At 39.9% G+C, this 72,089-nt stretch overlaps 1 protein-coding gene across 2 annotated transcripts; it reads right to left on the bottom strand.

Annotated features, from left to right (window-relative positions):
• Positions 1-23,625: 23,625 nt before the first annotated feature.
• Positions 23,626-42,490, bottom strand: LOC150077977 (uncharacterized). 2 transcript variants are annotated; one of them, XM_090384296.1, is made up of 6 exons: positions 42,392-42,490; positions 41,988-42,083; positions 38,743-38,882; positions 35,094-35,177; positions 24,537-24,723; positions 23,626-24,359 (listed from the first exon to the last, which is right to left on the bottom strand). In XM_090384296.1, exons 1-6 carry the CDS (start codon positions 42,453-42,455, stop codon positions 23,920-23,922), a joined length of 1,011 nt encoding a protein of 336 aa, XP_090240422.1. In that variant the 5' UTR covers positions 42,456-42,490; the 3' UTR covers positions 23,626-23,919. The 2 variants fall into 2 exon arrangements, with proteins under 2 accessions (XP_090240422.1, XP_090240421.1); XM_090384295.1 differs by having other exon boundaries at positions 23,626-24,723.
• Between the last annotated feature and the right edge of the window lie 29,599 nt (positions 42,491-72,089).

The following is a 72,089-nucleotide window of genomic DNA, read 5'->3' as shown; positions in this document are numbered from 1 at the left end:
CCAGATGTTTCCCCCATCTCCGCGTTGATTTCATTGTGGTGACCCAGTTCACTGGGAAATGCCAAAGATTTAAAGGTCGGTGGGAATTGTTCATATGTTGTGTTCTGTACCGTGGTTCATCTGGTCATTTAGCCGTTGGACCCCTATAGAGGCCCAACTTTGTCCCACTTACACCCCGTGGAGGCGGACCAGGAACCCACTAGCTATAGATTCACACTGGCAGGTCCTGCCGCTTAATTTCCTGGGATTTCGGCGGCTAAGACATAAAAATAAAAATAATAATAGAAAATAAAATTAACAATAATAATAAAATAAATAAATGAAAATAAATAAATGAAAATAAATAAATAAAATAAAAAATTAAAAAAAAAAATATATATATATATATATATTTTTTATGTGAACCCCAAACACGAGATGTATTAGAACCTATAGTACTTAGTATCGTGTTGGGTTGAAAGTTGAGAAGAGGAAAAGAGATATTTGTTGACATTGGACTTGAACTTCTGTAGATCGTAATTTTCAGGAAATAACTATGAAGGAAGGTTGTTCCAGAAAAAGGCAGTTGAATGAGTAAATGAGGAAGATGAAAAGTTGGTTCTGTCGGTTTGAAGTTGGACAGTAAATGAATGTTGGCTGGTGGCGGCACATGTTTGGACTGTTTTGAAAGAGAGAGTGGGAATTATAGAAGCCAATTCAGAAGAACAGTGCCCACAGAAGTACCTGTAGAAGACGCATGCAGCAGAAACAATGCGTCTATGAGAAAGCGAGTGGAGAGACTCTGTTAGAGATGAATCATTAATTAACCTAACTGCCCTCTTCTGAATGGAATCAAGAAGCCTGAGAGAGGATTTGGGGGCACACCCCAGATGTGCGAACAATATTCCATGGCAGGGCGGATTCACGATTGATGCAGAGTGAGCAGCTGTTTGGAAGAAAAGTAACGCCGAGAGCGAAAGAGAAAACCAAATTTTTTAGATGCAGAGGAAGCAATATTTGTAATATTCTTGTGCCAAGAGAGATTAGAAGTCAGGGTAATCCCCAAAAGAGATATATCATTTAGCCTAGAAATCGGAGTGTCACTAAAAATAACATAGGAGCAGAAGAATCCTTTTTGCGAGATATAAGACAAGACTGAGTTTTAGAAGGGTTGAAATCAACCAAGGTTACTTTGCCCCACTGGAGAATTACCTGAAGATCGGCATTTAAGGATTTGGTAGCAGATTTTCGAGAAGTTGAAGCTGAGTGAGCAGGACAAGGTTTCCCAAAATGGAAAGTGGAATGCAATGTGCTATCATCGGCAAAACTATGGATACGATTTCCAGTCAATGGAAGTAGGTCCTTAATATACAAGAGGAAAAGAGTGGGGGAACAACTGAACCTTGGTGGACACCGACATTAGTGGAGAAGTTAGAAGACAGAAAGCCATCTACCATCACCCTCAGTGAGTGCTCAGAGAGGAAACTGGATAACGAATTACTGAAACCAGTTGGCAAATCATAAGATGGAAGCTTGTTTAGAAGATCTTTATGCCAAACATGATGAAAAGCCTTTGAGATGTCAAGAGCAACTACTTGTGTTTCACCGAACCTTTCCATTGAATTAGTCCATAAATGGGTAACAGAAGCCAGAATATCACCAGTTGATCGACACTGACGGAATCAATACTGGCGATTGTTGATCAGACGGAAGGTTTCTAGGTAGTTTAAGAGTTTGCGGTTAATCGATTTCTCCATTACTTTAGAAAAAGTAGAAGTAATTGCAATGGGACGATAATTAGATGGGAGGGATTTTTCAACCTGTTTAGGAACTGGCTGGATATGAGCAAATTTCCAAGAAGAAGGCAAAACACCTTTGGAATAAGAAAGTGAAAAAAGGCGGCAAAGAATAGGAGTAAGTTCAGGAGCACAGGTTTTGGGAACAAGTGGAGAAATACCATCAGGACCTGGAGCTTTCTTAACATCAAGATTAATCAAAATCCTTCTGATATCTTTTGACGGAAGACCACAGGAGGCATTGAATGGAGCGTTTTGGGAATGGTGGGAGGCGTTTTACCAAGATCATTAATACATGAGCTGGAAGATAATTGGGATGCTAGCAGGTCAGTTTTATCCTTGGGTGAAGTGACAACAGAACCATCTAGTTTGGACAGAGGTGGGAGCAGACATGGGAAAAAGTGCGGCCAATAGCTTTGGCAAGAGACCAGAATGTTCGGCTACCATTAGGGCAAGAAGCAAGTTTTCTGCGCTTAGCCTGTTCAACTCTAGTTTGATCTGATTAATAATTGCTTTACAATTGTTGCGACCTTTGGTGTAGGCAGAAAATGAAACTGAAGAATCAGAAACAAGCCAATTACGATATGCAACATTCTTCTCTTGAACAGCCTTAGCACATTTATCGGAAAACCAAGGTTTAGATAAGGGACGAGATTTTAAAGTGCAGTGTGGGATAAAGTATTCCATTCCTGAAAGAATACTTTCACTGACCGATCTGAACAAACATTGACATCAGAGGTTTTGAAACAGTAATCCGACCAAGGAAAACAAGAAAAGAAGTCTCGCAGGTCATCCCATTTTGCATTCTTGTAATGCCAAACAACACGCGGTTGGGAATAGCCATGATATAAGGGTTCCATTGCAGAAGAGACAATCACCAAGTTGTGATCCGAAGTGCCTAAAGGACCTCTCATTTCGACCGTTTACTTAGAATGGTTGTTTGTGAGAAAAAGATCAAGCGTATTTACTGTATGATTAGGATTGTTCGGTATTCTTGTATGTAAATGGGCAATCTGTGCTAAGTCATTAATAATTCCAAAAGCCTCAGCATCTCGACCTGCTGGGTCAGTGTGACTAGAAAACAGAAGCCAGCCGGAGTTGTGAACATTAATATCACCATGGAAAATTACCTCACTGTTAGGAAAGTTGGACTGGAGAAAAATCAAGTTGCAAAGAGAGGAAGTGAAAGAACTCCAAGTGATTAGTGGAGTTGGGAGAATGGTAGAGACAACAGATTAATTTGACACAATGAGGTAGAGAGATTTTAAGCCAGAGAAGATCAAAGAGAGGAGATTTCAAATTGCCAAGTCTCTGACAGGGAATATCAGAAAGGACATGCACAAGTACCACCTTTGAGGCGAAAGGAATCATACAGCGAATAATTTGGGCATCTGAGATGAGCAGTAGTTGAATCAACCGATAACTGAGATTCTGTCAGAAAAAGGACATGGGGTTTGGCAGACTGCAAGTGGAAATGGACATCGTTGAGATTAGAATTGAGACCACGTATATTTGTGAAATGAATTAGGAAGTGTTTGGGAGGTTTAGATCTTTTCTCAGATAAGCCTGCTCTATTAGTTTGACAATTCATGGTATATTCAATAGTAAGAAAAAGTAGGTGGGACATGCTGTATGAAGTAATGAAATTTTTGGAAAAAGTGGTGGTATTTCACCGTTTGATGAGAGTCATGTACCACCTAGTAACTGCCTGGTAACATAGAGGGGCGGCGTTCCTACATCTGGTGTGGGTGCCACACCTCGACCCCTGCTTACATTGATTCACACCTGGGTGGTCACCCACCATGAACTAGTGCATGGAGTTTATACCCAGAATTACTAACAGTCCCTCCGTCGTGAAGGTGCAAGCAGAGGATTTGGCTGTCACAGACCGTCCGGACTTCGCCGAAATTCGGTCTACTTAACTTGAGTGTCACCCTAATATCAGTTACATCAGCGTTTTAGACTCCCAGGTAGCAAGTACAGCTTGTCTGGCATATCTGAGAGAATGTCTGTGACAACCTCAAGGACCAAATTTTTTATTTATATAAAAATTAAATAAATAAAAAAATGTAATAAATAAATAAATAAATAAATAATCTGCGCTGTTGTATGCGTAATATCGCTTTGGCTTTCTAGGTCGAGTTTTGGGCGTAAAGTAATTTTATCATATTAAGTTTTTGTCGTGTGGGGCTTTCGCTATGATGAAGGTAGAGAGGGGAGGACGAGTGGAGATTGGCGGAAAAGACAGAAATGTGGGGCCAATATAATAGATAACCCCAGTTTTCAGTGGGTTATGCCCTTGCCCTACCACAGAAAAGTTTGGTGGTGGAAGAGAGGAACATAATTCGTCCCCTCCTACCCAAGGAAGTGGGAATAATAGGTGAAGAGGGTTAGGGTGCCCTCTTCAGATTATCATCAGGGTGTTTTCAGCTGTGCTGCGTTTAGTCTGTTCTTTACTGTCTACCCTGTTTTGTCACACATGGGGTGAGCACCGTCCTTGCTTTTCTTTTCCGTGTGATCAGTGCTCTTCTTGTCCAAGTACTACAAGATACGAGGACGAGGGTAGCCTCTGCGGACGTACATTGTTGCCTCTCTTGGAACAGAGAAGTTTTTTCTGATTTATTTTCTGTTTTATTACCTTAAATTGGCATATTAACTTATTTTCTAGAGTTGATTTATATTCCTATTTACGATACTTAGATTAAAGTAACTTAGATAGAGATTTTGTAGGTATTACTTAGTATCGGTAAGGGTATCAAATCCACGTTTTTACCGTTCGTAAAATGCCGCCATTGTTACGCGATACAAAATATCTCGAACTGGATAGCATAAGCTTAATATAGTATAGTATGCTCTGTACCTGGAAGATCGATTCACGACAATCTACATCTGATCTGAGACCTCCTCTCCACTGCAAACAGCCAAAGAGAATTCCTAGCACTAATTAGCCTTGACCAGAAAAAGGCATTCGACAGCGTAGAACACAGCTACCTATTTCAAACCTTGAAAGCCTTTGGATATGGACCTTACATCATCGGAACAATCGATCTGCTATACAAGGAAGCCAAATTCTGCCTGAAACTCAACAACCAGCTCACCTGCCACTTTCCGTATTCCACAGGAATAAAACAAGGCTGCCCACTCTCTGGACAACTCTATGCAATTGACATAGAACCATTCCTTAATACAATTGCCACCAGTATACAATCCCGACGAAATTGATAATAATATTATCAATTAATTAGATAATTAAAGATAATTAATCTATTAATCTTGTTGAACTTCATTGTCAATTAAATTGTACCTTTAACTATACATATAACGACTTAAGTTACGTAACATAAATAATTAGTAAAAAATAAATAATTAATACTTAAATTGATACGGAAGTTATACAAAGGGATTTCGTAGATAACACTCGATACTGAAACATAAATACAGTATAGCGTTATAACTGTGTATTGGGATACAAGTTTAGGGTTTTAATTTTGTATCGAAATTGGAATGTTATTGAAATTAAATCGAAATCATGACTCAAACCAGAGCAGCAAAGCAAAAGGCTCAAGCTAATGGGAGTGCTGTGGCTCAGGGTAGAACTGAGGGGGGGCAGTTGCCCTCTGAATAACAGCCTTTCAAAATGCACTACTTGCTTGATATTTGTGGACAGTCAGTTATGGAACATGATACTGCCATAGGGGATGTCTTTGTGTGTGCGCGATGTAAGTAGTGTAAGGAAATCAGACGACAAATCAGCTTTGTTATGGGCCTAAATGAGTGCTTGAAGGACAGGGTGGATGTCTCGAAGGATTAAAAGTGAGAGCCGATCAAGCACTCAGCTGCCCACACCAATATCAGAGCTTGCACTTGGTCATCACGCAACACAGCGGTAGTCCCCAAGGCAGAATGCGCTAGTCCCAAAGGAACTAGCAGTTGTTGGTGACGCTATTGTTACGGAAACGGGAAACTTGCTTTGTAAAAAGGATAGGTGGAACAGGACCAGGGTATGTCTGCCAGGGGCAAAGGTTGATGACGTTGTAGAACGGATATCATCTTTTATGGACACAAAAGGTCATGTAGTTGTACCGTTTGCACTATTGATATTAAGAGTAGGAGACCGGCGGAATTACTTAACAAGTACAGATCACTGTTGAAAAAAAGCCTTCAATTAGGGTTGAATTTGAAAGTGTCTGCAATTCTGCCCAGACACGATAGGAGGGAGTATATGATGAGAGCGCTGTCGATCAATTCGGCCCTGGAAAGATTGTGCAAGGTTCAAGGGGTAGAATGTTTTTCAGCCTGGTCTGTACTTGTTAACAGGAGAGACTGCTTCGACAGGGATGGGATACACTTAAATAGAAAGGGTGCAAGAATGTTTCCTGATGCTATCGAGGCAGTGTTAGGTGGGTCGGAAAACTGCTAGATTGGGGGGATACAAGGACTAATAGATTAACAGTAGCCACTGGTAGAGGTGAAAGTGATTCTTGCACTGCTTCGATTGGAATGAGCCGCAGCCTGGAAAATAAGATGCAGCATATTTCAGAGACTGCCGGGAATCATTGGGGTACAAATAAACACATAGGTTGTGTTAGGGCAGCTAAGAAAAAGAACAGGTGCATGTGTACTTGCGTGTAAACCAATGCTAGGAGTTTGGTAAATAAATTTGATGAGCTTGAGGTATTGCTCAAAACATCAAAGGCAGATATTGTGGGGTATTCAGAGACGTGGTGTCACACAGATATAAAAAATGCAGAACTGGAATTTGGGGAGTACAATATCTACAGAAAGGATAGACAGAATAGGAAGGGAGGAGGGGTTATCATATTGGTTAAGAAATACATAAAATCCAAGGAAGTGAAGCCAGTCGACATTGCTGGACAGTGCAGTATCGAGTCAGTTTGGTGTGACATAAGCATTGGAAGATCAAAATTGAGAGTAGGAGTGTGTTATAGGCCTAATGACTCTGATGAGTATAATAAGAAACTGTACGGGGAAATAGAGGGGGCCAGTAAATCAGAGAGTCTTATATGGGGGATTTTAATTTCCCAGATATTGACTGGAATTTGGGGGCTGGTCACTCACACAGTAGCAAGGCTTTTGTGGATTTATTGGATGATTTTTTTCTACATCAGCATGTTCGGGAGGCAACTAGAGGGAGTAATACTCTTGATTTGATTATCAATAGTGATTCTTCATGCATTAAGAATCTACAGGTAAATGAACCACTAGGTAGCAGTGATCACAGTGTGCTCAACTGGGATTTACTCAAAGAGGTAACTACCATTAGTGGTAAAGGGAAGGGTTATTGCTTTCGTGAAGGCGACTACTATGGACTGAGACAGTATTTAAATTCTATACAGTGGGACCAACTGATGATGTTACCAAAAGCAAATTCAAAATGGGAAGCATTCAAAGAATTAATATTGGAAGCAACTAGGCTTTACATACCAACTAAGAAGTATTGTTCAAGGTTTAGGCCTAAATGGATGTCAGATGAACTAATGAGACATGTAGCAGAGAAGAAAAATGCATGGGATACATACAAATTAACACGTGACACAGAAGCCTATGATAGATACAAGTTGATCTGTAACCAAGTTAAAAAGGAGGTTAGGTAGGCGAAGGCAGATTTCGAGAAATCTTTGGCAAGGAATGCAAAGAAAAACAGCAAAGAGTTCTTTACTTATGTAAACTCTAGAAGGAAGGTGATAAACCAAATTGGTCCACTTGATATCGATAGGTCAACTGTTGATGATCCTGCTCAGGTAGCTAACAAACTGAATGAATATTTTACATCGACATTCACACATGAGGAGTTATTCAGCGAGGGGAATGCCAGAGGTGTATTCAACTCTAGCAGTAAGCTAGAGAATCTTGTAATAACTGAGAGTAAAGTGGAGGAGAAATTGTTGAAGATAAATAAAAGAAAGGCACCTGGGGTGGATGGGATCTATCCAATTATATTAAAGGAGGCAGCAAAGGAAGTAAGCAAACCCTGAGCCATAATTATGAGAGCTTCCTTGGACTCAATGGAAGTACCCTTGGACTGGAGATGTGAAAATGTGACCCCAATTCACAAAGGAGGATCAAAGGGCGACACAAGTAATTATAGACCTGTTAATTTAACTTCTGTTCCTGGAAAGGTAATGGAGGCACTGGTTAAAGAAGCACTGCAGGATCATCTAGACAAGACTTCAGTTATAGCTCAGACACAGCATGGTTTTGTTAAGGGGTAGTCTTGCCTGACCAATTTGATTGGATACTATGATGCAGTCACAAAAGAACTGGATGCAGGCAATAACTTTGATATTATATACTTGGATCTTAGAAAGGCTTTTGATACTGTTGCACATGGAAGATTGCTGCACAAATTGGTGCAGTGTGGCATTGGAGGAAAATTGCTGCTATGGATAAGGGGATGGTTGAGGGGGAGAAGACAGAGAGTGGTAATCAATGGACACTGCTCATCGTGGACTAATGTTATTAGTGGAGTCCATCAGGGTTCAGTATTGGATCCTTTATTGTTTCTGTATTTATAAATGATATTGATGATGGTATATCAAGCTTAATGTCCAAGTTTCCAGACGATACGAAGGTTGGCAGGGTTGTCAAGGGCATTACTGACACTATGCTACTGCAACAGGATCTGGAAAGGTTGAGCAGATGGGCTGAGAGGTGGCAAATGAAGTTTAACATTGACAAATGTAAAGTATTGCATATGGGAAACAGCAACCCCAGAGCAATGTATCAACTCTGTGGTACTACACAGAGAGTAGAGAATGAAAGGGACTTGGGGGTGGTTGTGCAGGCAGATATGAAGTTTTCTGAACAGTGCAGACGGGCTGCAAGAGTAGCTAATGGTGTATTGTCGATGATATATAGGAATTTTTCTAGCAGGGATAAGGAGGTGATTATTCCCTTGTGTAAGTTAATGGTCAGGCAACACCTAGAGTACTGTATAGAGGTCTGGAGACCTCATTTCAAGAGGGATGTAGAGATGCTGGAACGAGTACAGAGAAGAGCAACAAGATTAGTGAATGGAACAAAGGGTTGCTCTTACGAAGAGAGGCTTAATGTTTTGCAAATTACAGTGTCTGTGGACTAGGCACCAGCGAGGTGATCTGATAGAGGTGTATAAAGCCTTGAATGGTTTGAGCATGCTGAATGCTGATGGGATTCTTCCTCTTGCTCAGAATAATCACCTGAGAGGGCATAAATTCAAATTGAGAAAAGACAGGTGTAGGATAGACGTGAGGAAATTTGCCTTTAACCAACGGGTGGGTGGTTGGTGGAAGACTTCCATCAGACTTCCATCCCTTGTCGTGGAAGTTGATAGCCTAAATAAGTTTAAGTCTCAGCTGGACACGCATTTCGAACGAACAGAGGGGTGAAGTGGAAGCGGTTATTTTTTATTTATTTATTTATTATTATTATCTTTATTATTTTTTTTTGGCTGATGCTGCATAAGCTTGCTTTCTTGCATCAAATGCCTCTACTAATGCTAATACTAGTCCTCTGCGGGGTTTCATTTGGCTAATACTAGTCCTCTGCGGGGTTTCATTTCCGTCACCTTTGGCAGCGATTTTTGTCAATCTGTGGGTACGTTGCTGTAGATAGCTATTAGTGTTTTTTTTTTCTCCTGGTGAATAGGTCTTGCGCATACTGGGAGAGCACCCTATATTCATCCTTAGTGTCCAGGAAGTGGTGCTCCAGTCCTTTTGGGAGGTATCTCAATCTTGTTATTAGTAGCCCTCTGAGGTCTTCATAGTGTTGACAATCATAGACTATGTGGCTCCAGCTTTCGCTTTCCCCACATATACAGTTTGGGTCCTCAACGAGTCCGAAGCCAAACAGCTTCTCCTTGTAGGGTCCGTGTCTGGTTAATAGTGTTGTCATATGGTACCCTGGGAAGTACCACGGTGGCTGCTTTGGGGATATTTTCCGGAGGTCTGGTAGAAATCTTTTTATTACTTCGCCTTTTGTAGTCTCTGTCCACCTTCTCTGCCAAAGATCTAGGAAGTGGTCTGTAGCCTAACGTTTTCGTTTTTTAGGTTGCCCGCAGGGTCGGTCGTGTATCCTTGGTGGGTAGCGACCACTCTCCTGGCCAGCAAAAACAATAGTCCCTTCTTATGTGTGTTTCAGATGCGGCTGGAACGTTAAGTATTTATCTAGAATAACGCCCAGATACTTCAGACGGCTCACAAATTTGATTGTTACATTGTTCATTTTAATTTGCGGGGTCGTCGTAGTGGTAGAGTCCCCTTTAGGAGGATCGATGAGGTCTTGTCTTACGATATTTTCAGCTGGTTCTTTGTTGCCCATTACTGCAGCCGCTGCAGTGACTGATTTGCCTGCGTCTCCAATTGGGCCCTGGAGTCCGCCTCTACCGTCAATCTCAAGTCGTCCGTGAAGGCGTGTGCTGCCACAGAACCCAGGTCCGTCGTCAGGAATTCATCGAGGACCATTGTCCACAGGAGCAGCCCGAGCACCGACCCCTGCGGACGTCCTCTGTGCACCTCTCTTGTTATTTTTTAATAGTGCACGTTGATTTCCACTCCTCTTTGCGTTAAATAGCTTTCAATTACTTTGTCGAGGTTAAGAGGCACCTCAGCCTCCCTCAACCTAGCCAGGACGCTTGGCCACCTAAGTGAATCAAATGCTCCAACAAAGTCAACAGCGATGAGCAGCAGATATTTTCGTCTACAATCCTGGAATATCCTTAGCATGTTTCCCAGTGCGTCCACAGTTGTGGATCCTTGTCTGAAGCCATACTGATTTCGGGGATGTAGGCCTGCCGCTTCATAGTGTTTTATAACTCTCACATGGAGTAATCTTTCAAACAATTTGTTTGTCACTGGGAGGAGTGAGATGGGTAGATATGAATCCGGAAATTCTGGATTTTTGGTAGGACAGTTCAGTACTAGTTTTAAATTTGCTGTTTTCCATGCAGTTGGGAAACGTCCTGTTTCCAAGCATCTATTATATAGTGTGAGGAAGTGGTGCGGCTTGTATTCCACAGTTTTCTTGAGTATTTCAGGCTCAATAAGATCGAGGCCTGGGCATTTTCTATTTCTGACCCTACTAGCGGCCACGCTCAGTTCATCCAGGGTGGAGGGGGTCTCAATCGCCTGGTTTCTGTTGTTATCGTTTCTGTCCAATGTCTGTTGCTGAGCTGGCATGGTTAGCATATCTGGTTTTTGATATATTGTGTCGAGTATGTTATTCAACGACTGCTCCGAGGTTGTGGTGAGATCTCCCTGCCTAGTCCTAGTGGTAGCAATCACTTCTCCCCTAGGCAGTCTATTGGTTGTTACCTTGTAGACAATGCCGCAGGGGTAATTGTTCCCTGCTGTGGAGATCAAGGACTCCCAAGAGCGTCTTTTACTTGTCTTTATGGCGTCAGTGTACCGGTTTTTTATTTGTCTATATCTTTGCCTCAGGGCTTCAACCTCATTTGCTGGCCATGTTCTTCGGGCCCTCTGGAAGTCCTTCCTGCTCTTGTTCATTTGTCGGCGGAGCATGGCAATGTCCAGGGTCCACCAGGGGACTGCGCTCAGCCGGGGGTGTTTCTTCCTGATAGTTTGGTTCATGATGTCTATCATCAATTTAATACTGGCCCACCTTCCCGTGGTATGGACTAGTACCCAGAATCATCTGTACAGGTGGCTGATGATTCTGGGTAGCCAATTGTCCAGAACATAACAACAGACCACACACACAAACCTACGTCACACACATATCTGGCCCATTTGTAGTGATACTGTTCTTCACAGAGACACGAGGCGGAGTTGAACAGACGTTCTTGGTGCCGCCCATTACATATACACATGTCCACTTGTGTTCATGTGTATATGTAATGTGGATCTAGGGACGGGGTTTGTTGTTAACCACCGTAGTTAGTAGCTTTTTGTATTGGGGCCAATCTTCCTTGGCAACTGCGTGTCGTGGGTTGTTTGTATATTTGCTGTTGTTCTTGGCAGAGTTTTACTTTGAAGGTGATGACCCGATGGTCCGAGGTGGTCCAAGCGTCTTCCACCCTCCAGCCGGTCACGTGGTTCGCTACGTTCCTAGATGCTAGGGTGATGTCGGTGGTGGGCTCCCAGGGGGTGTTGCAGAATGTTGGCAGCTGATGCAGTTGGTTCAGTACAACAAATTGGGATCCTATCAGATAGATTTCAAGTTGCTGCCCATTTGCTGTTCCTCTTCTGTCGGCTGTAACGCTGTGCCATAGTGGAGAGCGACAGTTTACATCTGCTCCTATAATTAATTTTTCATTCGGTAGAGTGTTTTGGAGACAGCGCAGGTAGTTGATTGTGGTCTCAATTTCCTGTGCTGGTCTGCTGTAAAGGGCCACTAAATATAGGGGGCCTAGTGCTGTAATGGGCTGGGAGAGGCAGCCCAGGTCGTGCACAGTTGAGTTACTTTTATTGCAGTGATTTTGGTGTTTCTGACTAGGACCGCTGCCCATGGGATGTCTTCCTCCGTGTGGACGGCCTTATATTGCAGCGGATACCCCACTACCCGCTTTGCGTGAACGTATGGCTCCTGCAATATGATTACGTCGGTGTCTTCCTCATCGGCCCTGACCCGGATTTGGTCTGCCACTGTTTTGGCTCTTTGCGCGTTAGTCTGGATTATCTTAATCATTGCTATAATATGCTCTTTATTTCTTGTCCCCATAATCGATTCTATTTCGGTATATGCTTTTGGCTTTAAGGTAGACTGGGCACTTCGGGTCCTTGATTGAATGCGCGAGTTCTATTTTCATTGCCTTAGAGTTTGCGCAGATCTTTGTCTTTGTGTGGACAGTCTTTAAAGGCGTGTCCCTTCTCTGTGCAGTGTCCACAAGTTGGAACTGTCAGGGTACAGACATGGAATATATTTTATTGGTAAATACGCATTCAAGGCATCTGTGAATAATGTTTTAAAAGCATACCGCAGTTCAAATGTATTCATTCTCTGCGCGATATCTACCCAGTTAATAGAGGCCATGTAGTACCTTAAGGCATCGTAATTTTATTTTCTGAAATTAAAACCCATTCCTTTGCTTTTTACTGCCACTACCTCTCTCATCATCATCCACCGTAGAACTCCGTGATCACTTCCTGCTACTGGTTCCTCTACTGTCAGCCCTGTTATGTCATCTGATTCATGGGTGATGATGAGGTCTAGGATATTCTTTTCTCTAGTACTTTCCATGACATGTTGATACAAATAACAGTCATCTAGTTGATTTAAAAATTTTGTTCCCCATGTCGAGTTTCCTTCCTATTTGCTCCAATCAATTAGAGGCAAATTGAAATCGCCCATAATAAGACATTGATGCTTACTTGTCCATTCCATTTGCATGTAGAGGCTTTCGTCATAATCTTCACAATCACCTGTTCTGTAGATTATTCCTACTCGCATTGTGCCTTTGTTTTCCAACTATCTCATACCATACAGATTCTATATTAGCATATGAAACATATGAATCCAGGAAAGCTATCGTTATACTTGTCCATTCCATTTGCATGTAGAGGCTTTCGTCATAATCTTCACAATCACCTGTTCTGTAGATTATTCCTACTCGCATTGTGCCTTTGTTTTCCAACTATCTCATACCATACAGATTCTATATTAGCATATGAAACATATGAATCCAGGAAAGCTATCGTTGCACTCAGGCTGCTTCTGATAAGAAGCATTACCCCACCACCTCTTCTATCTACCCTATCCTTCCTCAATACATTATACAAGCCGTACGGAAACTCATCATCCCCAATTTCCGGGTGGCACCACGTCTCCGTAAGCCCTATTATGTCCGCGTTACTTGTTTTAAACAGCAGTTCAAATTCGCTCATTTTATTGACGACACTTCTAACATTACTGTATAAACAATTAAGTCTTACTGTTCTTGTATATTTAACAACCCTAACACAACCCTTGAATTTTGTTTAGGTTCTTTTCCCTGGTATTAGCTACCCGCTGACTTGAAACGTTTCTTCCCCCAGAACATCTAGATAATATGTCCAGTTGGGGTAAGAGATAAGAACTCTTGAGATATGTGCAATAGTTAAATTGACCAATATTATCAGATAAACGCGTGTCAGTATTACCCACATCCCCCCCTAACTAGCAGTTTTCCTGAACCTTTAAAGTATACTCAATAATACTGGCAAAAACGTTTGCACCACCTTTGTTTAAGTGTATCCCGTCTCTACAAAACAAATTCCTTTTAACTACAAGTGTGGGCCATGCTGACAGAAATTCCCCCCCCCCCAACCCAAAGCCTTCAGATTCCTTCAAGTCTTTAGTTAATCCACAATGCTTTTAACATATAATCCCTCCTATCGTGTCTGGGCAGAATTGCAGACAAATAGACATTGTGGCCTAGCTCGCGGCATTTCCTCATCATGGTCCTCTATTTTTCCAACAAATCGTCTGATCGTGTACGTTTAATGTCATTAGTCCCCACATGAATAATAATATTCTCTTTACCCCCTTAAAATCTGACAACATGTCTGTGACATCGTTAATAGTTGCTCCCGGCAGACATACCCTGGTTCTATTCCACCTATCCTTTTTACAAAAAATATTTCCCGTTTCCCTGACAATGGAGTCTCCTAATAAAACAATGTCTTTTTGACCAGAGTAGTTTGCATTAATGGTTTAATGCTTGGTTTTTCTGTTTTGAGGCCAGAATCGGGTGTGCATCTCTTGGTAGATTGAGTCTTGAGTCCCTGACGAGCTCCCAGATGCATTATTCTGGAGGGCAAGCACCCGTTTTTTCAGGGACTAAAATTGTTTCATCAGTGTACCAAATTGTAATTTAAGATCGGGGCACTCCTTACATCGATGACAAAGAAAAGAATCCCCAGGTGAGCTATGATTAGTCGCCAGGTCGACCTTGATTCGGCTACGGATTAAGTCATGACTCACAAGTAATTCGCCATCGGCTATTTTCGAGTGAGTCATGATACCCTGTGACGTGTTTAAGGCAGATCTCGTAACTACCATTATAAATTTAGCCAAATATCAATGATAATTAACTTTAAAAAATTATATCTATAATATTATTAAAATAAAACTGTTACAGGAAAACTTATAACAAAATAATCCAACAATATCTAAATGAATCAAATATTTACAAGCACTTATCAACAGTAATCCAATCCACTTAACTGAGAAGACCTTACGAAGCACGTCCGCTCACCCCGACTGCCAAAACTCGAATGTAATCAATCTATTAATGTAATGGATGTTTCGGTTTTACTCTCTTTTTATCTTCCTTTCATGTAATTTTTACCTTAACCAATACGGATCTCAGAGGTGAGTACTAAGATAATAAGCTTTGCTATGAATTTAATAGATAATCAAACTACTTCAAGCTTAAGCTGTACAATAAATCAATGATATACTTTGACTGGCAGAAGGCCCTAAAGCTCATCAGGATTTGCCTTCGATTAGTTCATCAGCATTTTCAGTTAGTTCATCAGCATTTGCAATAACTATAGTCCTGTCAAAGGTTCGTTCAATCCATTCTTTGAATACTATTTCCATATTTCCGGTCCAAAAATCGAGCCTTGAGGACACTCTCGAAACTCCAATCGATTCACGGAAGTAGAGGAGCAAACCGCGTACAGTAAAGACTGTCGTAAAAATTTACTTTCTTTTTCGATAATGCTACACTTTTGACATTGTTCGTAACGAAGTGATTTAATCTTGAGCCGAAGTTCGGCATTATATTGGGAAAGGGTTAAATCTCTAACAAGGTCATTCAGCTCATCTGCGGTAAATAGCTATGGTCCCGATGTCTCTTCGTCAGTTGCAGACAGAGTCAGTTGAAGATCCCAAGTTTCTGGCAATCGCATCTTTATCTCATCTCTTTTTTGTTTCTTCTAAAGAATCCCGTCCACGTTGTTGAGGTGTCGAAAATTGGCATATTGTCTTTGAGCAATTGATATTAACACTAAATTCACAATAAACAATAGTTGGGATAAACAATATTTTCTTATTCTTCTTGAAGAAGCTATCTACATTCACATTACAAAAGTTATTAGTATTAGTATTAGTAACGGCCGCATGGTGCAAGAAAGCCTATGGCTTATGCTGCACCAGCCAAAAAAAAAAAAAAAAAAAAATCCGAACAAAACAATGATAAAAAAAAAATTAATAAAAAAATAAAGTAAATAAATAACTAAATAATAACAATTAATAAAAAAAAGGAAATTAAGCCTATCATCCTATGCGCTTCCCTTACCCGAAAGTACTATCCAGATGACCTTTGAATTTCTCCAAACTGTCGGCCTCTACCACCCATGAAGGCAATTTATTCCAGTAATTTATAACTCGCTGGCTAAAATAAAACTTCCTGCAGTCCAATCTAAACATTTCCCCCCGTAACTTGAATTTATGTCCCCTAGTTCTAGCATCATTTATAATCTTGAAAATTTTGTCCTCATTCATTTTACTGATGCATCTCAGAGCCTTAAACACCTCAATCAAATCTCCTCTAAGGTGTCTAGTTTCCAAACTCTGCAACCCACATATTCGAAGTCTTTCTTCATAAGGATGCCCTTTTGCCGATCTCACCAGGCGAGTTACCCGTCTTTGAACCCTTTCAAGAAGCTCGATGTTTTTTTTTTTTAGGTGCGGTCTCCATACTTGAACACAGTATTCCAAGTGTGGTCTAACATAAGCCTTATATAATGGAATTATCACGTCCCTGTCTCTATTTGCAAAAGTTCGATAGATCATCGATAGGACACCATGGGCCTTCCTTGCAACCTGTTTACAATGCTCAGAGAATTTCATGTCTGACCGTATCGTAACACCCAAGTCCCTTTCCTCCAGGGGTTTAGATGAACTCCACCAAGTGAATATATTTTTTTTGGGATTACCTTACACTTTGTTGGATTGAAGCACAGGTGCCATTTTTCTGACCATTCCTGAAGTCTATCTAGGTCTCTCTCTGAAGAAGCTCAGCTTGACAGTGATCATTAACTACTCTACCAATTTTAACATCATCTGCAAATTTAGACATCACGCCCTCTATCCCTTCATCAATGTCGTTTATGAAAATTAAAAACAACAGTGGTCCTAATACTGATCCTTGGGGAACCCCACTTCTTACATCAACCCAATCTGAGGAATAGCCATTTACCGCAACCCTCTGCCTCCTGCCCTGAAGCCATTCTTCTATCCATCTAAGGATTTACCCAGTGATTCCAACCTGTTCCAGCTTATAAAGCAACCGCTCATGTGGGACTGACTCAAAAGCTTTGCTGAAATCTAAATAAACAATGTCGAAATTATTTCCTAAATCCAGCTCGTGAGTGACCCTTTCGAAATAGTGAACCAGATTTGTTAAACATGATTTTCCCTTTACACATGCTGAGTATCCTTGAGAATTTCAATTCGATCCAAATGATCCTGAATTCCACCCTTGATCATTGCCTCCATGATTTTCCCTACTACTGAAGTCAGACTGACAGGTCGATAATTTCCAACTTCACTTTTAGAGCCACCCGTATGTATGGGAGATACATTTGCACTTTTCCAATCGAAGGGAATCTCCCCAGAGTCTAGTGATGCTCGCATAATTATAATCACCATCACTGCCTTTTGGTTCTATTCATACCGTTGGCAAAGGACAGACACTTTTTCCTTCTCTTCACACAACCATGTAATCGATTGGAGCAACCGTTACAAATAACATGTGGTATCCACGTCATATTCTAGCGTATTAGATGATGGCCAAAGTATAACTGGTAAATTTCCAGAAAATCCATTGTGATTTAATTAGTAAAGAGCTGGCCACATAGCAGGATTTATTTTTTTGGAGTGACTTTTACACCTTTTAGCATCACGATCAATATGTTTCGTATTTCACGGATCTTACCAAAATAAAAAAATTAAAAAAAAAAAATATATATATATATATATATATGTATAATCATGTAATTAAATTATGAAATAAGGACATGCGCTGTGCTGCCACTTTAGTAGGTATACCGCTGCTTTGCATACAAATGGTTTGTCCCAGACCGTTGCAATTAACTTGACCTCAGTTGTGGATATAAAAGCAGCACAGCAACCTTTATAGTATCAGTTTAGCATACAAACCGTAGCAAGAATGTTGAAAAGGAGTGATCTAACGGACTTAGAACGTAACATGACAGTAAGTACAAGACGTGCTGGACAAAGCATCTCTGAAACGGCAGTTCTCCTGAACTTTTCAAGCACCACAGTTTCAAGGGTGTATCGAAAATGGTTCAACGAACAGACAACATCCTCTCAGAGGCACTCCTATGGAAGAAAATCGCTTGTTGATGAGAGAGATCAGAGGAGGATGGCTATAATTTTGCAAGCAAACAGACGGGCCACAATGTCGCACATCACGTCAGAGTACAACTTTGGTGCACAGAACAAAATATCGCAACGGACCATTAGTCGCAATTTTTAGCATTGGCAAGCCACATGATGCAATAAAACAAGCTTATATAGCATCAGCCAAAAAAAAAAAAAAAAAAACACCCTTCTGATTTCACCAATCCATTCGATCCAAATATATGTCTAGTTCTGCATTTAATCTGTTTAAGCTACCAAGTTTTACAATGACAGATTGAAGTTTGTTCCATTAATCAGCCACCCGCCGGCTAAAGGCAAAATTCCGCTCATCTATCCTGCAACTGTCTTTCCTCAATTCGAATTTATGCCCTCTCACACGATTATTCTGAGCAACAGGAAGAATCCCATCAGCATCGAGCATGTTCAAACCATTCAAGGCTTTATACATCTCAATCAGATCACCTCGCCGGTGCGTAGTCTCCAGACACCTTAATTTGCAAAACTTAAGCCTTTCTTCATAAGAGCAATCCTTTTGTTCCAATCACTAATCGTGTTGCGCTTCTCTGTAATCGTTCTAACAGCTCTACTTCCTTCTGAAAATGAGGTCACCAGACCTGTATACAGTACTCACGGTATGGCCTGACCATTGCCTTATATAAGTGGATAATCACTTCCTTATCCCTGCTAGAAATATTTCTGTATATCATTGACAATACACGGTGTTACTCTTGCGGACCGTCTGCACTGCTCAGAAAACTTAATATCTGCCTTCACAATTACCCCCAGGTCCTTTTCTATCTCTACCACTCTCAGAGTTGTAGCACAGAGTTGATACGCTATTCTGGGGTTATTGCTTCCCATATGTAGTATTTTACATTTGTCAATGTTAAACTTAATTTGCCACCTCTCAGCCCATCTTCACAAATTTTCTAGATCCTGTTGCAACAGCGTACTCTCATTAACAACACTGCCGACCTTCGTATCATCTGCAAACTTTGACATTAAGCCTGATATACCATCATCAATATCATAGATGAATACAGAAAACAACAATGGACGCAACACTGAACCCTGGGGTACTCCACTAATAGCATTAGTCCACGAAAAGCAGTGTCCATTGATAACCACTCTCTGTCTTCTCACACTCAACCATCCCTTTATCCATAACAGCAATTTGCTCCAATGCCGCACTGCTCCAATTTATGCAGCAGTCTTCCATGTGCAAGAGTATCAACCCTGGGGTACTCCACTAATAGCATTAGTCCACGAAAAGCAGTGGCCATTGATAACCACTCTCTGTCTTCTCACACTCAACCATCCCTTTATCCATAACAGCAATTTGCTCCAATGCCGCACTGCTCCAATTTATGCAGCAGTCTTCCATGTGCAAGAGTATCAAAAGCCTTTCAAAGATCCAAATATTTGATATCAAGATTATTCTTTGCATCCAAACTACATCACAAACTACATCATAGTTGGATACTATGATGTAGTTTGTGACTATATCATGGTATCCAATCAAGTTGGTCAGACAAGAGTTCCCCTTAACAAATCGATGCTGTGTCCGAGCTATAACTGAAGTTTTGTCTAGATGATCAAATGCTTCTGCAATGCTTCTTTAACTAGTGCCACCATTAATTTCCCTGGATAAGAAGTTAAACTAACAGGTCTGAATTATCTGTGTTTCCCTTTGATTCTCCTTTGTGGATTAGGGTCACATTTTGAACCTATCCAAAACATGGGTACCTGTCCTGAATCCAAGGAAGCTCTCATAATTATGGCTAAGGGTGTGCTTATTTCCTTTGTTGCCTCTTTTAATATAACTGGATAGATTCCATCCACACCAGGTGCCTTTCTTATGTTTATCTTCAACAATTTCTGCTCCACTTTACTCTCAGTTATTACAAGATTATCTAGTTTACTGCCAGAGTTTCATACACCCCTGGCATTCGCCTCCCTGAATAACTACTCATGTGTGAATGTAGAAGCAAAATATTTATTTAGTTTGTTAGCTACCTGAGCAGAATCATCAACAGTTGAACCATCGAAATAAACAGGACCAATTTGATTCATCCCTTTCCTTCTAGAGTTTACATAACAAAAGAACTCTTTGCTGTGTTTTTTTACGTCCTTTGCCAGAGATTTCTCGTAGTCTGCCTTTACCTACCTAATCTCCTTTGTGACTTTCTTACATGTTAATTTATACGTATCCCATATATTTTTTTTTTCTCTGCCACATGTCTAATTAGTTTATCTGACATCCATTTAGGCCAAAATCTTGAACAATATTTCTTAGTTGGTATGCAAAGCCTTGTAGTTTTCAAGGTAAATTCTTTGAATGCTTTCCATTTTGAATTTGCTGTTGGTAACATCATCAGTTGGTCCCACCGTATAGAATCCGTATAGAATTTAAATACTGTCTCAGACCACCGTAGTCCCCTTTACGAAAGCAAAAGGCTTTCCCTTTATCCCCGATGGCAGTTACCTCTTTGATTAAATCTCACTTCAGCAAACTGTGATCATTGCCACCTAGTGATTCCTTTATCTGCAGATTCTTAATGCATGAAGAATCACTACTGATAACCAGATGAAGAGTATTACTTCCTCTAATTCCCTCCAGAAAACCCTGCTGTAGAAAGCAATCATCCAATAAATCCACAAAATCCTTGCTAATGTGTGAGTGACCAACCCCCAAATTCCAGTCAATCTCTGGGAAATTAAAATTCCCCATTATAAGACAGTTTGATTTACTGGCACACTTTATTTCTCTGCACAACTGCTCATTACACTCATCAGATTCATTAGGCCTATTACACACACCTATTCTCATTTTTCCTATCCCAGTGCTTATGTCACACCAAAAGACCCAACACTGCATTGTCCACCAACATCAATTGGATGCACGTCCTTAGATTTTATGTGTTTCTTAACAGGATATCCGCTACTTCCTTCCAGTCCTGCCTAACTTTTCTGTCCACATTGCACCCCACCAAATTCCAATTCTGACTGCTTATGTCTGAATGACACCACATCTCTGATATCCCAACAATATCTGTCTTTGATGTCTTGACTAGCACTTCAAGCTCATCAAATTTGTAACTACAATTCTAGCTTTGATGTACATTCAAGAATACGTGCACCTGTTTCTACTTTTAGTTACCGTAACACAGTCCATGTATTTACTTGTTCCACTATGACTCCCAGCAGACTTGGATATCCCCATTGCCTTGCTTTACAGGTTGCTGCTCAATAGCATTTCAATAGAAGCAGTGCAAGAAACACTTTCATTTCTGCCAGCGGCTATTGTTAATCCACTTGTCAGTGTATTTCCCCCAACCTAGCAGCTTTCCGACCCGCCTAACGCTGCCTCGATGGCATCAGCAAATATTCTTGCACCCTTTTTATATAAGTGTATGTCATCCCTGCAGAAGCAGTCGCTCCTATTAACAAGCACAGACCAGACTAAGAAAAATTCTACACCTTGAGCCTTACACAGTCTCTCCAGGGCGGAATTGCTGGACGGGACTCTCATGATATCCTCCCTCCTATCATGCCTTGGCAGAGTTGCAGACACTTTCAAATTCAACCCTAACTTATAGCTTTTTTTCAACATTGACCTGTACTTGTTAAGTAATTCTGCCTGTCTCCTACTCTTAATATCATTAGTGTCAACGTGTACAACAGTATCCCCCTTTGTCCCCTTAAAAGATGATATCTGCTTTACAACGTCATCAATCTCCCTGGCTGACATACCCGCCTCCTGTTCCGACTATCCTTTTTGCAGAATATGTTCCTAGTTTCCCTGGCAAAAGAGCCACCGACATCAACTAGTTCCTCTGGGAACAGCGCCTTCTGCCTTAGGGGGTTGCCGCTATGTTGGGTGATGTTGAAGTGCATGCTCTGTCTTTGATTTGGGCAGCTGAGAGCTTGATAGGCCCTCAATTTTTCGCCAATGGGCTACAACAGCCAACGGCCACATAGCATACCTTTGTTATTAATGAAGAATAAGAGATCACCCCTCCTATGGGAACAGCAACACCAGCACTGGACTATCGAGGATTGTAAAACAGTTGCTTGGTCTGACGAGTCGAAGTTCTGGTGCATCATGTTGATGGAAGGCTCAGAATTTGGCGAAAGCAACATGAATCCATGGAACCATCATATCTGAAGACTACTGCGCAATGTGGTGGGGGCAGTGTTATAGTGTAGGGAGTGTTTTATTGGCACACGTTGAGTCCATTGATACCCATAGATTCACGTCTGAATGCCACATCGTACCTAAACATCGTTGCTGACTAAGTGCATCCGTTCATGTTGACAGTTTATCCTCAGTCAGATAATTACTTCCAGCAGGATAATGCGCCGGTGCACAAACATATTTGGGATGAGCTGGAAAGGGCTGTTGACTGCAGACCTACACCTCCATCGAATCTCAACGAACTGTGTGACACACTCATCTCTGCATGGTACTCCATTACTGCACAAAGGTTTTAGCATTTTTTTCGATCCATGAACAAGATGGATTGAACATTCAAGCTGTTTTGAAGGCTAAAGTTGGCTCAACGCGCTACTAGGTAGTTGTACCTAATAAAGTTGCAGCACAGTGTAGATGAATTCAAACAATTACATAAATATGAATGTATTAAACAAATAAAAACTTATATTAATTAAATTGCCTCAATAGGTATACGAGTGGTATAATCAGACTCATCATGGTCATGTAATCAGTCTTGTTACAGAACCTAGACGTGCTAGAGGAACACGGAAAAAACATTGGGTGTTATTTTTGATTTTTAGAAGCATTAGCAACAAAGGCCATATTGCTCCGCGGATATGCGGTGGTCATTCCCTGACCTTTCCGCATCCTCCGTATTTGGTGGTCACAGTCTAGAACCCTGGTTTAATCAAGAAGCGTGTGCCATCACTACTGCTCCTGTGCACCTGGCTACGGAGGCGCCTAAAATCATTGGAAACATCGTCTAAACTTCTATCTAGTTCAGGTTTATAGTTTTCGATGGAACCTATTTCTTGATCTGTATAATCAACTTACAAACTCTAGTCTTATACTCATATGTATCACGTAATCCATTTTATTTATTTTTTTATTCATTTTGTCAAAATAAATACAAAGAAACTTTAACGATCACTCATAAATTTACAACTTGCTCATTGTTTAGAATATTATGCTGTTATTTTAATAATATCTTTAATAATATTATATGTATTTAGTAAATATAATAAACATTTATTTTGCAGTACGTTATGTAGAGGATATCGGCATCAAACAAATGATGTACACAGCTCTAATGCTCTATGCTAAATGTTTATCTTCTATAACGAAGAGACAATACAATGATAATTTCTCTGCTTATTTAGACATTTAAAACTTGTTTTATTTTATTATCTCAACATACATTCTTTCACTAGAAAAGGAATATAAATTTCATTCATTATTCTTTCACTTTTAGCATTGAAATTAAATCTCCATTTTAAATCCAAAATCAATTTCGATTATCTATTTTCTTCATAAAACTTGATCCGCTGCTGACCATCACTACGCTTAACAGTTATTATCGTATCTGCTGAGAAACATCCACAAACAGTGGTTCCATTAAGTGGTAGTGGAGGGATCCTCATTGCAATTTGTAATGTTGGTGGGAGATTCAGTAGTGCTATCTTCAGTGGTTGGCGATTAAGTTGTAGTGGGGATTTCATCGCAAGCTCCAGTGGTAGTTGGTTCAGGTGTGTAGGTTGTTTCGGTAGTCTATGTTGGAGTAGTAGTTTAAGTGGGTGTTGTCTCAATTGAATAGGTGGTTCATTTGTAGTAGGGTGGTTCAGTTGGAGTGGTAGTGTAAGGGGTTTCAGTTGGAGTGGTCGTGTAGGGTGTTTCAGTTGGGTTGGTCGTGTAGGGTGTTTCAGTTGGGGTGGTCGTGTAGGGTGTTTCAGTTGGGGTGGTCGTGTAAGGGGTTTCAGTTGGGGTGGTCGTGTAGGGTGTTTCAGTTGGGATGGTCGTGTAGGGTGTTTCAGTTGGGATGGTCGTGTAGGGTGTTTCAGTTGGGGTCGTCGTGTAGGGTGTTTCAGTTGGGGTCGTCGTGTAGGGTGTTTCAGTTGGGGTGGTCGTGTAGGGTGTTTCAGTTGGGGTCGTCGTGTAGGGTGGTTCAGGAGTGGTAGTTGGTTCGGTTTCGCATGGTGGAGTGGTAGTTTCAGTTGGGGTCGTTGTGTAAGGGGTTTCAGTTGGAGTGGTCGTGTAGGGTGGTTCAGGAGTGGTAGTTGGTTCGGTTTCGCATGGTGGAGTGGTAGTTTCAGTTAGCGTGGTCGTGTAAGGGGTTTCAGTTGGAGTGGTCGTATAGGGTGTTTCAGTTGGGGTGGTAATGTAGGGTGGTTGAGGAGTGGTAGTTGGTTCGGTTTCGCATGGTGGAGTGGTAGTTTCAGTTGGGGTGGTCGTGTAGGGTGTTTCAGGTGTGGTAGTTAGTTCGGTTTCGCATGGTGGTGTGGTAGTTTCGGTTGGGGTGGTCGTGTAGGGTGTTTCAGGTGTGGTATTTAGTTCGGTTTCACATGGTGGTGTGGTAGTTTCAGTTGGGATGGTCGTGTAGGATGGTTCAGCTGTAGTGGTCGGCATCTGCAAAACAAAAACAGAGTTTACTAAAATTTAAGTTAAACCAAGTGTGTTAAAATCAAATGAGGTTTACAAAATTGCACATAATTATCCCACGTTAAATTTTCTGCTGCTGCCTCTCTTGACCGCTCCCATCGGGGCATCCACGATTCTTTTGCTGTGAACAAGCCATAACAGAATTCAAAAGTTTTGGGGAATTTCCACAAAGGCAATACCTCTGACGACGTAGTCATTGTGGCTTTACCAAACATAATTTACTTCTGTGTTTTTCTTTCTAAGTGTGTCTGTATCAGCCAATTATGCAAAGCGCAATGGGAGTTCCCTAGCTTGTTCCCAGCAACAGATGCCCCATACTTATGCTAGACTGTTGTTGTGGTTTCCTGGATGAGTGTAGGTTCCTGAATACTTACTAATTTAGAATTTTTAAATTTATTTAATTTGCCAAATTTTATTTTTAAATTTTCTTGGTTTGTTATTAGCAGCAACCGTCCTCTTAAACAGTACGGGTTCCAATTTCTCTAACGTGTTATAACACGTTAGACAAATGGATGACGTGTATGCTAGTATCTAATTTCTTGAAACACGTTCCATTTATTTATACAGTAGTCGCTGCTTTTAACTGTTTAACAAAGTAAATTTATACGTATATAGAAGCCGTTTCATACTAGTATACAGAGGTGCTCTTCTCTGATGCACACTTTTAATACGCACACACAAAATTTCAAAAAAAAAAAAAAAAAAAAAAAAAACGGTGACTCTCGAAGATAGCAAACAAAACAACTTTGGAGAGAGCAAGCGTTCCCTACTCCAGCTGAGCCCTTAATTGTAAATAAATTGGACAAATCAGCGTGACGTGGATGCGGGTCTGCCGATCTTAGTTATTGCGAGGAGCAGGGTTCCCCGCAATAGCAAAAATCAGAGTCAGCCAGTTGCAACCAATAAGGACAGAGCAAGTAGATAACCCAAACTGGAGTCATGGCCGAAGCCTTTGGCTCATAGTATGAACGGAGGATAGAAAGCAAAAGTCTGTGTTCTCTTTTCAGAATTAGTCCTTGGTTCTGCCATATGGTTTATAACTCATCAGTGATTCTCCTTCACTCAGACGTTAAACTCAGGACATCGGCCTCCGGTACACACGTAAAACTGTATTGCAAGTGTCGTTTTTTTTCCATTTATATGAATTTGCAGTTCTGTCGCTTGCCATGCGCTCTCCCATCAACGACATATTTTCTCTTGTTTACTATTACGGTACAAGTAAATACATGGGTTGTGTTAGGGTAGCTAAGAATAGAAATAGGTGCATGTATACTTGCATGTACACCAATGCTAGGAGTTTAGTAAATAAATTTGATGAATTTGAGGTATTGCTCAAAACATCAAAGGCAGATATTGTTGGGATATCAGGGACGTGGTGTCAGACAGAATAAAGAATGCAGAACTGGAATTTGGGGAGTACAACGTCTACAGAAAGGATAGACTGGATAAGAAGGGAGGAGGGGTTATGCTATTAGTTAAGAAATACGTAAAATCCAAGGAAGTGAAGTCAGTGGACATCGCTGGACAGTGCAGTGTCGAGTCAGTTTGGTGTGACATAAGCATTGGGAGATCAAAATTGAGAGTAGGAGTGTGCTATAGGCCTAATGACTCTGATGAGTATAATAAGGAACTGTACAGGGAAATAGAGTGGGCCAGTAAATCAGAGAGTCTTATAATGGGAGATTTTAATTTCCAAGATATTGATTGGAATTTGGTGGCTGGTCACTCACACACTAGCAGGGCTTTTGTGGATTTATTGGATGATTGTTTTCTACATCAGCATGTTCGGGAGGCAACTAGAGGGGGTAATACTCTTGATTTGATTATCAGCAGTGATTCTTCATGCATTAAGAATCTGCAGATAAATGAACCACTAGGTGGCAGTGATCACAGTGTGCTGTGCTGCAGTGGGATTTACTCAAAGAGGTAACTACCATTAGGGGTAAAGGGAAGGGTTATTGCTTCCGTAAAGGCGACTACGATGGACTGAGACAGTATTTAAATTCTATACAGTGGGACCAACTGATGATGTTACGAACAGCAAATGCAAAATGGGAAGCATTCAAAGAATTTATCTTGGAAGCTACTAGGCTTTACATAAGAACTAAGAAATATTGTTCAAGGTTTAGGCCTAAATGGATGTCAGATGAACTGATGAGGCATATGGCAGAGAAGAAACATGCATGGGATACATACAAATTAACACATGACACAGAAGCCTATGAGAGATACAAGTTGATCTGTAACCAAGTTATAAAGGAGGTTAGGCAGGCGAAGGCAGATTACGAGAAATCTTTGGCAAGGGATGCAAAGAAAAACAGCAAAGAGTTCTTTACTTATGTAAACTCTAGAAGGAAGGGGATGAATCAGATTGGTCCACTTGATATCGATGGGTCAACTGTTGATGATCCTGCTCAGGTAGCTAACAAACTAAATTTCAACCGGGGTGCCCAGCAACAACGTTCCAGGGGTGCGATGTAATTTGGGTTTAGGTTCCTTAAACTTATTATTATGATTATTTTTTAAATATATGTTTATTTCATTATGAAAAGGTGTACAGTATCTTTTTAATTTTGTGGCAATCTATAATTGATGTTTACTTATTACCTCTATATATTTTTTAAATATTATATATATATATATATATATATATATATATATATATATATATATATATATATATAGAGAGAGAGAGAGAGAGAGAGAGAGAGGGAGAGAGAGAGAGAATCGGCAGAAAATTGAGTAGGGATGCCCCAAAATAAAATAAATGACTTAGGGGTGCCGTTATTAAAAAAAGATTGAAAACCACTGCTAATATAACACTTTAAAAAATTGGAAACGGGAGTTCCAGTGTGGTCATACAAATGTGTTTGAGGATCCTAGAGTAGGAAGGCCATCAACATCCACAGACAGTGAGACGGTTGCAAAAGTTGAGCAGCTGGTGCTGAGTGACAGACGCGTGACAATTAATTTATCATAAATATAGTGGGAATGAGTTATTGGTCTGCCCAGAGCATTTTACATGACTAACTATTATTTTAAGGCCACCCGAATAATTAAATTCATCTGCCATGCACTGTGTATTATGTTTCTAAATTTCGTGTGTTCTCTGGTCGATTTGCCTTTTTTGCTGGACGAAAAACTCGAGTTGCCTTGCTATCTATGTCTGAAACAGACTAATTCAACACGGAGTGAAAAAATCCCATTAAATTTCTGGCGTCATCAGCTAGATTCGAACCCGAGCCTTTTTCACCCGGTGTGGCGAGAACGGTGACGGTACCATTGTGATACTCGCGCAGACCATTTTACATCACAATCTGCACATGTCTAAGGTATCCGCACGATGGGTTCCAACATTGCTGACGCCTTTGCAGAAACAATATCGAATGCAATGTTCTAGTCAACTGATGGATTTGTGTAATGCGGATATTGAGAACTTTTTTGATCGGTTGGTGACAAATGACGAGTGCTGGATGTACTAGTATGATCCGGAGACTAAACATATGTGAAAACATGGGTATACGCCGCTTTGATTCGTGTCCTAAAGTCATCAATGAAGTGGAATCGTGGTTTCAGGCAAAATTTGACTTCTATAATCAAGGAATTAAACAACTGATCCACAGATGGGAGAAATGTGTTGCTATACATGGAGAGTACATAGAAAAGGATTATAAAGTTCCTGTGAAATTTTACCTTTCTAAGGCTATTATTTCCAGGTAAGGGTACGAACATTTTGATACCTCCTCGTATACGTGTCTACGTTTATTTCTTTATTGATTGAAGAATCTCATGACATTATACGTTTAGTTGAAACGTTTAGTTGAAACAGGAATCTACAGGTTGTTTTCCTACTGCCGAAGGATCTCATCTATACGCCATACATGCCATCAAGAATTAATCGTAGATGTGGTGGTACAGCAATAATTTTAAAATCCAATATTAATGTTTTGAACACGTACAACTCCAGTACCTTCAACTTTGGAGGAATTGCTCTACTGAAACAGGTTAAAGATTCTCTGCTTCAAATTTATAATATTTATATTTGGCCTGGAGAAACTGATGATATAATTATTGAAGTAATAAACTGGATCACTACTGTTCATAACCCTCAAACCAACATCATTATAATTGGCGTATTTAACCTTTCTCAGCCCAAATACAATTTTCAAATGAAATTGCTGTCCGACTCATTATTAGTTCTAGAAGCTAAAAAAAAAATCAACGTCCCTGTTACAAGAGGTAATCAAGCGTTTGATCTTGTATACTCTAATTTTCCACTTCAAGAAACATTTAGCAGCAATATTACATTTAAATCTGACCACAAATGTATATAAGCAACAATTTGCTGCGGGAATCCTCGCACCCAACTGGAAATCATCAGAAGAATATCGTATCGTCGATTAAATTCCTTCAGAAAGAAAAATTTTTGCAGCTCTTAAAATACTACCCATGGGATTCTCTGAAAAATATTCCTATACAGTACGCCATCTTTCTTCTTATAAAATGAGAAGAAATGTGGCAACTGAATCAACTGAAAATAGTGTTGGCATCCAAACTTGTTAGAATATCTTCTCACTCCAAATCTTGGTTCATATCCCACCGGAAACCATACTTTAAAAGTAAACAAAAATGGCACAGACAGTGGGATAAATACGGCACTTCATCAGCACACACAAAATATAAAAAGTGCAAAACATTGTTTCAACTCATAAACACTTCTTTCGTAGAAAAATTGTTATGTCCACGCTAAAGCACAATAAAATGGCACATACCAGAAAAACAACAGCTGCCTTACAGTATGATCTAGTTTTCTAATGGATAAGATGAAATATGGACATCTAACAAGTAGTTCTGACATCTGCACTGAAGGTATGCAAAACAGATTAAAAGAATTCAATTCTTATGGACAAAAAAAGATAGCGCGCAACATGACATGTTAAGCCCAGCTAATTTACCAACTTGTGAACAAGAATACAGTTCAGCATGTAATTAACCAATTACGCCTTGATAGTAATGAAGGTCCTGATGGCATCCCTAGTTTTATTATAATATTGCCTGGCACATACATCGTTGATTCGTTAGTACATATCATTTCCAGGTGCGTTTCCCGGCCATTCCTTCCAAGACAGTGGAAAACTTTCAGGATTATGCTAATTCCTAAAATGGCTTGCAGTAATAACCATATCGGCTATCGACCAATTGCTATTTCGTCAATAATTACTAAAATTATTGAAAAAATCATAGGTCCTTGAGGGCGCCCCACAACAGCTAGCCTAACTGACACCATGTGCGCATCCAAACTGCTTTTCAAGATAAAGCACAATGCGATGTATTTTACTTAGACATCAAAGGTGCTTTCAACAACATAGATCTCAAAAAATCTTTTGAAATAATAACAAATCATTTTATTGTTGACACAATGATAATTTTCTATCGCCTTAATTCGCAGATTTCTCTTCTTCCGCACTAGTACTGACAATATTCTCGCTACAACCTCAACAGGCATTTCTCAAGTAGGCGTTCTCTTCAGTACTATATTTTCAGCATCTCTTCAACCACTTCTACAAGAAAGTCCAAATCTATTAACATATGCTGATTATTTAAAGTTATTTATAAACTTCAAAGCCAGTGATGATATTCGCAAAGTTATCCATGATGCAAATTTACAAATTTGTGAAATCATCGAGTATCTGAAAGATCTCGATCTGGATATAAAAGCAAGCAAATCTGCTCAAATTACTTATTCCCTTCAGAAACAACCCAACCACATAGAAATAGAAATTATGGATGTCACAATCCCAAATGTCTGTGCTCACAAAGCGCTTGGAGTTGTTTTTGATAAAAATCTCTCATTTAAAGCTCACTATTTATATGAAGCTCAAGAAATTCTAAAAGCAAAAAGGTTAATCAAAAAAGAAACAGCAGCAATACAAGACAAAAAAAAAAAAAAAAAAAAAAAAACAGTCAATAAGCATGTTCAAAGATGCATCTTTCCCATTCTGTCCTATGCTTTGGAAATCTAGTCTGGTGCTCCTCAAGTAACCGTCAATAAATTCCTTGCCCTAGAATATTGTTTTCCCTATACAATATCCAGACAACAGCTTTATGAAAACTTAAAAACAAAGCCTCTGCAACAGATGATTATCGTGTCTGGAGTCATGCTTCTTGTAAAGTTAATTACTTCTACATGTGATTCACCAAACTTGGGTTGCGCCTCCGTAGCCAGGTGGGAAGGAGCAGCAGTGCATAGCACACGCTTCTTGATTAGAACGGGGTTCGAGCCCGTCACCACTAAATACAGAGAATGCGGAAAGGTCAAGGGAATGACCACCGCATATTCCCGGAGCAATATGGCCTTAGTTGCTAATGCTCCTAAAAACCAAATAACAAACAATAACAAACAAACCAAACTTGGCCAAGACAATAGCTGCTCCCTACAGAGAAAATTCGTGAAACGAAAAATTCAAAACCAATCTCTCCAGGTTCAAACAAATGGATAGAATTTTCCCCAATGCATTTCTTTACCTCCTAAATCATCACGACATTGATTGTAAATGATTACTCAACTCTGAAGCCAATAGGAATCATATATCGATAAAATGAAGAGAAAAAAAACACAAGCCGCCTGCCTTAAATCCAGTAACTGCAACTGAAAGCCAAATGTGCTGTTCTGCAATTTTTTTTTGAATCCATAAGTATAATTCCTATTTATTGTTAATGTTTATATGAAATCTGCTATGTATTCGATTACGGTATTTTATTTTGCTTCCTTTGCATCGGATTATCTGCCTCTAGCCATGTGCTGTGATGGGCTTGCTGTATTTGCAATAAATGAATATTTATTTATTATTATTTATACTTACACGTACACCAATGCTAGGAGTATAGTAAATAAATTTGATGAATTTGAAATGCTGATCAAGGTATCAAAGGCAGATATTGCTGGGATATCAGAGACGTGGTGCCATACGGATATCGGGAAGAGAGAATTTGAATTTTGAGGAGTACAATGTGTACAACAAACAACTGTATAGAGAAATACAGTGGGCCAGTAAACCATAATGTCTTATAATGAGGGAATTTAACTTCCGAAATATTGACTGGAACTTGTGGGTTGGTGAATCACACACTGGCAAGACTTTTCTGGATTTACTGGATGGCTGTTTTCTACATCAGCATGTGCGGGAGGCAACCAGAGGGAGTAATACTCTTGATCTCATTATCAGCAGTGATTATTTATACAATAAGAATTTGCAGATAAAAGAACCACTAGGTGGCAGTGATCAGAGTGTACTGATAGGGGATTTACTTAAAGATGTAACTACCATTAGCGTTAAAGTGAAGGGTTTTTGCTTTGAAAAGATGACTATGGTGGTCTCAGACAGTTTTGAAATTCTGTACGGTGGGACATGGCGGCAACAATAGCTAATTCTAAAGGGAAAGCATTCAAGGAATTAATTTTGGAAGGTATTAGGATTTTCATACCAACTAAGAAATATGGTTTAAGGTTTAGGCCTAAATGAATGTTATATGAACTAATGAGCTTCGTGGCAGAGAAGAAAAATGCATGGGTTGCATATAAATTATAGGCGAAAGTCTGTGTTAGATCTAAGCTAGTCTGTAATCAAGCCACAAAGGAGGTTAGGCAGGTAAAGACAGATTGCGAGAAATGTTTGGCAAAGGATGCAAAGAATTATTTTACTCATGAAAACTCTAGAAGAAAGGGAATGAATCAGATTGATCCACTTGATGTTGATTGTTCGACTGTTGATGATCCTACTCAAATAACTGACAAACTGAATATGTGTTTTGCCACTACATTCACACTTGAAGAATTCTCTAGAGAAGTGGAGGCCAGTAGTTTATCAATTCTATTAGGGAGCTAAATGCTTTTATAATAACTGAGAGGAAAGTGGAGGAGACATTGTTGATGTTAAATATAAGAAAGGTACCCGGGGTGGATGGGATCTATCCAGTTATAATAAAAGAGGCAGCAAAGGAAGCAAGCAAAGCCTTATCCATAATTATGAGAGCATCCTTGGATTCACCAGAGGTTCCCAGATACCGGAGAAGTAAAAATGCCTCCCAATTCACAAGGGGAATTCAAGGGGTGACACAAATGATTATAGACCTGTCAGTTTAACTTCTCTTTCGGGGAAAGTAATGTGGTCATTAGTTAAAGAAGCAATGCAGGATCATCTAGACAAGATTGCACTTACAAATGAAGTATGGGTTTGCTCAGGAGAAATCTTGCCTGATCAATTTGATTGTATACTACGATGTGGTCACAAAGGAACTGGATACAAAAATAATTTTGATATCATATACTTGGATTTCAGGAAAGCTTTTGATACTATTGCACATAGAAGGCTGCTATACAAATTGGAGAAATTTTGCATTAAAGTAATGTTGCTGCTATGGATAAAAGGATGCATGAGTGAGAGAAAACAGAGCTTGGTAATCAATGGACACTGCTCGTCGTGGAGTAAAGTTATTAGTGGAGTCATCAAGGTCTCAGATTTGGGACCATTGTTGTTTTCTGCAATGATCAATTATATTGAGATCATAGAGGACTTTTTAGAGCTATAAGCCTCTGGTTGCGTAATTGTTAACTAAGTGCTTTATGAACTTAATTACTTGCACACCACTAGTCATCTCTCATATTGTGGAGTTATAGTTCGCAGCTGGGTTGTTATCATTGGATCACAAGTTTACCTGAACACCCATCGATGAGGGCCCACAAGATCCGAAACGGTGCCGTCTGAATGGTGGTATCCGCCGAGAATTAATAACAGTAGTCTTCTCCATTGGTGAAGTGTTTCTTATTCGAAGTAATGCAATATTATGGTAAGTCGTGAAGGTATTCACAATATGAGATGTACTAATGATGTCAATTCATTCCCAGTCACTTAGAAGCTGGCTGCGTGTAGAAGTGATTCACTTGCACTAACTTACACGTCAATAATATTGAGGAAGGTATAACAGAATTAATGTCCAAGTGGAGAGATGATACAAAGGTTGGCAAAATTGTTAACGACGGTATGCAGCTTCAACAGGATCTACAAAAATTGGGCAGATGGGCGGAGTGGTGGTAACTGAAGTTTTATATTAACAAATGCAAATTCTGCGGTGCTACAGTTAGTTTAATGGAGAATGAAAATGACCTAGCGGTAGGCGTGCAGTCAGATATGAAGTTTTCGGAGCAGTTCAGACGGACTGCCAGAGCAGCTTATGGGGTTTTGTCAATGACATACAGGAATTTTCCTAGCAGGAATAAGGAGTTGATTATCCCCTTGCATAAGACAATGGTCAGGCCGCACCTTGATTACTGCATACAGGTCTCGAGGCCTCATTTCCGGAAAGATGTAGAGCTGCTGGAATAAATACAGTGAAGGGAAACGAGATTGGTAAGGTAAACAAAAGGGTGCTTTTACTAAGAAAGGCTTCAGTTCTGCAAACTAGACACTTGTGAGTTGATTTGATTGAGATGTTTAAGGTTTTGAATGGTTTGAGCAAGCTCAATGATGATGAGATTCTTCCTGTTGCTCAGATTACGCACTTGGATATAAATTCAAATTTAGGAAAGGTTTCAGAATAGATGTGCGGAAATTAACCTTTATCCAGAAAGTGATTGATTGCTGGAACTAAGCCTTTATGTAGCTAAATGGTGAGTTTGATGATGGTGTGTGCAATGTAGTTTTACTTACAGTGGTTACTACTCTGTTCTCCCACGGAACTGAAAAATATTTACGCCGTACTCTGTCTCACTGCTCGGTCACTGGCGGGTAAGAAGGTCTTCTTGCTGGCTGAGCTACTTTCTAGCATGAATGAATATTTAATAAAATATGAACCAGACACGATTTATCTAATACGATGAACTATCCTGTCACAGTTAGTGGATTGGATCAGAGTAAAATGCAAAAACGTCAGGAGGTGCATTGTGGCCACAGAAGCCGATGGGCCAACAACTAACAAAAAAAAAAAAAAAACAGTTATTGGAGAAGGCGCGGGATGGAATCCCGTCAGTGACACAAGGAACGTATTTTTCAGTCCGTGGCTGAATTAGTCGGTCTCAGTGGTGGAGAGCAAGGTTCCTCTCCTCCCTCCGGAAAGTCTGGTTTACCGTCCAAAAGAAATGGCTATTCGACCAGAGAACACTTGCATTTTACGCTCATTTTTTACACACTGCCAGATGCGTTTGTTCTCGAGTGGCCCTGATATGACTTTAATACAAACATATAAAAAAAATAACATATAACAAAAAATTTTCAAATAATAATACATTTTTGTAAATTCAAAGAAATCAAAGCATTATTATTAAAACTGAATCCACTTACTGGAGGACACATCACATAATATAAGCCTATTGACACAAGTCTAATTCCGAGAAGTTGTACTTGTACGTCTACTGGTTGCAATCCCTGTAGTAAAAATACAATAGTTTTATGTCTTTTATGAGAAAATATAAACATATGATGTAGCAGTAAAAAAAAAAAATATATATATATATATATATATATATATTCAGTTTATTATTATTTACGAATCGATTACTGTTGTACATACTAGGTACATTAAAATGTTCCCAGAATTTTATTATAAAATTTTATTCAGCGAACAGTTCAGCTTACTGACCTAATTACTTTCAAAGTACCTTCCTTTTGCGCGTACCTGCACTCTTGCTCCATCGGTCTTCCTAAGATTTTAAACATTCTTTAAAACCTTTTGTTAACTTGCGTAGGGCCGCTTCGGTGTTATAATGTCATACACTGTAGCGAAACGCCGGCCCGGAGACCCTATTTTCAGTTTAGGAAACAGCCAGAAGTCAGACATTGCAAGGTCAGGAGAGTAGGGAGGCTGCTACGTGACTGATTTTTTTCGCGGCCAAGAACTTACTGGACAACAGCTCACAGAATATTGGCCTACTAACAAACCTATAAGCCTATTGAACAGCCATCGCCCTTTTCATTTTAGAACTCGTCTTCGCCTCACAATCTCACACGAATGTGACATTCTCGATGTAGTAAGGAGCAATAAAACTTCTGTCCTAGTCAAATTCTTCATGTACTGTACCCTTATAGTCGAAAACAACGATCAGCATGACTTTGGCGTTGGAATTTGTTGCACGAGACTTCTTGGGCCTTGGGGACATTTTTATGTTCCACTCGGATGATTCCACCTTGGTCTTGTGGTCGTACACTCAACTTTTTTCCCCAGTGATAATTTCTCTTAAAGCTCGGATTCTGCATAGTTTTTTTTTTTCCTATATTTATTTCTTTTAAGGTAATTATAGCCTGAGGGGTAAATCATCTTCCCATCGAAGTACTTGAAGTGTTTTGCAAAAATATCTGCAATATCTTTATGATCAGAAATGCGTTTACCTTTTAAGGTTATGTATATAAAGTGCTTAGCATCATAATACACAGCCATTTCTGAATAAACAGAAAATTTTTAAGGTGGCATCGTTTTAGGTTATATCTCATATTGTGAATACCTTCACAACGAGTTGCCATGATATTGCACTACTTCCAATAAGTAACGCTTCACCTAAGGAGAAGACTAGTGTTACTTATTCTCAGATAGGTACCACCACCCAGACAGCACTGTTTCAGGGCTATTTGGCCCTTCGTCAGTGAGTGGGTAGGTACCCAAGTGATGCAATGATTCTCAGATAGGTATCTGAGAATAAGTAACACTAGTCTTCTCCTTAGGTGAAGCGTTACTTATTCGAAGTAGTGCAATATCATAGCAACTCGTTGTGAAGGTATTCACAATATGAGATATAACCTAAAACGATGCCACCTTAAAAATTTTCTGTTTATTCAGAAATGGCTATGTATTATGATGCTAAGCACTTTATATACATAGTCTAAATTTGTTCGCAGCTTGAGGCTCTAGCCCTAAATGCGCCTTAGTCTAAATACATCATACACCATCAGGCATCTCTCATATTGTGGAGTTATACTTCATAACTGTTTTTGCCATCATTGCATCACTCGGGTACCTACCCACCCACTGAAGAAGGGCCAAATAGCCCTGAAACGGTGCCGCTAGGGGGAGCTTGATGATGTCCGGAGTTTCCAAGAATAGGTAACAACAGCCTTCTCCACTGGGGCAGCGTTGCCTATTCGATGAGTTTTTGAGTGGTGTGAGTTGAAGGAGTTACTGTCCCTTTCATTCTTCTACACCGTTTCTTTTCCTCTTCCACTCCTACTATAACTTTCCCTCTACCTTTTTTGCTTTTCTAAGTCTAATAGGGACAAGTGGATATTCGAGTAGATATTCACATTACATACATAAATAGCCCTGAAACAGTGCTGTCTGGGTGGTGGTACCTATCTGAGAATAAGTAACACTAGTCTTCTCCTTAGGTGAAGCGTTACTTATTCGAAGTAGTGCAATATCATGGCAACTCGTTGTGAAGGTATTCACAATATAAGATATAACATAAAACGATGCCACCTTAAAAATTTTCTGTTTATTCAGAAATGGCTGTGTATTATGATGCTAAGCACTTTATATACATAGTCTAAATTTGTTCGCAGCTTGAGGCTCTAGCCCTAAATGCGCCTTTTAAGGTTATTAACATGATTTTGGCAGTAGTTCTATTTTTTGAGAACTTATATATTTTAAAAAGAACTACATGATTCCTGATGTTAACACACTTTTCGTTTGGAGTCAATGGAATTCTGCAGCATTTGTTTGGTAATATTTTTGTCTTTCCTTTAGTTTGATAATCATTAAAGTACATTTTTGGAATGTGTTTTCTTATAGTTTCTGTGAAACCTGTTTTTTGTTTATTTTCCTATTACTTTGGAGAAAAATGGAAAACTGCTAAATGTAGTTTAGTTTTAGTAACATTAATTCCAATTAACTTTACAAAATGTTTTTTAACTTTACAAAAAAAAAAAATCCATAAATATTTCATTGACAGAATAATTTATTTGTAAATTGTTCCAGTCAATTGAAGGAATGTTGTTTAACAAAGTGGTCCAGTTAGTGAGTCGAAAGTTAGAATAATTTACGTTTTTATGTTGTATATCATAAAGTTTTATATATATATATATATATATATATATATATATATAAGCTGCATGATCGAAATTAGAGTATCAGTCACTTTATATACCATTGCCGGAGTGTAGTAGCACACGCTCTTTGAGTAGACCGGGTTTCAAGCCCCTGACTGCTGAATACCGTCGATCTGCCAACCCGCACTGGACCAGCGTGGCAGATTATGGTACATTTCCCTCAGCATGAATTGTTAAAGAGGCTTCCATCCTGCAGTGGGTTGATAATGGCTGCACTAATAATAACAATAATAACCGTATAATTTGAAAAAAGAAGAAAGAAAAAAAAATCTAAATAGGGATGAATTTTCCCGTGTAGGAAATTCTACATATTGTACAAGGTTATATTCTGCAATTATATTAGTAATTAGATTAGACTAATAATTAGATTAGATTAGTAATTAGATTAGATTAATAATTAAATTAGATTAGCAATTAGATTAGATTAATAATTAAATTAGATTAGCAATTAGATTAGATTAATAATTAGATTACATTAGATTAGTGATTAGATTAATAATTAGATTAGATTAGTAATTAGATTACATTAGATTAGTAATGAGATTACCTTAGATTAGTAATACACTGGATTTTTTGTAATGGCTTCCTTTCTGTTTTCTTCAAAGCATCATCTCCATAAACTTTATATAATACTTGCACGTGTCTGTAGCACTTTAAAGAACTTGATATTAGCACTGTGTTCAAACCGCGACATTCCACAATCACTCAGCTGTGAAACACGAGTGAAGTGGACGAGGCGTTTCTCACTTGGCGTGCGTTCGCACCAAATTCAACGTCAACGCCCCACGAAACCTTACGGCCGTTGCGCAAATCATATTATCACCAGCGTGCGATCGATTGCGGGAACTTTTTGAATGCACTACGTATATTTAGGAAATTCAAATAAAATACTTACATAACAATTGGAAGGAATATGGATCGGTCCTGAGACTGTGCATTTGCAACCAAGGCATACCGACAGTTTTACAGAGATTAGGTTTCCAATTTTCAAAACTGCAGTTACTGGGAGTGGAAGTCTAATGAGAGGGAGTGCGACTATAACATAAAACGAGAATATAATTCAGTCATTTCACAGTGATATGTAGTGATAAAAAAATAATAATTTCATGCATAACAAACACACAACTGGTTTTTATGATCCATATTTTGATATAAAGTAATTTGGTATTTATAAAGGCCGAACACGAACTCTAACAATCTCTAATTCCCTCCTCTGTTTTGAAAAGTGTGGGGAACTGTGAGTATAAAATTAAATACTGAGGAGCGCTGCAGCATTCGTGTGAATATAATCAGCTATATATATAGTATCGGTGTAGATGCATCATAGTTAACCCATAAATTTGAACTGCATATGTAGTGAATCTCATATTATGGGTGCCTTCACAACGAGATAGCTAGTATTGCACTACATCAAATAAATAACGCTTCTCTAGTAGAGAAGACTACTGTTATTAATTTTCAGAGGAAACCACCACCCAGACGATCGTTCCGAAACTAGTGTATATGTGTGGGATAATAACTCTACTATTCACTTCTCCCTATTAGACTTAGAAAAGAAAAAAGTAGAGGGAATTTTATAGTAGGAGTGGAAGAAGAAAAGAAACGATGTATAAGAATGAAAGGGACAGTAACTCCTTCAACTCACACCACTCAAAAACTCATAAATTCCCCGAAGAGGCATCGCTTCCCCAGTAGAGAAGACCGTTGTTGCCTGTTCTCGAAACTCCGTGAATATCAGGCTCCCCTGGTGACCGTTTTAAGGCTAGTTTTAAGGCCCCTCATCGGTGGGTGGGCAGCTACCCTAGAAGTGCAATATGCCATCACAGTTGCGAAGTTATATCCACAATATGAGCGATGCCAGAGGGTGTTGTGAAGGCACCCACAATATGAGATACTATTAAAACGATGCCTTTTACACTACATGCGTAGTTCAAATTTATGGGTTAACTGTGGTGTATCTGCCCCGATATTATATAGTTAACTACCTAAACCCACAAGGATTATGCTTTGCGCATTTCGTTTTCAGAATATAATTAGATACAGAATCATAATTAGCTCAAGTGGTATATTTCATGATTAAAATATAAGTGCTCCGAAAATTCAAAGAAATAATGAAAAGGGCTTTCCCATGATATCCTGCAGCTCGGCATTAGTATAACCTATGATCCCGAAGGAGTATGTTAGCACTTGGACTGCATAGGTATATGGTTCTAATCGTATTCTCTCCGTTCAGCTTTGCTTTGAGCAGGCTTCTGAGTATCTGGTAGTAATTTTCGGTCGGGCACACCTTGGGCTACAACTGCTGAGCCTACATTATCCCAAGGTATTTGTAGATCTATTCCCCTGCCATAGCTTCGATCTCTTTATCAGTCAGTCTTTAGCTGGCAGATTCAGCCATATATTTTCCCCTGACGCAACCCGTGGGTCTTGCATGGGTCTTGCATTTGTCTAGACCGAATTATATTCTGATATGCCTGCTGAAATCTTTGGTGAACCGGAGTAATTGCTAGAGTTGTTTCTCGGTTACCGCTTAGAGAATGATGCCATTCATCACATCAGGTAGGAGAGAGTGCACAGTTTCTTCCGTCCTTCCTTGAGGTTATATCTGTCTATCTTTGCGGTTGCTGAACAGGGTGACAGCGAACTGACTGTTGGACAGAACCACAGTGGGCTAAAACTAAATCTAGACTATTATATTGACGTCACCTGGAAAATAACTTTCAACTACCCATGTGTATTGTAGCTGTAAATTTCATGTGGTGTTTTCTGGTTGATTTGCCTGCTTTACTGAACGAAAAACGCTATGTTTTTTCTGGCGGGGGAACTTGCTATCTACGCCTCGCCTGAGAGCGATTAACTCATCCACGGAGTGAAAAAAAGGTCATAAAAGTTCCTCCGTCATCGATGGAATTCGAACCGGATCATTTTCCATCCAGTTTTGGAAGGACGGTTACAATACAACTACCAGCGCAGACAAATCATTGTGAGCTCATGGCATCTCCCTGAAATGTTCCTCTCATGATGGGGATCGGTCTGCTTGTAATATTCTCGACCTTAATGGTAGTACTGAATTTGGCCATGGTTGCTTCTGGGAAGTTTGCTACTGTCGGATTGACTTTGTAGCTCTTCAGTTGTCTATTATCTAGCTATGAGACATGGAGTCGAAAGCCTTACAGCAATTTTATAATGTCTTAATCGCAATCAGTGAAAATTTTACATGTATGCGCAAAGCCCATAACAGCAAAAATGCTAGGGATTAATCGGTGTAGGCAGTGTATAGGTTGTGGCGCTTCTTGTATGCTTACTCTGCATTTGTGACATCAAAGATTAATTGTTCCTTACTTGAATCCTTTCTTCTGTTCGACCATGATGTTCTGGCTCTCCGAGTGGTCTGATATCTTCTTCTTTATACAACTGGTCAGGATCTTGTACGTCTTTGGGAGGCAGGTGTTTGGCCTGTATTTCGCCGGGTTTCCTGTATTTCGTTCGGGGTGGCCTGTTTTCGCCTTTTCCATCTTGTCCGATACTCCTGTATAAGGCTATTTGTTTTCATGAAGATTCGGGTGTCTATCGACGTAGTCTCTTGTTGAGTGCAAGGATGATCTGCGTCAGTTTGTCTAAGTATCATCCTATTCTCTGATTTTTGGTAATGCGTTTGCTGGGGACGTTGTTCCTCTTGAAGATGCTCTTCAATTTTTTTCAATAAATTTACTAATCCTATTACCCCGTTGGTACTACGTCAATTGGCCTGTCTTGGCTCTTAATTCAGAAAACTTTGAATTAACAGGTCAATATAATTTTTCTCCTTTTTACTTCTTTTGTTATAAAAAAACAAATCTTATCGCAATTTTGGACTCCTGAAAAAAATGTTAAGTTTTCCTTCCAATTTGGCAAAGGAATTCATTCAAGAAAACTATTATTATTCTAGTTTCCAGCGTCATGCAATTGAACCATATTAACAACTTTCGTTCACTTTCCCCAATTTCAGCTTTCTCAAAATTACTTGAGAAAATTCTTCCCAGTAGAATGAAATTATTTTATCTAACCAAGGCTGCCTATTGCCCAAAAGAATTATTATTATTATTATTATTATTATTATTATTATTATTATTATTATTATTATTATTATTTGTTACTTACTTATTTCAATACAGACAGTGCCATCAGTTCCTGGCTCGACATAGCAGGGAGTATTATTCTTAAGTGTACAACCACAAATGCTCATGTCTCCGAAACCTGTATGATGCGAATTCGAAATTAAAACAAAAATGAGATAAAATAAATAATATTTAATGTCATAAAAAATATATACATGTAATTACTTATTTTTCAAAAGAATTTGCCATTTCGATTTGAATCGGCTGGTTAATCTCAGTCTGACATTTCAACCACTTTAAATTACGCTTATTGGAAAAGATTAGTTCAATTAAACAGAGTTTAGATTAAATCTCTGCGATCCTTATATAATGCAGCTGATTAACACCAATTTGTAAATGCGTATAACATAGCAAGGTTCAATTAAACCTTTTGAGGATAATACTTACGCTGGGATCGACATTCCGCAGCAAGGAACAGAGTCAGGACAACTGATATCAGCACCGAATTCATAGCTGAAGGTCCAGGTGTAGAATACTCCAACGGTACGTACTCAAGTCTGCATTTTATGGGAAATGCTAGCTGCACCTAAACCAATAGAATGCATTGGAAAATCACCTCCCACTTCCGAATGATACTACGTACGCATTTTATTAGAATTTTAATGATGGGTTTGGTCTAAAGCAATTAGATAATGCTGGTGTGCTGTAATGAGGAAGAGACAAATTTCTCAATCATACGAGACACGTAGTTTGTTCTATTCATAAAATTAACTTAATGCAATCTGAAATGTTTCACCCTTTCTCTTTGTTTTTTAATTCTCTCTCTCTCTCTCTCTCTCTCTCTCTCTCTCTCGCTCTATAATCTATCTACATAGAGTACATCGTGTCCCATATAATGAGAAGATATGTCTTTTGTTTAGCGAAATTGTATAGAGAAAATCTACATTAATAGCGTGTGTGTCGTTTTTCAAAATATTTTTTAATAAGTGAATACAAAGATATAATTTTATTTCTTTTCAGTTGCCATTTTACGTGCATTTTTTTTTTTTTTTTTAAATTGAGATCCTTAATAGGATGCCGACAATTTTGTAAGAATGTTCTTTCTGAAATGGTCCTATCTTTTGCTGTTTTCTTTTAATTTGGAAAGTTTGATTTTTTTTCAAAAAAATTGTGATGATTGCATTAAAATTTTGTTCAGTCAGATTTTATTTGTCAAGCTGCTTAAATACTTAAATGAGAAGTAAGTCATATACTAGGGCTGTTTGAAAAGTATGTCAGTACAGGCGGTTGTGAAAAGGTATTTAATCACCGCACAATGATATGACGTATAATGAAGGCCCACTAGGATATCACAAGTCGGCATGGTCACCCATCTCATCGAGGCATTTGCTCCAACGTATCACGATTTAGCTATTCCTGTAAAATAGTTGCTCTTGTGTGAATGAAACATTTCCATTTAACCAGTTATATCATCGGTTCTCTTTTATTTCTATAATATTTCACTATTGAAAAAATTCACAGCTTTTTCTCCAACACAAAATTTTTACCTTATTTTTCAAACAGCCCTCATAACTGTAAACGATTCGTAGATTTCGTTATCAAGCTTCCAACAGTTATTTTGACGAGCATTAATATTTATAACACGTGGATCTCATGATGAGTGATAGCTATCTGTTTTGTCGTACCTCAATATATTTCCTTCCTTTGCGAACTGCAACTAAAAGTAGTAGTTGTAGTGGAAGAATGAAACTTCAGTAAATTCAGTTATAAGTGCAAATATTTTACGAATCTTACACATTTTTTTCATTTTTATGGATTTTTTCGTATAATTATTTTATCATTTCTGAACGGTGTAATTTGTCTCTCTACAGCATATTTTTATTTTATTTTATTTGTTTTTTGTTTTTTGTTTTTAAATGTATTTCGAGTTGTGAGTTTACACTGCATATTCTAAATATTTAAACGCGGATCTGTCCTTCTGAATCTCCATCTTTTTTGTGGCAAATTTGGAGAATATCTGACAAAACTCTCCTTATATTTGTTCCCTATATGTTGGGCCTTTTTTCATACAGTGCTGATAAAAGAAGATTGTGTTCCAAATATTAATGCTGAATAATACTGTTTTTATTAAAATTTATTTAAAAATGTCTCTTTATTCAAATAGTTGTTTCTTTTATAAAATGTGCTTGTATGAGAAGAAATTATTCTACAATTTTAACTTGAATACCTTAAAACAATAAAGTAATTTAAGTTTATTACTTTCCAATCAAGGGTCAGTTATGTCTGATATAAATATTTAAAAATTATGACAACTGCGTAATAAAACTAGTTTTTTATAAAATTTGAAAAAAAATTCTTTTTCAGATGATTTTGATTAAGAAATTTGTAAATGGGAGTTGACAGATCTTAAAATAAATAAATAAAAATAGGATATCTTTGGTCGATAAAATCGGCCAAATAGCACACACAATTTAGTTATACCATACAGATACTCCTCATGACGTCAGTTGCTTCAGTGCTTAAACTAAAAAAAAAAAATAATAATAATAAATAATACTAATAATAATAAATGTAAATAAAAAAGGAAGGAACTTCTCAAAACGATTGGCTATAAAGAATTGAAAGCAGACACCAGTTTACCACCACAATGTTAATAGAAACCACAATGTAAATTTAAAACATGTTTCACCGTTTATGTTATGTGTGTTTTGTGGCCGGTTCTCCTGGTTGTTGAGTGAAAATCTGTTTCCAGAAAAAAACAGTCCTCGCCTGAGACCAACAAACTGAGACACGGAATGAAAATAAAAAAACACATAAAAATTTCTCGCTTTCGTGATGGGATTAGAACCCCGGCCTTTTTCTATGCAGTGAGAATGATTCTTGTATATATTGTACTACTCGCGAGATAAACAGCACACCCTACCAACCGAACAGAAGCATCAAGTAGCAATTAAACTGAGAACTTTCAACAGAGCCGATCTTGATGAAACTTGATTCTTCTGTTATATTCTACCAGAACGTTCGAAGTATAGCCAATATGCTGCATACCTTACAGTCCCTCCTTATAGCTGAAGAATACGTTGCTCTGTGCCTATCTGAGTCATGGCTACATGCAGCCAAACAAATTGCCTAACTTTCCATAGCACACAAATATAATATCATAACAAATGACCGAACCCACAAGAAAGGTGGTGGTGGGGTAATGTTATGTGGCAACAAACGACTTGGACTCAGGGTAGGTACCCATGGACTGGAGATGTGCAAATGTGACCCCAATTCACAAGGGAGGATCAAAGGCTGACACAAGTAATTATAGACCTGTGAGTTTAACTTCTGTTCCCGGAAAATTAATGGAGGAACTGGTTAAAGAAGCAATGCAGGATCATTTAGACAAGACTTCAGTTATAGCTCGGACACAGCATGGTTTTGTTAAGGGGAAGTCTTGCCTGACAAATTTGATTGGATACTATGATGCAGTCACAAAAGAACTGGATGCAGGGAATAACTTTGATATTATATACTTGTATTTCAGGAAAGCTTTTGATACTGTTGCACATGGAAGACTGCTGCACAAATTGGAGCAGTGTGGCATTGGAGGCAAATTGCTGCTATGGATAAAGGGGTGGTTGAGGGGGAGAAGACAGAGAGTGGTAATCAATGGACACTGCTCATCGTGGACTAATGTTATTAGTGGAGTCCCTCAGGGTTCAGTATTGGGTCCTTTATTGTTTTCTGTATTTATAAATGATATTGATGATGGTATATCAAGCTTAATGTCCACGTTTGCAGACGATACGAAGGTTGGCAGGGTTGTCAAGGACCCTACTGACACTATGCTGATGCAACAGGATCTGGAAAGGTTGAGGAGACGGGCTGAGAGGTGGCAAATGAAGTTTAACATTGACAAATGTAAAGTACTACATATGGGAAACAGCAACCCCAGAGCAACGTATTAACTCTGTGGTACTACACTGACAGTGGTAGTGAATGAAAGGGACCTGGGGGTGGTTGTGCAGGCAGATATGAAGTTCTCTGAGCAGTGCAGACGGGCTGCAAGAGTAGCGCATGGTGTATTGTCGATGATATATAGGAATTTTTCTAGCAGGGATAAGCAGGTGATTATTCCCTTGTATAAGGCAATGGTCAGGCCACACCTAGAGTACTGTATACAGGCCTGGAGGCCTCATTTCAAGAAGGATGTAGAGTTGCTGGAACGAGTACAGAGAAGGGCAACAAGATTAGTGAATGGAACAAAGGGGTACTCTTACGAAGAAAGGCTTAAGTTTTGCAAATTACAGTGTCTGGAGACTAGGCACCAGCGAGGTGATCTGATAGAGGTGTACAAAGCCTTGAATGGTTTGAGCATGCTCAATGCTGACGGGATTCTTCCTCTTGCTCAGAATAATCACCTGAGAGGGCATAAATTCAAATTGAGGAAAGACAGAAGTAGGATAGATGTGCGGAAATGTGCCTTTAGCCAGCGGGTGGTTGGTAGGTGGAACAGACTTCCATCCCTTGTCGTGGAAGTTGATAGCCTAAATAAGTTTAAGGCTCAGCTGGACATGTATTTCGAACGAACAGAGGGGTGAAGTGGAAGTGGTTATTTTCTATTTATTTAATATTCTTTATTTTTTTTTTTTTTTTTTTTTTTGGCTGATGCTGCATAAGCTTGCTTTCTTTCATCAAATGTCTCTACTGATTCTAATGCTAATGCTAATGCTAATATCACCCATGCGGGGAGAAGCGACTGAAAACATTTTGAGGCCTTGAGTATCTCAATATCAGATAAAAGTAGTCAATATCCAGAATACCAGGTCAGCTTGTGGTAATCTAGATGCCCCGAGATCACAGCTCAGAAGATACAGTAGAGCTGTACTGTTGGATCATGACTCACAATAAAGTCACTTCACCTATCATAATTTGCCTCTCCCGGAGTTTAGTAATGAGAATGAAGAGCTCATGAACCTGTTATCAGGAATTGGTCTGAAAGAACTTGACACATCACCAACAAGAGGATCCCAGCGGCTAGATCTGTTATTTCAGAACATCAACATTGTCGGAGTGAGGAGCGCTCCTTCCCCAACAAAATCCTCTTCGGACCATGCACCTTTTGTTATTGGCTCCCACTGCTTTAGGCATCGCCCAGCATACCTTCATTCAACACTTAAGGGGACTTCAGCCACAACCAATCTCCTTGAAACATTTGGTCGAATACAACGCGCTCTGAATAGTGGAGATCAAAGATGTAATTTTTATGGATATTTCTTGTGCATTTGACTGACTCCCCATCAAAGCCCTTCTAAAAATCTTGCATCACTATCATATGATCAGGAGCCCCCTTCTTAATACAATTACAGCTCTTCTCACCAGCAGGCAAACACAAGTTTTGCATGACAATACAGTCCCATCATACACCCTGAACAGAGGACTCCCTCAGGGTGGGGTCCTTTCTGCTTTACTTTTTGCTACCGCCATTGACCCCTATCAGGCTCGACATGACAATTTCCTATCATATGCAGACGACCTCAAGATGTTCATTCCTTCCAGTGATGATTGAAATTCACTGTTAATTGCAAATGATGCTACCAGACAACTTGAAAACTTTGCCATGTTCCTAAATGACATTATACTTGCCCTAAACCCGAAAAAGATCGCTCAAATGTCATTCACTATGAAGAGGCTGAAGAATGATATCAGAATTTTCCTCAATGGGCAGCCTGTTCAGAGTGTGCAACAATACAAAGGAACCTTAGTATGATATGGGATGAAAAACTCACCTATGCCCCTCACTTCGCAGAGACAAGAAAGAAAAGCCTTGGGGCTCTGTGGTATGTTAAACAGGAACTGACAGGGATTCGAAGTTCTAATCTCGTAACACGCCATGTAGTGAGATGTGTCTCTCCCATCGCCCTTTATGCCTTCCCTGTTTGGTCTTCCGCGTCAGTTGAAAATCGCAGGAGGTTCCTGACTGTGGAATATTGGATCCTGTGGTGGCTTAACCGCTACCTAGGAAACACGTTTTTACCACCTCTAGAAGTACCCTTCAAGAAAATCTAGATTGGGTACCCAGGGAACTGATTCTATTAAAAATGAACATTTCTGCCCTCTCAAAACTCAACAGCAAAAAGATAGACATCTCTAGCATAACTGAGATTGGCTTTTACCACCCAATTTCTAGCAGACCCCGTCGACATAGCCAAACTACAATGCAGCCACCCAGGAACAGGATAAAATCTGTTGACTGGATGTTCCCTTCCAATCCCATAGGTATGTTCCTCACAAAGGACATTGACTGTGATCGATTTCATGAAGAAAAGAACTACCAGACTGAAATTGTGCATTGCGTGTACACCATCCTGCCCAACACCTACCAGGTCAATATTGGAAAGAGTAAGATGCAGACCAATTAACCATACATCTCGGGAATGCTGTGTAGCGGATGTCAGCTGCTGACCTCTAGTGGTTGCGTCTTAAACGGAAAAGAACCCATTTTCAAAGTGGGCCCAGATCCCGATAAAAAACAGACAGAATTCTCAGTTTCCATTAAGAATGAAACTCAACAACCTTTCCTTCCTGAACAAAATATTCCCAGCATGAGCCACGCTTTAACCCCTTGGAGATGTCTAGTATGAAACAACCAACTGTGTTTTTCTCTTGATCCGAGGAATCAGTAAACTCTCCTATCTAAAGTCCAGTTTGCCCAATTCGTTATATTTATGTAAATGCTAAATATCAATTGAACATATTTCTACAGATCAATACTAGACGCCTCCGAAGCCAGGTGGGAAGGAGCAGCAGTGCGTAGGATATGCTTCTTTATTAGACCGGGATTCGAGCCAGTCACCATCAAATACGGAGAATGCGGAAAGGGAAGGGAATGACCACCGCAAATTCCCGGAGAAATATGGCCTTAGTTGCTAATGCTCCTAAGAAAAAAAAAAGATCAATATAATTTTTTTTTTTCATTGTAGTTATTTTATGTTGGTTCCTTTTTTGCACCCATCTAGCTTGCATGCTGTGCTAGGGGTGTTTGTAAAACGAAATAAAGTGAATAAATAAATAAATATACGGTACTGAGTACTATAGGTTCTAATACCTCTCGTGTTTGGGGTTCACATAAAAAAAAATAAAAATATGTTACCAGCAAAAATCATTATAAAAGTTATATTCGAAATATAAGAACATTATGGACTAATCAAACTCTTGATTTTCACACCTTGAAAGTTTAAAAAAACATTTGAAAGGGCTCACTTTCATAAAAAAGACATGACCGAAGCTGCTCAACCTGTCTTGACATATAAATAGTTCGTCCAAGTTATAACAAATTCTTCAACAATGTTGAAACTCTTGTACTGAAAAGAAAATGAGTATTGCATCGAAAACCAATACCATTTTGAAGGAAATTTTCTGTAGTTTTTCAAGGGTTATTCAAAAAAGAAATCTTTTTTTGAATAACCCTTCTATGTATCCTTCAAATTTCTGATTTTACTGGTTCTGTTCATATACATGAAGAAACAATGGAAGTACTTAACGTTCGTGGATATAAAATGATATCCTTCATTTGAATTCTGCACACCTTTCATGAATTGGAAATGAACTTTTATTGGGACTATTTACATTTAATATATGCGATATGCGAGGCAATAGATGATTCTTTCTAGAGATAGGAGGCACAAGTTGGAGTTTAACGGATGTTTCCGAAACCTCGCAACTGATATTCATCATACAGAGAGTACAGGAATTAAAATATCAACTTTGCAATTTTCCTGATGTACGTACATTTCGAACTTGTGTTCATTTATGGCTCCTGCTAGAGTCCTGAGTTCGCCGTACTTGATAATACACATTTATTGTGTGCAGAGTGTATAAACGTACTTGACCCGATAAATATATAATAACAATTCTATTATTTAGAATTATCATTAATTGAATACAATAAGTGGAAAGTAAAGTTTAGTTAGAAGCACTTGGTATGAATATAAATCTGCTGTAAATGGAGAATTAAATTTGCAACATTTCGAACATATGTAAGAATAAGAAAAATATCAAACTAATCTGTGAGAAGGTTAAACAATTTGCTTTCGTTTAGCAGTATCAGTTTGGGAAACCCAAAGGGAAAATGCTTAAAAAATAATTTTAAACTATACAAATTGCAAAATAAGTTATGTGCCCCTGGGCTTCCTTTGCTTTCTGGAAGACTGACTAAGAGATGGGGTCCACCGTGCTTTCCTATTGCTAGTGACTCTAAGTGTTTTTGCAGCTACTCTCTTGGTTGGTCAAGGGCTTACTATATGCTTGACAAACCATAAGCGAAACTCCAAGAAACAGTCCCAGGAGATTAAGTGGAGGCTGAAATTTTTCATTTTTCAGGTTGTCCGAATGCAGAGTTAATATGCTGTTTAAGGAGTTTTTAGGAGGCGGTAGTGCTCATATGCTTTTCAATTCGCTTTCTGTGCAGAGAAAAAACTTCAATACTTTATGCGCAGGATTCGTTCTGATGGTACCCATGGTGCACCGTCAGTGAACGTTGACAGAGCAGCTTTAATGTTGAGATCCTATCCTGCAATCCCCTGCAATCAACAACAACCAAAAGAACTTCATTAAGCGTGTATTGCTTAATGATTCAATTTGATATTTTACGAATAGGTTCTCTGTTGGAAATAGCATGCAGTTGACTAGACTGTGCACATAATAGTCATATTCTGAGTGCAGAAGAGTGTTTAAATAATGTTAGAAGCCTGTCTTCAGAATGGTAAATCGAGTTTTCAGTTTATTTCTGACCGCTCTCTGCGGGTGATGGTAGATGACTATTTCTTCTAACCTTTCCACTAAGCTGGTGTTCTGCAAGCTTCAGTTCTTTCTCCCACTCTTTTCCTCTTGTATATAATGACCTTCTTCCAATGTCTCGAAAACCCAACGAGAGTTTTTCTGGTGATAGTACATAGCAATCCACCTTCCAGTTTGAGAAGGAATCTTGACCTGCATAAACAAATTCGTCTTCTCAACTGCCCACTACTAATTCCTGATTGTTCATGTACAATTCCTTAATGAACATGTTTGTTGAAGTTAATGTAGGACCTGCATCGCATAAACTACAAAAATGCGTGGAATTTAGAAAAGTTTTAGAAACACTCTACATTCTCTGCGACTGAGCGTTCCATCATTGTCCTTTGTGTAAAAGGGTTCAGTGCGGTTCGTTGCGGTTTTTTCATGGTAACCAACTTTATGCAATGCCGTATTTAAAATAACTACGATGAGTATCTCTTCTGTATTAAGTCACAAAGGAGGTTAAGCAAGCTAAGATAGACTATGAAAATTCTATCGATTCTTCTTTATTTATTCCCCTTGTAGTTTATGACATCACGTCTTTGTATCGATTTCCGATGAATTTAATGCCTATAGGTCGATACAAACCTAATTTACAATATGTCTAGGGTCCCTGAGCGTGAAAGTATGATATCTTCTATGAGAAGATGGAACATCCCATATAAAGGGTATTCCGAGAGTGGTGTGACAATTTACTCCATTATTGACATTCTAGAAAGAATCAGAACGTTATGCAGTTTTATTAAAAATAATTAAAGATCGATTTTCAATTTAAAAAAAATATATTTCTTAATAATATTCTTCTGCAGTTGCGTTGTGTAGTTCAGAAAGAAATTCCAATGCGAAGCAGGAAGGTCTGGTGCAGTGCCATACGTTTATGTGAATAGGAAATATAAATGCATATTCTTTCTTTCACGTTTCCTCGTATAACTGCCGAGTCCCACCTTTTCGCTGTCCTGTTTTGTTGCCACGCCTCTAATGTCGGTAAAATTTGAATATATTTTTCATTTCGAAATCGAATTTCCAGCATATTGTTTGATATCGGAATGTGTTATTCGGACATTTTAAATTTGACAAAGAAGTCCACTTTGATTTATTTACTGTATTAAGTGAAACAATCGTAATTTTTGAGCATATTAGAAAATAAAAATTCTATGAAAACCTGTATAAAGAAATGCGTTATTGTTGAGTGATTACACGACATAGTTTCATTTTATTTTCCTCAACAAAACATAGTTATCAATCACCCATTTATAATGAAAACTCCAGTGTGGTGCGCATGCTGAGTGTGTCTCGAAGTCTTGCCAAACTATATATGCAGCTATTTCGAGTGCAGCCAATATTTCCAGATTATCACATGACCCGATGTTTCTTTAGAATATGTATAGTTCTCTTAACTTAGTTTCACTGGAAACACGCCATTCCATCGAACTGCGCTGCATGTTTGTCACGATCAGATTTCAATCATTTCTGTAAGCTCCAAAGAAACTATGGCCATGAGGCGTCGGTGTATTCTAACTCTAAATTTTGCGTTATGGTAAGTTTACGTGATATATATTCTGAATCGATATGCTTTTGAATAAATTTGTTTTATCGTGGTTTACTAGTAGAATTAATATAAAATCAGTTCTTAGTGAAAATAGCCATAAAGATAATTTATATTTTAAAGAGAGGAGTTACAGGTGTTGTCTCAATTTCAGATACCCCTTTTATCGGTTTTTTCCACTCTCTCTGCTTACCAAATACACTATTCTCCATAAGCTAAGCGCCGACCGGGCTAGCCAGGTGGGTAAAGTGCCTGCCTAGCAACCCAAAGGTAAGTGTAAGTGTGTTTAGGGTCAAGCGGCACCAGGGGTTTCCCCTATCTCCGCGTAGTTTACATTGTGGTGTGTTACAGTACGCTGTAAACGCAAGAGATTTAAAAGTGTGTGGGTCTTGGATCGTGTAGTGTCATGTACCGTTGTTCTTCTGGTCGTTTAGCCGCTAAATCCCAACTGGGGGCCCAACGTTGCCCCACTTACGGCCCGTGGAGGCAGACCAGGAACCCAGTAACCCAGGTCGTGCCACCTAATTTCCTGAGATTTCGGTGGCTAGGACCTTAAAAAAAAAAAAAAAAAAAAACGGGGACACTTAAGTTTAGAAAAGCCAGGAGAGGTTAATATGGTTCAGTTTTCAGTTTAGAAATCGTTAATTTTGATTAGTTGTGTGGGGTTTACGCTGGCGTATTAGTCAGAGGAGGGGGAAGAGACTGAAGACTGGGGGAAAAGACAGAAGAATGGGGTCGATAGTGAAGGAAACCCCAGGTGGTCAGTAAGGCATGCCCATGCCTCACCAGGCGAAGTACAGTATATTGGCGTGGTAGGGGAGGGAGGAGACAGGAAGACCATCTCCTCCTCCCCATGCCAGGGATAGAAAAAAAGGTACCAGGCAAGGGAGCCGGTAGAGATCGCCATTTGGCTATATGGCAATGAGGCTGCATCAGTCGTAATGTAGTCATAATAGCATGTCCGGTAGCAGAGTCGCTCGTGGGACAGTTTCCCATCCAAGTTGAATGTCTTTTTTTTTTGTTTTATTCTCTATCTTCAGTTAGTATATTTGTCAGTGTCACTTAGGTCTCATATTTGTTGGTACATAGGGAGGGTTTCTTGGTAGAGAGCTAGTATCTTCCACGTGGCCCCGAGTGCCAAGCGAGTGATCAAAGCGAGTCTAAAAGCGAATCTCAAAGCGCCTTCTCTAGAATTAGCTGTTTTCAGAGAATTTTCAAGCTTTTGTTTACTAAGTTATTTCTTTTCTGCTCTTCTCAATAAAGAAGTAAGCTTTTCAAAAGAAAGGAAAGGTACCTTTCTTCTTCCTGTATATAGAACTAACCTACATAACACACTAACCACTAATCTCTTCTCGCTTGGTCACTGGTGGCACCGCTCCTGCCTCCACGTGGCGGGGCCGGTAACCTGGGGGAAAAGTTATCCTCTGGGGCAAAAAGGAGCAACCATGGATTGTGACAACTACCCAGCACTTGAGCCCAGACGCTCATGTTATGACATTAATGAAACCGAACGTGACGCATCCCAATCTAAGAGATTACGCAAAAATGAGAATGAACAGGAATATCCAACATTCCTCATATTGCATTCTCTTTCATCCAAACCTATGAGTGCCCTTTCACCATTTCTAATTCAGAAATGTTTAGAAAGTGTGGCTGGTTCACCGAAAATGGTCAAACGATTACGTTCTGGAGACTTACTAGTTGAAACAACTAAACATCAGCATTCCCAGGCTCTACTGAAATTGTCAACCTTTGGCGGAATACCTGTACAGGTCACCCCTCATGCCACATTAAATAGCTCCAAAGGAGTAATAGCAGAGTGGGATCTGATGAATGTCACCGAAGATGAGATAGTAGAAGAATTGCAAGAACAAAAAGTCGTTCAAGCCAAACGAATAATGTTAAAAAAAGATGGTGAACTTGTTCCCACTAGGAACATTATTCTAACGTTCAGTACACCAACCCTACCACCATGTGTGAAAGCCGGATACCTTAACTGCCGAGTACGTCCCTACATTCCCAATCCAATCAGATGTTTCAAATGTCAAAAATTTGGACACTCACAAACAGTATGTCGAGGGGACTCTACCTGCCCGAACTGTGGCTCTAAAGCCCATTTACAAACTGACTGCACTGCAGAAACGCCACAATGTCCAAATTGTAAAGGCCAGCACCCTGCGTATTCAAAAGCATGTGAACTCTGGAGGTTAGGAAAAAACATCCAAAAATACAAAGTTGAAAAAAAGGTCACCTACCAAGAAGCTAGGAAGCAAGTTATGCTCAATATGCCAAAAGTTAGCTATGCTGCAGCAACCAAAAAATATCAATCAACTGGTACACAAACAGCAGTCACAGTATCCCCATCTATTTCAATTGCCGATTGGGCTCGATCAGTGCTTTCGTCCCCACAACAACCATCTACAGAACAATGGAAAGTAACTTGCGCTAGCAATACTCCGTTAACAGTACCACCAACTGCAAATGATACTTTGCCAGAAACTACAAAATTGAAAGCATCAGCGTCAAACAATGCTGACCAACCATGCTCAGGAAATATAGATATAGATTCTGGTACTCTGCAAGAAGAGACCATTTTAGATTTACACGCAGAAGACGACATGGACACTGGGCGTCCTGCCTTCCGGAAAAAAGAAAGGATGAAACTAGATCGATCCAAACAGGCTGGATACAAAAAACAGACTGAACCTTTTACAACCTCTAAAACTAAATAATGCAGAACATTATACAATGGAACTGTAGAGGTCTACGAAGCAATATTTTTGACATTTATGATCTCATCAAACAGCATAATCCAGTTATCATCTGCCTACAAGAAACTAATATAACTCCACAGATGACTCCAGTGATCAAAAACTATACTATCTACCAACAAGACAGAAGCAGCACTAACTCAAGAAGAGGCGTAGCCATACTTATTGACAACAAGGTTCCTACCAAACAAATCCCTCTACAGACCACTTTAGAGGCTGTAGCAGTACGTACTGTTTTCAGTTTTATGCTAACCGTAGTCTCTGTGTATCTCTCCCCAAACAAAGAATTTACTGTAAAAGAGCTGGAGGATTTTATAAAGCAGCTTCCATCTCCTTTCATTCTGCTAGGGGATTTTAATGGGCACCATCCTCTGTGGGGATCTCCCAAGATAGACAAACGAGGAAAACTCATCGAAACAGTTCTGGACAATCAGAATCTCACATTATTAAATACTGGTGCTAACACTTATTTCCACTTTTCCACTGGAGTATCTACTGCCATAGATCTATCAATATGTTCTCCAAAACTATTCCCACTTATTCAGTGGTTAGTTTTAAGTAACCCACTGAATAGTGATCATTATCCGATCATTTGCAAATTGCAAACAAATAGAACCTCACATATAACCAGCCACAGAAAATGGAAATTTAACAAGGCAGATTGGAACAAGTTCACCAATGCAATTTTCTTTGATGATCAAGTCATCAAAAGCCAGCCTATAGATGTTGTTACTGACCACATTACTGCACAGATAAAAACAGCTGCAACTTGTTCTATACCCAAAACCAGAGTTGGTCCTGATAGACATGCCAATGTCTGGTGGAATGATGCATGCCGTGATGCCAAAAAAGAACAGAATAAAGCATGGAATCTATTTCGTAAAAACCCAACAACTGACAACCTCATAAATTTTAAGAAACGTAAAGCTAAGGCACGCTATGTGCAGAAAAAAGCGAAAAAAGATTCTTGGATCCGGTTTGTTTCCACCATTAATAAAAATACAGAGAGCAGAAAAATCTGGAACAAAATTAAAAAGCTGAATGGTAAATCGCACCCGGAATCAACACCTATTATAAGCTGGAAGAGTAAAGATTACTCCTCTGCAATAGAAATTGCAAACGCCCTAGCCGAATCCTTTTCTGAAATCTCTGCCACATCCGCATATGAGTCAGCCTTTAAACAGATAAAAGCCAACGCAGAAAAGCATAAGCTTACCTTTAAAACAACGGCATCTCTTCCATATAATCGACCTTTTACACTACTTGAACTAGAGAGCTCCTTAAATAGGTCAGCTAATAGTGCACCAGGGTCTGATGGGATACACTATATCATGCTCAAACACCTAAAGAAGAAAGCTATGAACTCCTTACTGATATATTTCAACCGGATATTCTCTGAAGGCTACTACCCTCTTTCTTGGCGCCATTCAATAGTCCTAGCTTTTGTCAAACCTGGAAAGGATCAATCAAATCCACAAAACTATCGGCCAATATCTCTTAGTAGTTGCCTTGGTAAAACATTAGAAAGAATGATTCACGCCCGATTAATATGGTACCTAGAATCTCATTGGATAATAAACAGGAACCAGTATGGCTTTAGAAAAAATCGGTCAACTCTAGATCTTATGATCAAGGCAGAATCCAACATACGGAATGCTTTTATCCGTAAAGAACATCTTGTCATGGTCTGTCTGGATATAGAGAAAGCCTTTGATACCACCTGGCGCTATGGCATTCTTCAAAATCTGTATGCCACAGGACTCCGAGGTCAGCTACCACTAATCATACAGAGCTTTCTACAAAATAGAACCTTTCAAGTGCGTTACTGTAATTCTCTATCCCGCACATTTGTCCAAGAAGAAGGGGTCCCACAAGGTTCAGTTCTTAGTGCGACGCTCTTTGCAGTTAATTTAAACAATGTAACAGAGAATGTTCCAGTTAATGTTGACACCTATCTATATGCAGACGACCTTACAATATCCTGCCACTCACAAAATATGCGCTCAATCGAGCGTCAATTACAGCTCTCAATAAACAAAATACAATCATGGGCATCTCATAATGGCTATCGCCTCTCTGCAACAAAAACAACTGCTATCCACTTTTGCAAAAAGCGTCAGCTGCATCCAGATCCTGAACTAAGGTTAGGAATCCAACAAATACCACTCAGCAACAATATCCGGTTCTTGGGACTAGTATTTGACACTAAACTTACTTTTCAGGCACATATAAGGCAATTACGGACGCAGTGCATGAAAAAGTTGAATATCCTCAAAGTTATCTCTTCCATGGCATGGGGAGCCGATCGCTTCACGCTTCTGCATCTATATCGAACCTTAATAAGATCTCGTCTGGACTATGGAGCTCCAGTATATGATTCTGCACGTAAGACAGCTTTGGCTTGGCTCAATCCAATTCAACATAGTGCTCTGAGGATTGCCTCCGGAGCTTTTAAGACGTCCCCAGTACAAAGTTTGTATATAGATGCCAATGAGCCTCCACTAAATCTCAGGAGGAAAGTATTGCTTCTTAGCTATGCAGCCAAATTACGTAGCCTCCCTTCTCACCCCATCTGGACATATCTCTTTGAACCTCAGTGGGTAAACTTATACAGAAACAAACCAAATGAAAATAAACCTGCAGGTATCCGGCTACAAGAGTTAACAGAAGACTGGGGCATCTATCTTGGAAATATATCTCAAGCTGCAGATGCAGTACAAGCACCATGGGCAATGTATACACCTCCTTGCGATAACTATTTTCTTCAGTGGGTAAAACACTCCCTATCGAACAACAACATTAGACAGTTACATGCGTCTCATGCATTGGTCAATGCTCGCAGTCTCCAAATATATACAGATGGCTCCAAAACTGATATATCCGTAGGAGCTGGAGTAATCAGTCCTACAACCACTGTTTCTGTCCAGTTACCACTTGAATGTAGTGTTTATACTGCTGAACTGTATGCAATAAAAATGGCTTTAAATGTCTTGAACGACCATCTAGACACCCAGATCATAATATACACTGACTCTTTAAGTGCTGTCAATGCCCTACAGAATAAATCACGAAATTTCCATCCACTTATCCCACAAATTAGATCTCAGTTATATCACCTCAGTGAAAATAAGCAAACTGTAACGTTTTGCTGGATACCCAGCCATGTTGGTATTCGAGGAAACGAGCGTGCAGATGAAGCAGCAAAACACCCTACTTGTTTCAATTACATCCCAGTTCCATATTCCGACTACAAACCAATCATACGGCAGATATGCACTGAGATATGGTCTGAAATGTGGCATCACCAAACAGATAACAAGCTCCTTCAAATAAAACAGAATCCACAGCTTTGGAGATCCAGTTCCCGATTAAACAGGCAAGAAGAGGTTGTGCTTGCTAGAGCACGAATTGGCCATACATATCTAACACACTTATTTTTACTACTAGGTGCAGATCCTCCACTTTGCTCGCTTTGTAGTACCACACTAACCGTGAAGCATATTATCATTGAGTGTCCACGTTACCATTCGGCCAGAATTGCATGTTTCAGATCTCTACTGAATTCACAAAACCCACTGCAACTAAAACATATACTAGGAGATGATGCCAATTTATCAGAATTGTTTATTTATCTGAAAATGATCAATGTATACAACCACTTCTAGACCCATCTATAATGTATTGATGAATTTTCGAAAGTAACAGGCGCAATTTGGCCATAGTAGCCCTTGCGCCAATAAATCCCACAACAACAACAACAACATCTTCCACGTAATTATCATTCCGGGGTGTGTCTGAAAGAATGTTTTGAATTGTTATCTGGCTGGTCGTCTTCACTTCTGGTGTATTGCATTTAGCGTTCTCCATCTTGAGAGGAGTTCTTGAGCGAAGTTGGTCAGGGCTCTGTATTCCTCCTCTGAATCCAGTAGGTGAAACTCTTGCCCTCTGGGGAGGTATCTTATACTCGTGATTAGAATGTACCTGATTTCCTCGTATTGCTGACAGTCGTACATGAGGTGTTTCCAGGTTTCTATCTCTCCAGATGTACAGCATGAGTCCTCTACAAGGGCGAAGTCCATTAACTTTGCATTAAAGGGGCCGTGTTCAATTAGCAAGATGTTGTTTGCAACCCCAGAAAGAACCAAGTAGGTGATTTTGGATAGATATTTTTCAAGTTGCGGCAAAAACTTGTGGGTTATTGCTCCTTTGGTTGCTTCTGCCCAACTGTCCTGCCACACCTGCAGCAGGTGAGACTGAAGCCGGATCTTTTCTTCCTTGTGGTTGTTTGTTGGGTCTATTGTAAATTCCAGGAAAGTGGTGGTTATGCCCTTAGATAAGTAGTAGAGGAGTCCTCTTCTTGAGATTTCAAGATCAAGTGGAAGTATTGCTGCTATCACATGAAGCGCTGGGTTACTCACCGTTCTACAGGCGAGGGTGATAGTGAGGAGGGTGGTGCGTTGAATTGCATCCAGGGTTCTTTTATTTACGACCAAGGCAGTTTTGTCATACCAGATTGCTGAAACGTATGCAATTATTGGGAGGAAGGTTGTCTTGTAGTATAAGGCTAGGGTAGGCTTTTTGAGACCCCAGCCTTGCCTTGTGACCCTGGCTACCATGGCAGAGTAGTTTCTGATCTTTTGCCTTAGGAATTTGAGATGTGGTTGGAAGGATAAGTTATTGTCTAGTATGACACCCAGGTGTTTTAGTTGACTAGCAAACTTGATAGTTCTCCCATCAATCTTAATCCGGGGTGGTTCTCAGTTGCAGGGTTCATTTGAGCAGCGCCGACAATGTCTTTGCTTTGTCGGTGAAATTGTTAAGAAATTCTTCTTGGTCCACTGTTGGAGTATCTGCAGGACCTGATTAGCTAGGATTTCCCATTGGGCTCTGGAGTTTGCTTGCACTGTCAAAATCAGGTCATCTGCTCTGCAAAGGCCTGTACCCCCACTGAGGAAGCCATCCAGAAGTTGGCCGTTTCTGGTACCTCTTCGTCTGGTGTAGTACTATGCCATGCTGGCGAACGACAGTTGACATCCGCGCCGATGATAATTTTTTTGGTTAGGCAGTATATCCAAAAGTCGCTGTAAGTAGTTTATTGCGAAGGTTATTTCTTCTCCTGGTCGGCAGTATATTCTCAAGAACTCATCAAATACCAAGTTCCAGATGAGTCGGCCCAAAACAGACCCCTGTGGACATCCTCTGTTTACTGTTCTTCCGATCTTTTTGTATGGAGTGTTTATTTCATTTTTTCTTTGTGAGAGATAGGTTTCTATGACTTTATAGAGGTTGATGTGTACTTTAGCTTTCCTGAGTCTGCCTAAGACGCTCGGCCACCAGAGTGAGTCGAACGCCCCGGCAAAGTCAATCGATATTACGAGGAAATATTTGTTGTCACATTCTTTGACCTTGTTAATTAGGTTTCTGAGGGCTTCTGTTGTGGAGGATCCCGATTTAAATCCAAACTGATTCCCAGCTAGGAGGTCAGCTGCTTCGTAGTGTTGGAGGATTCATTTGTGCAGTAGCTTTTCAAATAATTTGCTAACTCCTGAAAGAAGTCCGATGGGCCTGTAGGATTTCAGGCACTCTGATTTCGTAGTCGGACACTTGATGATAAGTTTGATGTTGACCGTTTTCCATTTTGTTGGGAATTTCCCTACCTCTAGGCATATGTTGAACAGGGTCAATAGAAGTTGTGGTGTATATTCTATTACTTTTAAAGTATTTTGGGTTCTATCATGTCTAGGCCGGGACATTTTCTCTTTCTTATCCGGGCGGCAGCAGTACTGAGCTCCTCCCTGGTGAAGGGGGGGAGGGGGGCTCCATGATTTGTGTATTGTAGAGTTCCGGTTTTCTTGACAGAGATGATTTTGTTCCTGTAGAGTTGGGACCGCCGGTTCCTTGACTATGGCATTCAAGATGTTGTCCACCGACTGTTCCCAAGTTGTTGTCATTTGACCTTGTGGGGTTCGTATGGTAGTCACTAACTCCTCCCTAGGGAGTTTGTTGGTAATAATCCTGTTGACTGTTCCCCAGGGGTCATCATTTCCAGTTGTTGTCACTAAGCGTTCCCAAGTTCGTTCCTTCCTTTCCGGATGCCGTCCGTGTTTCGGATTCTGGCTTCCCTATAATGTTACCTGAGGGCTTCCACTTCGGCTTCTGGCCACGTCCTGCGCGCTCGTTGAAACTCCTTTCTTCTTTTGGTTGCCACTTTGCGAAGAGCGCTGATTTCCGGAGTCCACCAGGGGTTGGCTCCAGGTTTCGGATTCTTCTTTTTGATAGCTTCGTTGCTTGTATTTGTGATTATTTTAGTTGTCTTATCTTGCAGTACGTCCTGGTCGGCTTGCAGGTCTAAACTTCCTGGATTGTGTTCCACCGCTTCATTCAGTAGGTTTCTGAAGAGCTACCAGTTGGCACTGGTGATAGCGTATCTATTTATCATCTGCTTGGCTGGTGGTGTTCTTGTTAGGACTCTTGTTATCTTGTAGGTGATGACCCGGTGGTCCGAAGTGGTGCACGAATCTTCGACCCTCCAATCAGTCACGAACCCAGCAAGATTTCTTGATGCCAGAGAGATGTCTATCCTGGCCTCCCACAGGGTATTACAATAGGTTGGCAGATGATGTGGCTGGTTTAGAACAGTAAATTGGGAGCCCAAGAGGAAATCTTCCAGAAGTTGGCCGTTTCTGTTACCTCTTCTGTCTGGTGCAGTACTATGCCATGCTGGCGAACGACAGTTGACATACGCGCCGATGATAATTTTTTGGTTAGGCAGTATATCCAAAAGTCGTTGTAAGTAGTTTATTGTGAAGGTTATTTCTTCTCCTGGTCGGCAGTTTAGCGCCACAACGTAGAAGGTGCCCAGAACTGTGATAAGGTGTCCGCATGCGGCCCAGGTCGTGCACAACTGCGTGATCCTGGTGGCCGTGATGTTCTGATTTCTGATCAATATGGCCGCCCATGGGGTATCCTCATCTGTCTGAATAATTTTGAAGTGCAGTGGATAGCCCCTGACCAGCTTTTTATGTACATATGGCTCCTGGAGTAGTACAATGTCTGCATTTTTCTCCTCTGCTTTTACTCTGACCTGGTCGGCCACCGCTCTGGCCCATTGTGCATTTGTCTGGAAGATTTTTATCGTTGTGGAATTAAAGTTTTTAATACGTGTCCCCATAGTTAATTCTTCCTTGGTAGACACTCTTGGCTTTCAGATAGATCGGGCATTTCGGGTCTCTGATGGAGTGATTATGGTCTAGTTTCTGCAACTTACAGTTTGCGCATACAGAGTCTTGGTTCTTGTTTGGGCAAGCGTTGTAGTCATGCCCCCTTTCAGAGCAGTGACCACATGTCTTGACGTCCTGGGCGCAAGTGAGGGAGGTGTGGCCGAACTTGCAGCATTTGTAACACTTGGGAACAGCCACATGCACCCTGAAGCGACAGGATCCCCAGTCTATGTAGATCCTTGATTGATTTCATATTACTTGCCAGGCTTCCGGCACTAGTTCTACTATCTAGTTATTGGTGAAACCATCCCTTGATTTGATGGCGTATTTAGGGATTATTAATTGTTACGATTTCCTCTCCGGATATATCCCCTGGAAATTTCTTTGATATATTTCCTCTGTCAGTTCTGATGCGGTAAAGTGTAAGGTGTGTTTAGGGTCAAACGGCTCCAGGGGTTTCTCCCATCTCCATCTCCGCGTAGTTTACATTGTGGGTGAACCAGTTGACTGGAAAAGTCAGAGATTTAAAAGTGAATGGACTTTGTATATGTGTGATGCCATGTACCGTTGTTCATCTGGTCATTTAGCCGCTGGGCTCCTGCTGAGGTCTAACGTTTTTATATATATAATCTTTATTGTATACAAACATGGTATATACAATAGACCCTTCACAGCAGCAATGCCAGGGGTTTTACATTGGATGGTGGACAATAATAGCCTTGGGGAGACGGGGCCCACATCGAAGTTCGGGCTCATCCCCCAGAGCCAACAATAAAATAGAATCAGTGTCAGATTGTTTACAGGATATATGCATTTGACAGTATTTACAATGAAATAATAAAGATATTCATATTTACATTATGTTATATTAGTATTTATATTCATAAAGATATTCTTCACTTTATTTACAACACATTCATAAAGACATCGTGCTTTGAACATTATGTACAATACATTGGGCATTATTATGCTGCCCTTATTAATGTGCACTTTGCCTGGCCAAGGTCAGGCTCTTAAGGATCTGTTTTCGGTACCTCCGATCCTTCACAAACCTACAGAGGTCGCCGTCAATTGAAAGGATTGTGGGGAGCATCTCCCTGGGGAGAAAGCGGTCACTGAGTGCTAGTCTGTTATAGTGAGCTGTGAGCATGGGAGCTGACCTCAGTCGGGGTAGAGGGATCCTCCAGCCACACAGTTCCCAGATGTTTGGCTCCGAGACCATTCCGGTTGTCATCTTGACAGTGAGAACGAGGCGTTTTTCAAATATAAGATCTGGAAGTCGGGCAAAATGAAGTGACGTCGCCATCGCAGTTGTCCTTTGCTGGGGTGGACGACGATGTTTTTGCGTGATCCAACGAAGGAGCCAGTATTCGGCGGAGTACACGCGCTTGATGTTGGTAGGGGCCGCGGACCCCCAAATTTCCGAAGCATACAGTACGACCGAGTATACGGAGGTGTATATGTACCGACGAGTCACATCCAGATCCCTAACGTGGAGCAGTTGTTGTTTTGTGGTCCAGCGCATTCGACAGAATTTTGCTATGAGCTTGTCAATGTGGGGGTTGAAGCTCAGTTTATAGTCGAAGACGACTCCCAAGTCTGTATGCATCTTGACCACTGGGAAGGGAATGCCGTCCAGAGAAGCTTGGATTTCAGTGGGTTGGCGCTTCAGAGAAAAGACCATTTGGGCTGATTTGGCGGGGTTAATGAGGAGGCCAAATTTATGGAGATAGTATCCTAAGTCGTGTAACTTTTCACAGATCTTTTTATTGATGTTTGAGAGATGTTCGCCGGGGTTAATCTGAGTATATATTTTAATATTTTATTTTATTATTTTTTTTTTATTTTATTAATAAAAAGATACACAACAGGTAACTATTAACAGTGTATCTGAGATCAGATCAATAAACATAATAACAATAATGTGAAATCCTACAGGACGATAAACATTGATATAGATTCAAACAATAAAAGCATATGTACAAAAGAGGAATGTATTAAGTTAAGTTACCGGTAAAACAAGTAATAATTAATCCGTTAGAGAATAGAAAAATAATATAACAAATAATAAGCTACAATAATTAGATGTGAGCTAGTCACTTTGCAGTTTAAGTGAAGAGGCAAACTTGTGGATGGAGTTCATCAGTGATTGGGAGTTGTCAAAGAAGTCAATGCGAGAGTCATTTGCTGATTTGCTGATTCTGTTCAGTGGACTGAACTTCATTAAGTCCGTGTTGGCAGAGTCAAGGCGAAACGGTGTAAGGTTCCTGACTTGTCTACAGGGAGCATTGAAGTTTATTTTACTCAGGATATCAGATGCTTCATAAATTCCAGTGATTACTTTGGCTACGAGGGCGATGTCAGCAGTAACTCTTCTAGTGCACAGAGGCCTTAGATGAAAGTAATCACACAGCGATTCATAATACACTGAGTGATAGAATAGAGGATTGCGGTACGTAAGGTAACGGATAAAGTTTTTTTGGACTGCTTCAATTTTGTTAGTTAAAGTCTTTGTGTGAGGATTCCAGATGGGTGAACTGAATTCAAGGATTGGCAGAACAATAGTTTTATAAAGGATAACCGCATATCTGTAGTTTTTGAACTTGTATGTGTTCCGTTTGATGAATCCCAGTGTTTTGAATGCTTTGCTGGTGATTTTAAGGACATGGGCATCGAATTTAGCACTGCTGGAAAAGAGAATCCCTAAGTCGTTAACTTGGTCACACCTTTCGATGATCACAGAGGTAATACTATACTCCGTATTCATTAGTCGTGGAGATCTGCAAGATGAGAAAGAGATAACTTTGCACTTCGAGGGGTTAGCAGACAAGCCATTCAGAGATAGCCACAGAGAGAATTTATTGAGAGCACATTGAAGTTGTTGAGAATCGGTAGTCTCCTTCACTGCTGAGTAGATCTTAAGATCATCTGCATAGAGAGCAACTTGAACATTGTAGGTGTAGATGAAAGAAGGAAGATCATTTACGAAAACAATGAAGAGAAGAGGACCTAAGGGAGAGCCTTGTGGTACTCCGCTTAGTGGTATAAAACAGTCTGAGTTCACTTGATCGATGATAACGCTCAAGGAACGATGCGTAATATAGCTGCGTAGCCATGAGAGCAAAGGGTCACGGATGCCATATAGCTTAAGTTTTTCCAGAAGTTGTTCGTGCGGGACTTTATCAAATGCCTTAGATATGTCTGTGTAGACTGCATCAACTTGTAGGTGGTTATCAAGAGCTTCAGAGGTGTATTGCCAGAAAGGAAGTAAATTTGTGACTACTGACTTGCCACTGCAGAAACCATGTTGATTCTGATCGATAAAAGGCTTGAAGAATTCGAAGAGATGTTTGTGCACTGCTGTGTCGAAGAGTTTAGCCAGGCTGTTTTGCAAGGTTATGGGTCTGTAATCGCATACGTCATTTTTATCACCTTTTTTGAAAATAGGAACTATATTGACCTGCTTAAAGTGCTTAGGATACTTCCCCAGCCTGAGAGACAGGTTGAAGATCCGCAGTATGAGGGGTTTCAATGTAGTGACAGTCATTTTCCAAAATAAGCCTGGAATGTCATCTGGGCCTCTAGTATAGTCATTTTTCATGCTTTTTAATGCCGAATTTATCATCGGCATAGCAGAGTATGTCTTCTCTCTGTTGCACAAACGGAATAATAATTGCGGTGAATAATGCTCCGGAGAGAACTCCGCCTTGGGGAACTCCCGCAGTGATCTTTCTCCAGATTGTGTGTTGATCCACTTTGAGAAGAATGGTTCTGTCAGAGAGCAGGGCTGTGATAAACCACAACATGTCACCTTTTATGTAGAAGTAGTTTTCTAGGAGGTGAACAAGTGAGGGGATACTGATGGAGTCGAAGGCAGCTTCCAGGTCGATGTAGGTGACAGAAAGCTCTGCTTTCGCTTCTAGTGCACTGAGAATGGTGTTGGTTAACGATGTTAAATTGGTGACTGTGGATCTACCTGGAATGCCATAGTGAATCTGTGGGGGTTTGTGAGGCATGATTTGATTGATGATGGTGGAAAGTAATGTCTTCTCCATGAGCTTCAAGAGGCTGGAAGAATGAGAGATTGGCCTGAACTGTTTAATGAGGGTTGCAGATTGGCATTTAGGGTGTGGCCTCACAGTATATCTGTTCCAGAGAGGGGGAAAGTATTGCTGCGTTAATACACGGTTAAAAATTGATAGTAGAGGACCGATTATAAACGAGCTAAGACATTTAATCATGAATTGTGGCACAAGATCGGGGCCTGCAGTTGCAGTGGGTGGCAATCCATTTATAGCAGTTATGAGCTGCTTCCTGGTGATGCGAACGGTGGCGAGCATATCAATAGGGACGTCGTTGATGGGTAAGTTGCCTAGGTGCATCGGGGCCACATTGTTTGAGAACCGTGCAATGTGGTCCATCCACAGTTCAAGGTCCAGTGCTTTAGGGATTCCTGTGTGCTGAGAGTCATAAAACGATTTGCCTTTTCGTAGGGTTGAATTTAAATGCTTTTTAATTGCAAATATTTTCTGACGGTTGAAAACTGCCCGGGCTCTGGAGAAGGCAATACGATCTTGTATAGCGCCTGATTCTTTCCATCTCTTATGCAGATTTTGTTTTTGTTGAAAGCTGTTGTTCAGTGCTGGTGTCCACCAAGCTCTCGAACGGGGAGTGATGCAGACAGTCTTTGTAGCACCATAACTTGCAATGGTTCGAATCCATCTGGTCATGAGGTCCACAGCTAGCTCGAGATCACAATCATTGAGAGCGTCCCAAGGTATCGAGGATGCAGCTTCGAGACATCGTAATGGATCAATGAATTTGGGTGCTGTGATGGCTTTTTTCTTTTTTGGGCCTTGGATATCAAAGTTAGGTGCGGCTAAGTGCAGGAGTATGGCAATGGGTTCGTGATCGGATTGAAATAGGTTTTGAGGACTGTCTTCGAGGTCGCATGGTGCTGAAGAGAACATTAGATCCAAGAGATTAGATCCTCTCGTGGGGTGGCAATTAAGTAGGCCGATACCCAATGAATCCATACTTCTAATGAGTTTCCTACTAAGATGTGTGAGGGTAGGTGGAAGATTGAAATCTCCACAAATAATGTGCTTAGCAGAGGCATGGAGGTGATTTACCAGCCAGTGGATCACATCTTGATCACAACGTTGCCCCACTTACGCCTCGTGGAGGCAAACCAGGAACCCAGTTTCCCTTTTTTTACTCTGGCAGGTCCTGCCGCTTAATTTCCTGAGATTTCGGCGGCTAGGACCTTAAAAAAAAAAAGAAAGAAAGAAAAACAAACGCGTCAACGTAGGGGTAGATTCGCTTAGATTTTCTAGGCCAAGTTATGGGCATAAGGTAATTTATACATGCTAAGTTTTTGGTGTGTAGGGCTTTCACTAGTCGAGTTTCCAAGTTTTGAAGCTTGAAGTAGGAACAGAGATTCCGGTAGAAGATTCTGTGGTAAAACATGGGGTTACGTCTGGAAAGATAGTGGATAAATTTCATCTGGAGCGATTCTATTTGCTGTATCATGTATGCATAGTGTGGGTTCCATATAGGAGAAGCAAACTCCACTATAGGGAGTATACTTGTCTTAAATAGGAGCACAGAGAACTGAGGATCTTGAAATATGTACGTCTGCCGTTTAATGAAGCCAATTTGTTTTTTCGTTTGGTTTAATATATTCATTCCTAACATGTTTATCAAACCCACATGTAGCGGTAAAAGTAACTCCCAGATCTTTAACTTCGTCAACTCTGGAAATCGGCATCTCCTTGATGTAACATTAATTAACTGAAGTCTTAGTTTTCCTCGTAGCTGCAAAGAAAATAGAGCTGCATTTCCTAGTGTTAACCGCCAAACCATTCAAAGCAACCCAATCAGCAAAAGAGTTGAGAGCAGCCTGAAGGTTAACAGCATCATCTTGACTGCTGATACGTGAATATAGTTTCACATCATTGGCAAACATTAGTGTCTTGATACCACCTCTCTCAACAAATTGCGGTAGATTGTTGATAAAGATGGTGAATAAAAGAGGCCCAAGAGATGATCCCTGTGGTACTCCTCTCGATAGAAAAAATTCCCTTGAGACTTCCTGTCCAATGATCACCCTGTGTTTTCGATATGAAATATAGCTCATCAACCAGGATAATAAAGGCTTAGTTTTTGAGCAAGTTGATTATGCGGGACACTGTCGAAAGCCTTAGTAAGGTCTGTGTAGATCACATCAACCTGTTCCCCGCGATCGACAGTGTCTAGAACCTGTTGCCAGATAGTGAAAAGATTAGTGGTAGTTGATCGGCCCCTGGTGAAGCCATGTTGGCAGTCGCAGATAAAGTGATGAAAATATTCCATTAATCGGTGGTGAATGACAGTGTCCAGAATTTTTTCCAACGAGTTCATAAGGCAGATGGGACGGTAATTCTCTAGTGAGTGGTTTGCACTTCTCTTTGGGATAGGAATAACATTAACAGACATTAGAAGAGATCGCGACTATTCCGAATTGGTCAGACAAGGAAAAGATCGCGATCGTTAAGAGCCGACTGAGAGATTTAACTGCCGAATTTTTGTCTCACTCAATTGAGTTACGGTCGGGAAAAGGTTTATGGGAGATTTAAACAAGCGTTCATCACGAAATTTGAAAGATCACAACCTGTCATATCACAATTATAGCAATTCAGCAGCTAGACAAGAGAAGAGAGAATCCATTATCCAGTTTGGCACTCTCCTTAAAAATTTGTGTAGAGGTGTCTTTAAGACTGAAAGTGAGACAGACGAAGTGCTAACTTTAAGAGATTAAACACTTTTGGCACAAGTTTTAAACGGATTGGATGCAAATCTGAAACGTCTGGTGCGAAGACAAAACCCAGCCTCCTTTCAACTAGCCAAAGATACTGCGATGCGGGAAGAACAAAATGATGAGCTCATGCAAGGAAAACACACAAACATAATTGTAGTCCGATCTACTGAACATCAATTAAAACATATATTAGAACCAGTACAAGAAAAAATTCTTTCATTACAATATTCATTAGATAAGTTAACAACAAAAAACATTGATTTAAATAATTTAGAGAGACAATTGTCTTGTCTTAGTAAAACGTTTCAGCAATACATGATGGGGACTGATTATCAGATTAATTGATTAGCAGAAATCAGTAATAACCTGAATAATTCTTATTTCCTAACTAACAAACGGGCTGACGCGACCCACATAAGACTGCCCGAGATTACTCCGAGAAGTGAGTTATTTACATAAGAAGGTGCAGCAACTAGCGACCAGGGGATATCAGGTTACACTCTGCCTGACATGTGAACATGTGGACATGTGTTTTTGTAATGGGCGGCACCTAGAACGTCAGTTCATCTTCGCCTCGTATCTCTGTGAAGAACAGTACCACTGTAGAAGGGCCAGAAATAAGTAGTGTATGTTTGTGTGTATTATGTATGTGTTCTGTTGTTGTGTCTGACCGCTTGGCTACCCAGAATCATCAGTCACCTGGACAGATAATTCTGGGTACTCGTCCACACCACGGGAAGGTGGGCCAGTCTCAATGGAGCTCGCACTGTCTCAATTCGAGACTCTGACCCACCTGATGTTGGCAAAAGATGGGCCAGATTCCTCTGGGGGCCCACTCCAGAGACACTCTGCCTGACAGTAGGCTACAGCTATCATTTCGGTAATCTGTAAACAGTAATAGAGGCGAAGATTTTAATGGGAGATCGCGCAATTTCGGGCAGCGCCAAGAGCCTATTTTTCGGACGCAAAGGGTAGCTAGAAATGACTATACTAGTGCTCCAGAAGTTTGGAAGTTCTTTGATTACAGAGTAAGAAACCACTTTCAAAATAATCAAAATTCGAAGATTTTTCATGCAAGGTTTAGAGAGGAGTTATATGGGAATAATGTAGGATATAGCGAAACTAGGGTAATAAATCAGAGGCAGGTAAACCGTTTGGGAGTTGATTCACACTGCTGGTTTAATCATAAATTGAGTTGACAACAAATGTTTTTGCCTAAACACGGTGTAAGATACACTAGAGCAGAACATCGTGTTATTTCAGCTGAAAACGACTTGGATTTACTTCAAGTTGCTGGCTTAATTCAAAGTATCCCAATTAAATTCTTAATTGATAGTGGTGCATCAATTTCATTAATTAGTGCAGAAATTTTTACCAAAATTCGACATGACAGGTCTTTGAAACACAGACTGCCTGAGGTTACTGTTCTGGGATTGGAGGTAATGTTGTGCTCTTATGCACAATAATTACAGTAAATTTAACTTTAGATTGAAAGACATATACGAAGCAGGTCCTCATGGCCTTAGATGCCTTGAACCTTAAATAAGAAGAAGTTCTCCAATCAAACATTTTACGAAGACGATCTTTTACCTTAGTCTCAGGAAAACGAATCTTAAAATCTTTGCCACTTGGCGTTTGCATGAGAGAAATAGGAGTTACAGAGAAGATTTTAGATGACAAAAAACAACAGCAAAGCTAATATCTAAACAACTTATTCCACCTAATACTGAGACAGTATTAATTGCACAGTGTGAATCAACACTTTTCCTGAAGAGGCAGTGATAATAGAACCTAATTATAATCTATGCAAAAATGACATGGCTGTTAGATGTTCATTAGACAAGTTGTCTCAAGAGAGAAAGATGTCTGTTGCAGAGGCAAAAGTTTCCCCTACAAGCCACTGCACCTATCAAAAGGAACAGGCCTTGTCAATATAGAATGTGCTCATATGAAAGAAGCTAACATTTCAGGGTAGCAAGTGAATATATTAAGAGAACAACTCCGGTGTCCATAGAAGGCTGATGTAAAAAAGAAGTCAATTCGAGTTGAATTTGAAAGTCTCTGTAATTCTGCCTAGAGATAATAGGAGGGAGTATTTGATGAGAACTTTGTCGATAAATTCGGCCCTGGAAAGATTGTGCAAGGCTTAAAGTATATAATTTTTTCAGCCTGGTCTGTGCTTGTTATTAGGAGAGACTGCTTCTATAGGGATGGGATACACTTAAATAGAAAGGGTGCAAGAATATTTGCTGATGCTATCGAGGCAATGTTAGGTGGGTCGTAAAACTACTATTTTGGGAGGGATACACAGACTAATAGATTAATAATAGGGGCTGGCAGAGGTGAAAGTGATTCTTGCACTACTCCTATTGGAATGAGCAGCAGCCTAGAAAACAAGATGCAGGGTATTTCAGAGACTGTTGCGAGTCATTGTGGTACAAGTAAGCACATGGGTTGTGTTAGAGTAGGTAAGAATAGGAACAGGTGCATGTATACTTCCATATACACCAATGCTAGGAGTTTGTTAAATAAATTTGATCAATTTGAGTTCTTGGTCAAAACATTAAAGGTCATTGTTCAAAACATCATTGTTGGGATATCAGAGACATGGTGTCACACAGATATAAGGAATGCAGAACTGGAATTTGGGGAAGATAATGTGCACAGGAAGGACAGACAGAATAGAAAGAGAGGAGGGACTATGCTATTAGTTAAGAAACACATAAAATAAAAGGAATTGCATCAAGCCGATATCACTGGACAGTCCAGTGCCGAGTCAATTTGGTGTGACATAAGCATTGGGAGATCAAAATTAAGAGTAGGAGTGTATGTAGAGGCCTAGTGACTCCGATGAGTATAATAAAAAAAACTGTACAGGGAAATAAAGTGGGCCAGCAAATCAGAGAGTCTTATAATGGGATATTTTAATTTCCCGGATATTGACTGCAATTTGTGGGTTGGTCACTCACACACTAGCAAGGCT

The sequence above is a fragment of the Mastigoproctus giganteus genome, chromosome 11 (genome assembly GCF_048544385.1).
Source record: "Mastigoproctus giganteus isolate SK-2022 chromosome 11, ASM4854438v1, whole genome shotgun sequence".
Classification (NCBI taxonomy): Eukaryota; Metazoa; Arthropoda; class Arachnida; order Uropygi; family Thelyphonidae; genus Mastigoproctus; species Mastigoproctus giganteus.
This window is presented reverse-complemented; position numbering and strand designations above follow the sequence as displayed.

Excerpts from the sequence above, each read along its gene's own strand:
- LOC150077977 (XM_090384295.1), bottom strand. The coding sequence starts at position 42,455 with ATGAATTCGGTGCTGATATCAGTTGTCCTGACTCTGTTCCTTGCTGCG. Across the intron at positions 38,883-41,987 it reads CACTGTCTGTATTGAAATAA|TCGCACTCCCTCTCATTAGA; the intron begins GTAAGTAACAAA and ends TTTATGTTATAG. Across the intron at positions 35,178-38,742 it reads ATATTCCTTCCAATTGTTAT|GGATTGCAACCAGTAGACGT; the intron begins GTAAGTATTTTA and ends TTTTTACTACAG.